Consider the following 72089-nt stretch of genomic DNA (forward strand, 5'->3'; position numbering starts at 1 on the left):
CACTAACGACTTGACAAGGTGCAAAGTGCAATTTCATGGAATAGCATCATTTTCACATTTTTCCTAAAGTAACTAAGATTGAGAATTTATAAAAACATTTAGTTACTTTATAATATTCATTATACTTATTAATGAGGAATTAATGTCCTATCCTACCCGTTCGGCTAACGACCCTCCACCAATCAAGGAAGCGGTGGGTGAGAGTGGACACCCATTCAACCGCTATTTAATAGGCAGTTTCCTCATACCCCCTTATAGATCGACTTCGTAAATGAGGCTTACTAAAGGTAAGACTGACTCATCTTATACATATATATATATATATATATATATATATATATATATATATATATATATACATATTTATCTTTTAATATTATAATAGTATAAGGGTTGTATTTTAACCTTTTAAAACACTAGGGTCTTAGAATTTAATATTTCAAAATTAAAACTTTTAATCAAAATTTAAATTCCAAAACTTGAGGGCAAAATTTGAAACTTTTCAAAACTTCTAGATCAAATTTTAAATAATTAAACTAATCACATACTTTTGGACATTATCTTAAAATTTGACCATTATCTTTAAATTAGATGAGTATAATCATTACCATAACAGAAAATTCAAATTTTGACAGTTAAAACAATTTAAGGTAATGATCCTTATCTAATTTAGGCTTGAAATCTAAAAAATCTGCCAATAGACGAACCAACTCGTCGAGTCAGGGCATGGACTCGTCGAGTTGGTCCAACTCGTCGAGTCCATCTATGGACTCGTCGAGTTCATCAGACAGAGAGCCAAAATCGATTTTGTTCCAGCTTTGGCAAAACACAATAGCATCAAATATAATAGAAAAACACCCTAAGTCCTGATACCACTGATGGGTTTTGAACATTATAACATTCCTATGGTGCATATGCAACCCTAATTGATTTGGATCTAGGTTTTTCTCAAGTTATACATGCAAATCAATTTTCCAAAGCAAGAGCCCTAATCTAGCATACATGAAAATCGAAATCTAATCATATTAGGGTTTAGAAGAATACCCTTCTTGTTGATTGCTTGATCTTGACCTTCAAGAGCTTAGTGCCTCAATTTTTGCACCTCTAATGGAGTCACAAACACCACTTATCAATGGATGACCAAGAGAGAGAGAGGATGGAGGCTTTACAAATCGGCCAGGGTTTCTTCTAGGGAATCAAGTGTTGATTTTAGGAGCCTTGGGGTTCCTTTTATAGTTGAGATGCTACTAGGGTTTTCAACTGGAAACCCTAATTCCCTTGCTTAGGCCCTAAGCAATACACAAACCCACATGATAGGCCTTGGATGAAAACTCTATGGGCTTCCCATAGATTTTCGTCTACCCCATATCATGAGGATCCATTAGCCCAAACTACAACTATTACTGATTTACATAATCAGTCCCCGTTCTTTTAATCAGTTCTTTTGATCCAAATTAATTTCTGATCAATACTAATTAAATAATATGATTTCTCAATTAATATATTATTCATATAATATATTAATAAATCATTATTTATCCTCTTTCTCCAAAACACATCCCATCAAATTGCTATGGTGAAGGCAACCCAAAAGGACCATGCTACTATCGGGTCAAGTACATACCAATTATAGTTATAGGCTTAGACACCTAATCCAACACTTACCACAAAACACACCCTCAAGGAAACCCATAACCAACCCTAGATCTTCTGCATTCCTTCTTCCTCACAACTTTACCCAAATGGTGAAGTACCAGTAGATCTAATGGGATGACGAACCTCATCCACATGAAAGACGGAAACAAGATCCCACATATTGATTGAAACTGAACATATTCCACCGGTACGTAACTAGCTCGATAAAACTTCAAAAATTATTTAGAAATGCTTTCAAAACCCTGGTTGGATCAATCCAGATACCAACCCTCCCGACGCAACATGCCAAAATTGGAATCTGCATGGATCCATAGTCACACCTAAAAATCTAAACAAACCGCTCTGCATCCGAACTCCCAATAACCAAGGACAGCTGCCAAACCCGAGCCCCCTATGAACAATACTTCCATAAACAACAATTAAGGGTAAACATACCCAAACGCCAAAAATATACAACATACAGAACTTGAAGATAGATTGACGTATACATTGAACTTCAACTGATACAACTCAAAACTTTCGAAGAACGTCTGTTATTGACAATGAACGAAATGACCAACGACCGAGATTGTATTGAAAAGTAATCCAATGATCCAATACTCTAGTGAACAAGGCCCATGTGCAACTAAACATACCAATCTATGAAGTCGATTGACCAATCAACAGCTGTCCATCCTAAACTATAGATAGCAATCTATACAACGAGTTGACAAATGCATCAACAACAGATACTCAACCTGAGCAACCCAAACGCCTCTTGACCTACTCCTCAGCATTCCTGAAAGGAAACACTGGCTACAACGAGCTCCTTGTCTAACAGCTTCCTGCCGCGAAGACTACTCATGCATTCGTGAGCACATACATCTGATGACAACTTGCTCTGCACCCTCATCTCGACCAAATCTTGAACCAAAGTCTCGTATACCCGAACCGCAGATTCCTATGATCCATTATTCTAAAACCATAAACTCGAGCAGATCGATGATCACCTAAGCAGAAATACCCAATTCTCCCCCACTTAGGGTTCGAACTACCACCAACTGACATTGTAACAAACCAAATCCCAAACCGGCTCAACCAGATACATACCATCCATAACTCTTGGAATGTATAACACAATTCAACATGATGCTCCAGATAAAGACCAACCAGCCTCAAAGAGATTCCAAATCTCGGGTGAAGATCTCAGAAACTTCCCAAGCATAACCGCCCCGAACATCAAGAATCCTATGCAGATGCACAAACAATAATTCTGACAGTCCATTCATAGCACCGATTCTCTAACTAGCACTTGACCAAACTATATTCGAAGAAGGCGGACCCTTGATCTCATGTCAAGTCAACCATACCACAAGAATCCTCTTGTGCATTCCTACACTGCCATACTTGCCTCCAAAAACCACAACTATCTAGTCCCTTGTTGGGTCTACATCCCAACTCTGAAAATCACATGTCTGCTCTCTCTTTCCACCGAACAAGGAAAGTTGGAAGAACATAACCCTCGTCATAGATTGTGACATCCCAATCCATTCACCAATCATTCAGCCTTCGACTGCAATCCTCAAGCCGATCATCAAAATCTCTTCCTTCTTGATTCCCACGACTCAACTAGCACTACCTCAAGCAAGGCCCTCGAGGCCTCAAAATCAACTAACTCATCTAGGTTTGCACCATTCAAACCCAAACTGACATGGCCACTAAGGCCCAAAAAATCACTAGACCCATCCTCAGTCTGAACAACCATAACCGATAAAACCGAATAAGACGGAAACACATTTTAATGAATCATGTTGTCAAACCATACAATATACCCTCAATCAACTCTTTAGAATACCCAAAATTTTCCTTGATTTAAGTATGAATTTTGTGCTTTCATTATTACAGATCCAATACTATATTCCACACCTATCCATACTTTCCTGAAGAATCGCTTTGGGTCCTCTAAGTAACTACTCATGTCCACTACCATCCGATCTAACCACATATACATGTTCTTAAATGAATATGCACCGCTAAACAGCGTACCAATTCCTCTAAGGCATTTCCTAGGCTCTCCTAGGATTCCCACCTCACCCTGCCATCAGCTGCTGAAGAAACCTTACTAATATCAGCTAACTACTTCTTGAATAGAATTACATGCAAGAAAACTTAAATAATCTTTCGAATAAAAGACCTAACCCTACAACGATTAGACTCAAACGAGAGTTGTACAATAGGGCCAAATCAATCATTTGATAATTATTTAACCTTTGCAGCATGTAACTTAACATATTCATTTATTAGTTATCTCACATCAATATGGGTCCCACAAAGCACAAAACAAGCAGCATTCGGGTAGTAACACTCTATTGGCCATAAAACATAAAAATGATCCTCCGACTAACTTGCTTCTTTGATTCTTGGAACTTCTACCAACATTTTCGGTTGCCTTATGCATGCAAATTATACATAAAATGGGATCACATAGACTGTCGAATGAATGACTCTACTCTAAGCCCACAACCAGACAAGGAACATAAAATAAGGCCAAATCAGTCCTTCTAGAGCTATATGATCCTAATCGTATAGTATTTTTAAAGCATACACTTAGCAATCAATTCCACCAGCATAGATTCCAAATCTGGCATAACATCTAATTCCTCCTAGGCTACAAGGCATCACAAATCAGGTCATCCTATCATGTAATTTCTAAAGGACCTTAGCCTACATACCATCATGCATCTCTAACAGTTCACGTATCAGGCACAAGCAGGCATCTCTCCTAAGTAGGCATACTAGCATGCAACCCTGAGCAGATCCTTACTCTAACTTCTAACATGCATATCATATACCATATCACACATAACATATCCACTTCTATGGGTATTTTGGGAATCACTTAATTGAGCTCGGCTGATTGCATGTATCGCACCCTTTTTCCTAAAAACCTTTTTGGAAAACTCATTTTATTTTAAAAGATTTTATTAACCCCTCAGTTTGAGTTCAGACACACCCGAGAGTGTGCCCAAATCCCTCAAACCAAGGCTCTGATACCAACTTGTAACGTCCCAAAAATATCGAGTAAAATTTTCATTTTAAATAAGTTAAAACCATTCATTCATTATCCCAAAAGACAATCGGAGTAAAAGTATTCTCAAAACATTAGATAAAAATCATAAACAATCAATGCAGAATAAATCTCTAGGAGATGCAGTGCGATCAAGTCAGACACTTCCTTTTGAAACAAGATATACCTGAAAATATTTTAAACATAAACCATATGCACAAAGCTTAGTAAGTTCCCCAAAATACTGTTGGATTAGTGTCTAAGCCCGTAACTATATTGGGTAAGTACTTGACCCGGTTGTGCATGGTCCTTTTGGGTTGCCTTCACCAGAGCAACTTGACAGGGGGATTTATGAAGAGAGAGGTTATTATGGTTTATTAATATATTATATGAATAATATATTAAAGGAGAAATCATATAGTTTAATTAATATTAGACAAGAATTAATTTTGTGGCTAAAGGACATTAATTAAATAACGGGGACTTAAACTGTCAAATGTGTGATAGTTGAATATTGGGCTGGGAAGCCTCATGGACTAGGCATGGACGAAATTAGGGATGTGTCCATCCTAATTTCGGCGATAAGGGCCCTATTCCAGAAGCTTCCTTGGACTGCTTAAGCCCTAAGTTGTCCATTAGGGTTTTGACTGAAACCCTAGCAGCACAAGTATATATAGAACCCCTAGGGCATCATATTTTGGCCACTTGAAACCCTAGAGATTTCCATAGCCAAAATTGTGCCTCTCCCCTCTCTTCAATATCATCCTTTTGCTTGTGTGGTGTTTGTAAGCCATTAGAGGAGTGACATTTGTGACTCTAAGCTCCAAGACAAGAAGATTCAAGCCATTGTTGAAGAGGTAATCATCTAGATCTGTTTTCATATGTTATTTTCGATATATATATATATATATATATATATATATATATATATATATATATATATATATATATATATATATATATAGGCCTAAGTTATTCTATTAAAAATAATTATTGTGTTATTGTATGCATAAATGTGGGACAATCAAATTTACTTATTTTAAGAAAGTGATTAATATATATTATTGAATTAAATATAATTGAAAATATCATCTTAATTAATTACAAGGGTAATTTAGTCAATTAATATAGATTTAATAAAGGAAAATTGCATTTTTTAAGGGATCATAGATTCTATTAATTTTAAAAATCTGATTTTACGTATTATAATTTTTTTAATTCGGACATTCTGACAGAATATGTTTATGAGTATATTCAAAAATAAAAATATTCTTGAACCATAAATAATAAAAATATTCTTGAACCTATTTCTTGATCATGAATTTAAAACCTTCTTGTAGAATAACAAATCCTTGAATAATCAATTGAATAATAAAAACAAAAAACACATTATTTCTTATAGAATACGGGTAACAATTGTTAAGAATTACATTTATTGTTACGTAATAAAACTAATACATTCTAAAAGAATAATGTGGTCCGTTTCAATTTTGTGGTCTGTTCTTCAAGCATCAACATCTGTGATTCCAACAGAATTGGAATTCGTCTTTCCATTCCAATAGAATTTGAATTCGTGATTCCATTCCAATAGAATTGGAATCTCACCAATATCATCCATTGAATCATCTACATAAACACTCTTCCATTCTCTATTTTTTTCTGCATCGATTCACAATCAATATTTAATACAAAAGAAAAATCACCCCTGCATTCCTTCTCTTCTTCGTTTTCAGTCAAGAACACACCACCGAAGTGTATGTTTTCTAGTGCAAACCTGAATGAAGAGTGTCTTGAAAAGGGTCTCAGCAAAAGCAGTGATGTTGGCAGTGACAACATTGAGCTTCAAAGATTCAAAAACCTCACAAATCTTGACCATCATGTCTCTTCTTTTCCTGCATTTCAAACTCAACAATGCTATCTTCTCTCCCACGTATGACACTTTTAACTATTAATTAACAATTTAAAACAATCATCAATTTGAGATAAAATCATGAGAGTACGTAAAAACAGTTCAAGACTTTGACTTACTCCAATAATTTCAATCGGAAAGGCCCTTGAATCACTTGCATCTGGAGATTGCTGAATCCTTTTCTTCTTTGATTTTTCCGTTGACATGAACACTGTGTCCTGATCAAAATCGTAAACCCCAAATTCGGATTTTTGAGACTCTAGTTTCATTATCTCCTCTTGAATAATCCTCCCTTGGAGGCCGCCGACGACCGAGTTCCGTCCGGCCAACTTGAATCACAGTAGCCGGAAAATGTTTCCTCCAATCCGCCCCAACTGTATTTCAGAAATTGCAGAAGAAAACGATGGATTCAGGTTTAAACAACAAAGAGAAAAGGAGAAGATCATATGATTAGTTAATTAGTATGATTACCTATCGAATTCTTCGGTTTGGAGAAACATATTGGTCTCCCAATAGTCTTTATACTCACATGCACCGCTGCTTCGCTGCTCCTTGTCGAGAGCTCCGTTTCTAGGGTTTGTAATTCGAGAGCAACTTGAGCTTCATCGTCTGACTCCGAGCCGGAATCGGAACTTGATGCAGACTGGAATAAAGGGGAAATGACGGCTGGAGGGACAAGGGTGGGGGTGTCGATTTGTTCAATCTAGGGTTTTCAGAAATCGGTTTTTAGATAAAGAGGGGAATGAGATTTAAACTGGAGAGATACCATGATTATAGGGTTTATTTTTGGAAGTTATTAAACAAATGACTAAATTACCCTTATTTATTTATTTAATTATTTAATTTTGATTGGCCCACATTTATGCATACGATAACACAATACTTAGTTTAAACAAATGAACCTAGCTCTCTCTCTCTCTCTATATATATATATATATATACATATATATATATATATATATATATATATATATATATATATATATATGCTAGATCTAGGGTTCATAAGTCTTGGATGAATTGCATGTACAATAGAGAAACCTAGATCCAAGCTTTAGGGTTTGCATGAGCACATAGGATGTTCTTTTGGCGTAAACCCATCAGTGGTATCAGAGCATTGATTGGTTTCTATTGTATTTGATGCCAAGTATTTCATTCATGCTTTGAAAATTCGTTTATTGGCCCTCTGACTGAAGAACTCGTCGAGTCCCAATGTGAACTCGACGAGTTGGATGAACTTGACGAGTCCACACTGGGAACTCGACGAGTTTAGCTGTCAGACAGAGGATATCTCAGGATTTCTTGCTGTTTTGCTATAGGATAATTACCAAAACTATTTTTAACTAATAAAATCCGATTTTTATTGTTATTATATGATTATCCTTACCAAAACAAAAGATAATTACCATTTAATTGTATAATAAATTCCTTATTTGATAAAATTTGATTATTTGATTTATTTGATGAATTATCTTGTGATTAAGATTGAATAGATCAAATCTAGATAATCATTAAATTAAATGTTTAATTTAAATTATTTGCTATTTGATCCTATGTGTTTTGAAGAGTTCAAAACTTATCCTCAAGTTTTGAAATTTAATTTTTTTAATTAAAAGTTTAAATTTGAACTATTTAAATTTCAAACCCTAGAATTTTACAAGTTTAAAATTCAACCTTATACTATATTTATTATAAGATTAATATATATATATATATATATATATATATATATATATATATATATATGTACAACTTAAATGCTAGTCTTACCGTTAGTAGGCATCATTCACGAAGCCGATCTATAAGGAGGGTATAAGGTTATGGCTAATAAAATGGCCGTTTAATGGGTGTCCACTCTCACCCACCACTTCCTTGATTGGTGGAGGGTCGTTAGCCGAACGGGTAGGATAGGGCAAACATTTTCTCATTAAAAGTATAATGAATTTATCAAGTAACTAACTGTTTTTTAAAAAATTCCCAATCTTAGTTACTTTAGGCGAAAGTGAATTGATGCAATTCCATGAAATTACACTTTGCACCCTTGCTAAGACGTTAGTGGAGCGTGTGTGGCTAACCGACACACTAATTAGGCTCTAAGCAAAGGTGGCAAAGGGTGACTCGATGTTTGTCATCGTTCGATGGAGCCTGTGTGGATAACCGACACGTCGAATAGGTGATTATAACATTGGCGGCACCATGTATATTTGCATGGTTATTCACACCCGCTTTGTGATCCTCGGTATCCCAGTCACAAACTTGAGGGGCATATCGAGATTTAAACATGGCATTGAAAAGTTCAATGAATCTCAAAAGATCTAGGAGTTTTCAATACATTTAAAACTTATCTCTAATTTGTTTTTCATGGTGGAAATTAGTGAATCGTCTTTCACTTACCTTCAAATTATTTGCTTGTTAGATTACGACATCCCTCTTCTAATTTGTAAATAATGTTGTTGGATCCTAGCCCTAATTTCTCATTTGTGTGTTTAATTGGGGATTCATTTCTAATCAAACTTTTTTCTCTTTCCTTTTCAGATGTCGAACGTCAACAACAATGCTTCCGGCTCAAATTCCTCTGGCTCGTTCTCACTCATGAACTTGTGTGGGAGAGTGTTCTTTGATGGGTCCAATATCAATGATTGGATCCGAAACATCCGAATGGTCACTCGTTACGAGGACAAAGAGTATGTCCTCGATGAGAAGCTGAAGGAAATCAACATCAACACTGCCTCTGCTGAAGAGATCGCGGCCTTTGAGGCCCATGAGCGTGATGCCACGAAATTCCATTGCATCATGTTGGCGACTATGACTGCAGAACTCCAGAAGTCCTATGAGGACATGTATCCCAATGAGATGCATCAAGATCTGCTGGACCGGTACCACGAAAGCGCTAGGCAAGAAAGGTACGAGATCATCACTTTGATGATCACTGCCAAAATGGGTAATGGAGAGTCCCTTACTGCTCATCTGCAAAAGATGCAGAGATATGTCGATCGCCTGCTAAACTTGAACGTGAACTTTGATGAAGACCTGGCAATTGACATCATCCTTCACTCCTTGCCTCCCTGCTACAACCAGTTCCGCATGACCTACCACATGAACAAGGAGGAGGTCACTTTGAGCAAGCTTCAAGGCTTGCTGAGGACTGCTGAGAGCAACCTCAAAGAAAAATCTGTTGCATCAACTCCTACTCCTACTGCTGTCCCAGTCTTGGCAATTAGGCAAGGGAAGGGCAAGAAGAGGAAGGCTGCCACAAAGAGCCACCATAAGGGAAAGTCCCATGATGGCACCTCTTCTAGTGGAACTAATGATGGTTCTGCTAAACCCAACTCCGACCCCAAGAAGGCAGAGTGCCACCACTGCCATGAAATAGGGCATTGGAAACGAAGTTGCCTGAAATATCTGCAAGATATCAAGGATGGGAAGATCAAGCCGTCCTACGCAGGTATTTACACTATTAAATCTAATGATTCATCACATGCTATTTCTTGGGTACTTGATACAGGATGTGGTTTTCACATTTGTTCTGATTTGCAGGGCCTAAGAAGAAATAGGGATGTGGAGCATGGGAAGATAAACTTAATCATGGGGAACAGAAGATCGTCGCCTGTCACCAAGAATGGAGTTTACTCTTTAGTGCTTAGTAGTGGATTAGGATTAGATTTAAATAATTGTTGCTATTCGCCAGATATGGCAAGAAACATCATTTCTTTTCATGGTTTGTATAGACAAGGGTTAAGATATTCATTTGATAATGAAAAGGGTTCTATTAATGCTTATCTTAATGGTGTTTTCTATTTTGAAGCATTTCCTTGTAATGGAATATATGAAACTGTGATGGTTGTAGACAATTTTGGAAATGATGTGTTGTGTATTGATTCTTCCAATGGTTTGGATAAAGCATGCTTTTGGCATTGTCGTCTTGGACATGTCAACAAGAAACGCATAGCCCAACTTCAAAAGGATGGAGTATTGGAGTAATTCGACCTCAGGGACGATGACGTGTGCGAGTCTTGTTTACTTGGAAAGATGACCAAGTCACCCTTCATTGGTTCTTGTGAAAGGGGTGATGGTTTATTGGATCTCATACATACAGATGTATGTGGACCCTTTAGATCCACCACAAGGGATGTGTGTCGCTTCTACGTGACTTTTACCGACAATTATAGCAGATATGGCTATATCTACTTAATCAGGCATAAGTCAGAAACCTTTTAAAAGTTCAAAGAGTTCAAACAAGAAGTGGACAATCAATTAGGCAGGAAAATCAATATGCTTCGATCCGATCGAGGAGGAGAGTACCTAAGTCTTGAATTCCACGACTACCTCAAGGAATGCGGAATCGTTTCGCAATTGATGCCACCTAGGACACCACAGTTGAATGGTGTGGCTGAGAGGCGTAATCGAACCTTGCTAGACATGGTTCGTTCCATGATGAGTCGTGCTTCGCTACCTATCTCATTCTGGGGGTATGCCTTAGAGACTGCCGCCCATATCCATAACTTAGTCCCTACGAAGAAGGTTGCCAAAACACCTTACGAGATGTGGACAGGGAAAGCTCCCTCGTTCGCACACATCAAGGTTTGGGGTTGCGAGGCTTTCGTAAGACGATAGACTCACGACAAGCTCGAACCTCGTATTGAGCGGTGTATTTTCATCGGCTACCCGCATGTCACACCCCCAACCATCGGCGGAAACATCGGGTGGTGCAACGTCATTCTTCGTATCACAGTTATATAACACACATTGAACAGTATTAAAGAAAATACATACCTTTATTGATAATTGAAAGTTACATAATTGTTTTTCTAGAACCTATTACATAATATCCGACTATGGCATACTTCTTAATGAACAGAAAGGTAATAGTAAAACTTTTCCTGTTCAAATACATACTAGCTTTTCAAGTTCCTGAAAACACATGCATTTTAAAATACGTCAACATAAAGTTGGTGAGTCCACAGGTTTTGACTCCATATAAAAATAATACATTTTCCACGCTCAAAATTATAGTTTTGAAAGTATCATTTTGACTCACCAACATTTAGTATGTATATTAGGTATAATAGTTAGTTATCAATTAAGTGTTATACCTAAACATTCCTTGAGCCTAAGGTATAAGTAGGGGGAAACTTATACTTAACATTAATACTTGTATACGACAAAGTATAATGTTTCTAACAATTTGCTACCATGTGCCTGTAACCGTTGCTATGACATAATACCTCTGATAAAACACACTCTTGATTTCCATGAGAAATAACACACTCATGATTTCCATGAGAAACAACACTCATGATTTCCATGAGAACAACACCGTACTACACTATGCTTTTAAACAGTATTCCTAACTTCATAACATTTAGGCAGTATAACAACTATAACTTGAAGTAAAACCAGGTTTTATCTTAACATAAAACCAATAACAACAACATATAACATACAAAGTTTTATCTTGTCATAAAACTAACAATAACAACATATAACATACCAAGTTTTATCTTATCATAAAACCAATAATAGCAACATACTTTATAAATTAACATATAGAACTTACGAATATAACTTCATAACTATTTCGTACACAACATATATATAGAATCATAAGTATAACTCAAGATCTACATTAGTATAATAACATGCTAACAAGTTGATATAGTTGTATATATTCAAAATATTACATTTAGAACAACTATATCCCGGTTATTATAACTATCTACGTTGATACTAATATACTATCATATAGACATAATAATAACGTATATACAATATTTAGCATGCGTTTTCCCCCGAAATATTAGAAAGTGGGGCCGCGAAACTCACCCTAGTAGCGTGATTTTATGTAATCTAAGCAGAAACGGTCAGCGGTACGAGGTCGTCGGGGCTCGGGATGCAAGAGGGCTTCAGCAAACGAGAGAAAGGGAAGAAGTTCAGGTGTAGGAATAGCTAAAGTCGGACCTACTATTTATACGAAGGATTTTGGACCCTCACGTCGTGAGTTTTATAAGACTCACGTCGTGAGTCAAGCATGATCATCTCGTAGACTTGCCATTTGCGTCCCTAGCTTCGGATGGTGTCCCTTTGACTCCTCACGACGTGAATCAATCCTTGCTCACGTCGTGAGTTTGGATCTTATCTCCTTGCAGCCTCCTCACACTTTCTAGATTCCGAGATGTGGCAAAATGACTCCTCACCTCATGAACATCTATGCTCACCTCGTGAGTTCAGTCAGATTAGGGTTTCTGATAGCTGTATCTTCGGAAGGTCGTAACTTTTGCATACGAACCCCATTTTTTACGTTCTTTATATCCACGCGTAGGTATTTACGAGTACAACAACTCTATTTTAGACTCCAATAGCTAATTCTAACTCTATTTTTAATTCCTCTTATTATAGCTATTTATAGTGTTCGGTTTATCAAAACTTCTTCATGCGAAGTCGGATTTAGACGTTCTCTATATTTTTGGAATCGTATGGACGTATACGTTGAGTTGTATCATAAAGAAAGTTCATATTTGTATTAGAATTTATCATGAACTACATATCACTCTTATCACATTACTAGTTTAACAAAATCACATTACATGATTGGCATAATCACATGTGATTGTCTATTGACCTATTTTGACTGGTGTTACATTCTCCCCCCGTTAGAATAATTTTGTCCCGAAATTTATCTTATGGATGGGGTTTTGTCAAACAGTTGGGGGTATTTTTCTTTGATCTGATCTTCATGTTCCCAAGTAAATTCAAGTCCTCGTAAAGAGTTTCATCGAACTTTCACTATGGGAATACGACTTTGCTTTAATCGTCTGACTTCTCGATCCATGATCTCAACAGGTTCTTCTACAAAGTTGAGTTTCGTATTGACTTGTATCTCTTCGAGGGGTATCACAAGAGTGTCATCGGATAGACATCTTTTCAGGTTTGATATGTGAAAAACATCGTGCGCATTACTTAGTTCTTGAGGCAACTTGAGTTAGTATGCGACAGAACCAATTCTTGTTAGAATTTCAAAAGGTCCTATATATCGTGGGTTTAGTTTGCCTCGTTTTCCGAATCGAATTACGCCTTTCCAAGGAGAGACCTTCAACATTACTTTATCTCCAACTTGGAATTCTAAAGGCTTACGTCTTACATCAGCATAGCTCTTTTGACGATCACGTGCAGCCTTTAATCGATCCTTAATTTGCACGATCTTTTCAGTTGTCTCGTCGACTATTTCTGGTCCAGTACGTAAGTTATCGCCCGTACGTTCTCTGGCCATCTACGTATCTCCAACTTCTGCCAAACATACTGGGGAACGATATTTTCGTCCATAAAGAGCCTCAAACGGTGCAGCCTAGATGCTGGTGTGATGACAATTGTTGTAGGAAAACTCAATTAATGGTAAATGAGTATCCCACGCATTTCCAAAGTCTATTACACAGGCTCGGAGCATATCTTCTAAAGTCTGAATGGTTCTCTCACTCTGACCATCAGTCTGTGGATGGTAAGCTATACTCATATCTAGACGTGTTCCTAAGGATTTTTGTAGAGATTGCCAAAATCATGAAGTGAATCTACTATCTCGGTCAGAAATAATAGAATGTGGAACTCCATGCAATCTGACAATTTCCTTAAGATAAACTCTAGTCAGCTTCTCCATCTTGTCGTTCTCCTTAATTGGTAAGAAATAGGCGGCATTAGTCAATCTATCGACTATTACCCAAATAGTGTCGAACCCACTAGGAGTTTTAGGTAACTTAGCGATGAAGTCCATTGATATCTGCTCCCATTTCCATTCAGGTATTTCCGGTTGTTGAAGTAAACCTGAAGGGTTTTGATGTTCTGCTTTTACTCTAGAACATGTCAAGCATTTGCTCACATAAGTAGCAATTTCAGCCTTCATATTTGGCCACCAATAATGTACTTTTAAATCTAAGTACATTTTGTCAGAACTTGGATGCACGGAATATCTGGATTTGTGGGCTTCTTCTAAGACCAAGTCCCTGACTCCACCGAACTTAGGCGTCCAAATTCGGTTCATAAAGTTTCGCGTTCCGTCATCTTTTTGTATAAGTTGCTTTTCCATTCCTTGTAAAGCTTCGTTCTTGATGTTTTCTTCTTTTAGAGCCTCAAGTTGAGCTTCTTTAATTTGTGCGGTAAAGTTAGAATGGATAGTTATAGTTAATGCTCGTACCCGACGGGGTTTAATATATTCTTTCCGGCTCAAGGCATCTGCTACCACGTTTGCCTTTCCGGGATGATAACGAATCTCACATTCGTAATCATTTAACAATTCGACCCATATTCGTTGTCTCATATTAAGATCTTTTTGGTTGAAGATGTGCTGGAGACTCTTGTGGTCGGTAAAAATAGTACACTTAGTACCGTATAAGTAATGTCTCCAGATTTTTAGTGCAAAAACTACAGCTCCCAATTCAAGATCATGGGTAGTGTAATTATTCTCATGCACCTTAAGTTGTCGTGATGCATAGGCTATAACTTTTCCTCTTTGCATCAACACACATCCCAATCCTTGATTTGATGCATCGCAGTATACGACGAAATCTTCTGTCCCATCTGGAAGGGATAGGATTGGTGCACTACACAACATTTGCTTCAGTTTCTGAAAAGCAGCTTCTTGTTTGTCTTCCCAGTTGAACTTCGTATCCTTCTGGGTTAGTGTTGTAAGCGGCTTGGCTATTTTGGAGAAATTCTATATGAATCTGCGGTAATAGCCAGCAAGTCCTAGGAATTGACGCACTTCTGTTGGCGTCTTTGGTGCTTCCCAATTCCTGATTGGTTCAACTTTGGATGGGTCAACATGAATTCCTTCGTTGCTAACTACATGACCTAAAAATTGTACTTCTCTAATCCAAAACTCACATTTGGAGAATTTGGCGTACAACTTTTCGTTTCTTAGTAGTTCCAAGATTATTTGCAGGTGTTGACCATGTTCTTCCTTGGTTCGTGAATATATCAATATATCATCGACAAATACTATCACGAATTTATCCAAGTATGGTTTGCAAACACGATTCATAAGATCGATAAACACCGCTGGGGCATTGGTCAATCCAAAAGACATAACTAAGAACTCATAATGACCATAACGAGTTCTAAATGTTGTTTTTGGAATGTCGTCTTCTTGTACTCTGAGTTGATGGTATCCTGATCTGAGATCTATCTTTGAGTAGTAGCTGGATCCTTGCAGTTGATCGAATATATCATCAATTCTTGGAAGCGGGTAACGATTCTTGATCGTTAGTTTATTCAGCTCCCGATAATCAATACACATTCAAAAGGATCCGTCCTTCTTCTTGACAAACAAGATTGGTGCTCCCCTAGGTGAAAAACTGGGTCGGATAAAGCCTTTTTCAAGAAGTTCTTGTAGTTGGCTAGACAATTCTTGCATTTCGGATGGAGCCAACCGATAAGGAGATTTCGCTACTGGTGGTGCTCCTGGAATTAAGTCGATTCGAAACTCGACTTGTCGGACAGGAGGTATTCCAGGTAGATCTGTAGGAAACACGTCAGGGAAATCACATACTTGAGGTATGTCCTTGATTTCTTTTGTCTTTCTCTTCTTATCTACAATGTGGGCTAAGAATGCGCTACATTTCTTATGTTGATATTTCTGAATCTTGGTACAAGAGATGAATTTGAGGTTCTTCCCAGATTTATCACCATAGATAATCAGGGCTTCGCCGTTTGGTAAGGGTAGTCGTATGGCTTTCTCATGACATAGAATTTCGGCGTGGTGTGAAGATAACCAATCCATGTAAATTATGACATCAAAACTACCGATAGGCGTTGGCATGAGGTTGACGTGAAAAAGGTAGTAATTAAGTGTTAACAGATAGTTTTCTAGGATTTCATGTGTTTTCTCAGTTTGACCGTTATCAATTTCTACTTCATAGATTTCTTTTAATTTGCTAGACTCATGACTTAACAATTTTCTAAACGTCGGAGTTATAAAACTTCTATCTGATCCAGAGTCGAAGAGTATGGTAGCATATAAATTATCTATGAGAAACGTACCAGATACGAACGAAGGGTCCTGGATAGCCTCTCTGCTTCCGATCACAAACGCCCTGCCACACCCTGTGCCTCCTTGACCCCTTAACTTTGGACATTCTTTCTTGATGTGTCCAACCTCTCCACACTCATAGCACTTTCTTCCTTCACCACTTCCTATTCCAGTATTTGTTTGCTGATTGACTGTTGCAGGTGTTGTGCTACTGCAGTAACTAGCAGTATGCCCCTTTTTCTTGCACTCCGTGCAGACAAAACAGTCACCTGGATGATGACGATTGTGCTGATTGCACCATGAAGATTTTGGTTGAGTGGTTACTGCCGTCGTGGATGCATAATTGGTTGCCACTTCTTGTCTTTTCTCAGATGATTGTTTGGGATTCTTCCTATTAAACTTGCGCTTGTTTGTTCCAGATTTGGGAGACTCAGCCTTTGAGACCACTTCTGTTCCTTGGATCTCTATGAGGGTTAGCTGATGAGCTATTCTCTTAGTGCTGTCATAGGTTGTAGGCTTTGATGTGATCACCATGCCTTTGATTTGCGATGCCAAACCCCAGATATATCGCTCAATCTTCTTATATTCAGGGTTACAAGTGTTGGACACATTACTACAAGATCATTAAATCTAGCGGTATAAGCTTTTATCTCTGAACCCTTCATGGTTAGGGTCCACAATTCTTGTTCCAGCTTATGTATCTCCTCCCTGGGACAATACTCATCTACTTGCATCATTTTTAGCTCTTCCCATTTCATTGAATTTGTAGTATCAATTCCCATTGTATTCACATGGCTGTTCCACCATGTAAGTGCTGCATCAACGAAAGTACAGGCTGCAAATCGTACTTTACAGTCGTCTGTACAAAAGCTTATTTGAAAGACGGACTCTGTATTTTCTATCCACCTAGTCAAATTAGCAACCCCTTCATTTCCATGAAAGCTCTTTGGCCTGCAATTCATAAAATCTATGTAGGTACACGTTCTAGCGGTCCCTACATGGCCTTCATTTCTAACTCCATCTCGTGTGACATTAGATAGAGCCGCATCAACTCTTTGAGCTATGATTTCTTCAAGTTGTGTTGTACTTATTAGGGGGTTTGGTTCTGGTGGTTGTTGTTGTGGTGCTGATCGTTGGTTAGGGTTTAGCCGAGCACTACTCCTTCTAGGCATTTTGTTTTAGTTCCTATTATAAATAATAAGAATTTTATGAGTTTTGTTAGTCATTTAACACACGAGTACTAAATACTTCAATTATTCTTCAAAGTGTAAAACATAATGGATAACACAATGATTACTGTAATATATGCTTTATATTATTACTAGCGGTTACATCAGTTTATTTATGCTTATAAGAGAAAAGTTTCTATAAACATTGCAAAATTTGCAAGGTTTTCTACATCCTTGCTATAAACTTTACTCTTCTTGCCTTAACTAGTCTGATTTTCGTATTTACGCAACCACTAGTTTTAACTTATCTACCAGAAACCTAAGTGATGACCTAGCACGTCAGTGACATTAACCACTTGCTCCTCAAGTGCTTGAGTTCTCTGCTCAAGACTTCCAGTGCGTTCTTCATTTCTTGAGGTTTGATTGTAGAGCTCTAACTCTGCAATCCTTGCATCATGAGTAATCATGTCGTTATAAGCGAAATTTATACGATGATGGACATCCATCACCGATTCCTGATCTCGTGTCCTTTGTCCTTCTAGCCTTCGTACTCTTCCAGAGAGATGAGTAGCCCTTCCTTCGACAAATTCCATCTTATCTTCAATTTTCACACTTTTCTCAAACAATTGAGATAAAGTGTTAACTTCAGAAGAATGTGGGAGATGCGGTCGAGATGATTGACCAGTCTCATACATCTTAGCAGATCTTTCATCTACCACCCACCTATCAGCGGTTTGTGCGATCCGTGCAGGTTCATCTTGAACTCTATGACTTCCTGAAGATGTCGCCTTCTGATTCTTCTTAATCCTTTTCCATATCGGTATGGATTTCCGTGTCATGCGTTTCATTTTTGCTCCTTCTGGAACTTAACGGTAAAGAGTGTTCATTAGTGGTAAAGATGATGCCACCGATTCTGTCTCCTCCATTAATTCGCTTTCTTCCATTAGTTCACACTCTTCCCATTCGTTGGAGGGTAAAGGTGCTCCATCGTCAGATGGTATTGGATGAAAGGTGGTTGGATTTAGAGGGTAGTAAGGATCACCTACCATCATGGGGAATGAAACTTCCTCTTCTTCATCCGTATCCTTGATGATTATCCGTTCTCCTGAATGTGCCATGTCGAATTCCTATACATTTTGGATCACCAACAGTTTAGTCTATCAAATATTACACCCAAATTAAATAGTTCATATGATCTGATCATAATAAAATGTAGTTGCGCACCTACACCTAATTGTGATAGGATATACGCACATATAAACTTTAGTTGGAATATTTGATCTAAATCCTTGAGATCAAAAACATTCCGGGTATTAAGGTGTATTCTCATCGTGGGTCTGAGTCTTTATATATGACTCTATATTCTTATTTATTGTATTCACCCTTTAACTATTGTTTGTTACTTCAGGTCTACCTGATAAGGCCCCGGCCAGTCAGGACAGTCGAAAGGGCAGGATCATTTTAGCATATAGCCGTTCTGGAATCCAACAACCCAAATCGACGTGTCTATCCTTGTCACCGCTCCCATAAGTAGTCCTTCGGTAGAATAATTAATAATACTTTTTATTGTAGGCTAAGGGATATACCTAAACCTAATAGAGTAAGCCCTAAACTATAGACATGCTTTCCTAAGAAAGTACTAGTTCACTATAGTTAATAGCTCTAATACCAATTCTGTCACACCCCCAGCCATCGGCGGAAACACCGGGTGGTGTAACGTCATTCTTCGTATCACAGTTATATAACATACATTGAACAGTACTAAAGAAAATACATACCTTTATTGATAATTGAAAGTTACTTAACTGTTTTTCTAGAGCCTATTACATAATATCCGACTATGGCATACTTCTTAATGAATAGAAAGGTAATAGTAAAACATTTCCTGTTCGAATACATACCAGCTTTTCAAGTTCCTGAAAACACATGCATTTTAAAATACGTCAACATAAAGTTGGTGAGTCCACAGGTTTTGACTCCATATAAAAATAATACATTTTCCACGTTCAAAAGTATAGTTTTGAAAGTATCATTTTGACTCACCAACATTTAGTATGTATATTAGGTATAATAGTTTACTTATCAATTAAGTGTTATACCTAAACATTCCTTGAGCCTAAGGTATAAGTAGGGGGAAACTTATACTTCACATTAATACTTGTATACGACAAAGTATAATGTTTCTAACAATTTGCTACCATGTGCCTGTAACCGTTGCTATGACATAATACCTCTGATAAAACACACTCATGATTTCCATGAGAAATAACACACTCATGATTTCCATGAGAAACAACACTCATGATTTCCATGAGAACAACACCGTACTAGACTATGCTTTTAAACAGTATTCCTAACTTCATAACATTTAGGCAGTATAACAACTATAACTTAAAGTAAAACCAGGTTTTATCTTGACATAAAACCAATAACAACAACAACATATAACATACAAAGTTTTATCTTGTCATAAAACTAACAATAACAACATATAGCATACCAAGTTTTATCTTATCATAAAACCAATAATAGCAACATACTTTATAAATTAACATATAGAACTTCCGAATATAACTTCATAACTATTTCGTACACAACATATATATAGAATCATAAGTATAACTCAAGATCTACATTAGTATAATAACATGCTAACAAGTTGATATAGTTGTATATATTCAAAATATTACATTTAGAACAACTATATCCCTGTTATTATAGCTATCTACGTTGATACTAATCGAAGCAGAAACGGTCAGCGTTACGAGGTCGTCGGGGCTCGGGATGCAAGAGGGCTTCAGCAAACGAGAGAAAGGGAAGAACTTCAGGTGTAGGAATAGCTGAAGTCGGACCTACTATTTATAGGAAGGATTTTGGACCCTCACGTTGTGAGTTTTATAAGACTCACGTCGTGAGTCAAGCATGATCATCTCGTAGACTTGCCATTTGCGTCCTTAGCTTCGGATGGTGTCCCTTTGACTCCTCACGACGTGAATCAATCCCTGCTCACGTCGTGAGTTTGGATCTTATCCGCTCGCAGCCTCGTCACACCGTCTAGATTCCGAGATGTGGATAAATGACTCCTCACCTCGTTAATATCTATGCTCACCTCGTGAGTTCAGTCAGATTAGGGTTTCTGACAGCTGTATCTTCGGAAGGTCGTAACTTTTGCATACGAACTCCGTTTTTGACGTTCTTTATATCCACACATAGGTATTTACGAGTACTACAACTATCTTTTAGACTCCAATATCTAATTATAAGTCTATATTTTATTCCTATTATTATAGAGATTTATAGTGTTCGGTTTGTCATAACTTCTTCATGCGAAGTCGGATTTAGACGTTCTCTATATTTTTGGAATCGTATGGACGTATACTTTGAGTTATATCATAAAGAAAGTTCATATTTGTATTAGAATTTATCATGAACTACATATCACTCTTATCACATTACTAGTTTAACAAAATCACATTACATGATTGGCATAATCACATGTGATTGTGTATTGACCTATTTTGACTGGTGTTACACCGCTGAAGTCCTTTGGATATCTCTTCTATAGACCGAGTGACAATGTTGTCTTTTTTGCGAGGAAAGGGGTTTTCTAAGAGCGAGAACTCATAAGCCAAGGGGACAGTGTGTAACACCAGTCAAAATAGGTCAATAGTCAATCACATGTGATTATGCCAATCATGTAATGTGATTTTGTTAAACTAGTAATGTGATAAGAGTGCTATGTAGTTCATGATAAATTCTAATACAAATATGAACTTTCTTTATGATACAACTCAAAGTATACGTCCATACGATTCCAAAAATATAGAGAACGTCTGAATCTGACTTCGCATGAAGAAGTTATGATAAACTGACCACTATAAATCTCTATAATAATTGGAATTTAAAATAGACTTAGAATTACCTATTGGAGTCTAAAATATAGTTTTAGTACTTATAAATACCTACGCGTGCATATAAAGAACGTCAAAAATAGAGTTCGTATGTGAAAGTTACGACCTTCCGAAGATTCAGCTGTCAGAAACCCTAATCTGACTGAGCTCACGACGTGAGCACAAAAACTCACGACGTGAGGAGTCATTTTGCCACATCTCAAAATCTAGAAGGTGTGTGACGAGGCTACGAGGGGATAAGATCCAAACACATGACGTGAGCAAGGATATCTCACGACGTGAGGAGTCAAATGGCCACCTTCCGAAGCTAGGGACGCAAATGGCAAGTCTACGGGGTGACCAGTCATGGCTCACGACGTGAGACTATATGGCTCACGACGTGAGAGGCCAAAAACCTTCCTATAAATAGTAGGTCTGCCTTCAGCCATTCTTACACCTAAACGTCTTTCTTCTCTCTCCTTTGTTGAAGCCATCTTGCATCCCGATCCCCGACGACCTCGTACGCTGAACGTTTCTGCTTAGATTACATAAAATCACGCTACTAGGGTGAGTTTCACGGCCCCACTTTCTTATATTTCAGGGGAAAACGCATGCTTAATATTGTATATACGTTACTATTACGTCTATACGATAGTATATTAGTATCAACATAGACAATTATAATAACCGGGGTATAGTTGTTCTAAATATAATATTTTGAATATATACAACTATTATCAACTTGTTAGCATGTTATTATACTAATGTAGATCTTGAGTTATACTTAGGATTCTATATATATGTTGTGTGCGATATAGTTCCGAAGTTATATTCGGAAGTTCTATATGTTAATTTATAAAGTATGTTGCTATTATTGGTTTTATGTCAAGATAAAACCTGGTTTTACTTCAAGTTATAGTTGTTATACTGCCTACATATTATGAAGTTAGGAGTAATGTTTGTTGGAACATGAAAGTGAACCTCTAGCAATCCTAAGTACATATTCCGAAGTGTGTTGGTTCTAAAAGGAAATGTGATCCGGAACTTGTCCGGAGCTGGAGAAAAGGAGAGTGAAGTATTTTGACGAGGAACACATTCCGGAGCTGATCCTGAAGTCCGGAATGTATGATGATCCGGATCAACCTTCATCTCCGGAAAAATGCTTGTCCGGAATGAAGTCATTCTGTCTTTAGTGCATTTATTACTTTTGTCTTATATGTGATGTAACGTTTCATAGGACTTAGTCTAAAGTTGATTTTGGACAATCAGAATGTCAGAATTGTGTCTTTTGTCCGGTCCTATGTAAACATCTGGGTTAATTCGTTGTAACATTCTCTCCTATAAATAGGAACTTTCAATACAAGTCAACTACGGATCTTTCACTTACTTTTGGCATTTACTCTTATCACATTAAAAACATTCTTCTTGTTCTTCATTTATTAACTTTACCATGATCATTATCTAGTTGTTCTCAATTAATGTCTTGATCATTTGTTGAACTGATCATCTAAGACTTGACTGGTCTTTCCAGTCTAGACTTGAATATCCATTATGAAGCAGACATTGATCTCAAGCATTCACTCAAGGTTTGAGTTTTCAAACCTTGTCCCTGCGCATAGATCTTGTTCTCACAATTGGTATCAGAGCTCGAGTGGTTGTCCTTTGAATCCATAAGAACAAATTATAATTGGTTTGAATTTACCTTGGTATTTCAACCATTTTTGTGTTAAGGATAAAAGTTCTTCTATATACCACTTAAGCTTGAAGATATCTTGACTTCAATGGCTGTCTCAAATTCTCAGCAAATGATTTCAATGCAAATCGCAAATAGCGAGGGTGGCCCTACACGTGCCCCATTGCTAGTTGTGGAAGAATATGATCATTGGAAAGTTAGAATGGCCCTACATTACGTTCTAAGTACTGAAACGTTCTATCTTCCCAAGAATTTAGGACCATCCGAGATCCTTGATAAGAACTGGTCCAACCTCCGTCAGACCTCAACTACTTAAGGATTTCATAAATTCCACCCAAATCCACCCACGTCTCAAACTTGAAAAAGTGCTTGTCCGACGTGACTCTCGAAATCCCACTCATCGAGATCGAAATTAGTTGCTAAATTAGTTGTTAATTGACTAATTAGATTCATAAATGTATCATTACATGTTCAATAGGATCCGCGTGTGTGTTCAAGTCCTCACTTGACACTTAGCATCCTATACCATCCGTCCATCCGAATCACCCACTACAGGTGAGTTCATACCCCTTAATCAACCTTTGAAATGATTTTAAATGCTTTTATGGGGGGGGGGGGAATACAAGTTGAACTGACAAGTTATTATATCAATCACATGTGATTAATAACCGTCAGGCAAATAGATTTTTTCATGTTAAACTGTTTTATTCAGCTAAAGGTTTTCAAATCTTGTTTTCAAGTCTCTTTTAAAATAAAAAAATCTCTTTTTAATTTATTAAAATTTTATCAAAGTCTTTTAAACTTATACTCTTGTTAGATTCATGTCTATATAGATATAGTTATATAAGTAGGGTTTGAAGGACTTAGGACTGATAGCCCGCTTTATTTCCTGTTCCTTGTTTGGTTGTGGACTTAGAGCATCCAGTTATCTTTCCGAGTGTTGTTGAAGTCCTAGTTATATATTATGTATATGTGGTTAGATATTAAAATTCTTATTCCAGTTCAACACCTTTGGGTAGCAAAGGTACCTAGATAACCTCTCAAGTAAACTATAATAGGTATAGTTTAGAAACCAACCATAACTTTCATGAAGGAGAACTTAGTTATATCTATATTCTAAAAACTTATACTTTTAGTGAAAAGAAAGGTATATAGAAATCAAAACACGAGATACAACCTCATGACGCGGATTTCACCGTTGTCGAGTGGTAACCAGAGTCTCCTGGAGGGAGAGCGGGCATTGTGTGTATAGATCTATACGGGACAGACCATCCCACATCCTGACTGCTAGCTACAGTCCCGGCCGACCAAGCCAAGGGGTGACAAACGTCACATTCATTTCGACGCCAGCAGGTCGTCGTGTTTACATCCGTCAATCAGTATGGTTACGAGTATCTTTACATTTACCTTATAATTCATGGCTTTAAGGTAATAAGTGTTATCACGGTATTATTCTACATATAAAACAGTCATAATATATTTTCCTAGTTATACACTAGGCCACATTTTAAACCTTTAAACTAACCTACTTAGGATTAAAGGCTATTCTAGACTCTCCGAGGTGTATTGTTCATTTAATACCACCTGGAGTCTACATTTCATTCATTTAGACTCTCCGAGGTGTATTGTTCATTTAATACCACCTGGAGTCTACATTTCATTCATTTAGACTCTCCGAGGGGTATTGTTCATTTAATACTACCTGGAGTCTGTATTTTATTTCTTTTTAAACGGCAACATCATTGTTGAAGTAAAGCATTATTTTCCCTATTACTTTTGCTTGTGATCTTCTCACATATTCATTAAAGTATAAACTATATTTTGATAATGATAAGATACTTTTGAGGGAAAATACTCCTTAAAACATAAAACAGTCGAGTTTTGGTAGAAAACTACTTTTATTAGAAAATATAGGATTTTCTGAGGGAAATTCTAATACTCTGTAAACTTTAATCACCATCCTTAAATGAGACTATTTCGATGAATAACATGTATTTATATCAATGTCATTAAAATACTTATGAACTCACCAGCATAAAAATGTTGATACTCTCTTCCAAAATAACTTGTATTCTCAGGTCGTCGGTAGACAGGTACACTCCGGGAGCTTTTGTGAAGACAGCCTTGTACCGAGCTGCATCTTATGTTATCTTCTATATTTACTTTTGATGTTGTTGCTAAATGTAACCTATGTAAAATTATTACTATTAATGCAATGGTTGTTGTACTTGATTTATTATACTGCATATGTTGTGATACTTGACATGACGTCCTCCACCCCAGAACGTTTCTGCCGTTCTTGTTTTGGGGTGTGATAGATTGGTATCAGAGCATTGTTTATAGTGGGCTCAGTATATCAAATCATAAAAGATATACAACCTATAAATACAATGGGATAAAAACACTCTGACCAAGAATTATATTTTAAAATATAACCATATTTTACAAAAGTATAAGAACATCCAGAATATAAAAACCCAAACAAGTATCACAAGAAGAATAAGAATAAAAGTCTTTGGATGTTGAGCATTACCGTCAAACCTAGGTAGTTATGTAATCGTAAGCTGGAATAAATGTAACCTGATCAACTACATTTATTCGAGATGCGACTAACGTGTGCTTGGGGGTGATGGGGTGTTGCAATGAATCTGAAACTTACCAAATAGGAATGCTAGAGCCAAACATAAAGTTTAAAATACTATAGGAGTATTTTAGGATACTTAAAGACTCACAATAAACCCAAAAGTATGTTCAGAAGTTAAGAATCAAACATGTAATTAAAATACCATAGGGGTATTTTAGGAACCATAAATAACCTTGCATGAAAACTAAAAGAGATCCTTATTGATAGACCTATGATTACAGAGTGTATACTCCCAAGGTTATGTATAGTGAGGATCTCATAGGCTAAGAATATGTGGTTTCGCTCTACTTCCTTTTCCTTGTTTGGATGTGGATATAGGGTAGTATCACATATTCGAAGGCCTATCAGATCTAAGTTATATATGATTTGTGTACACTATGTAATTGTAGCCGGACTCGATATGGATCACCCAGTAAAATGTTTTAATAATCTCTTAAGATTCTTTAGACATTCCCATTCTCGCACAAACCCCTTTAGGAAACCTTATCCACTTCAGTAATCAGAAGAGGAGTCGATAAAGACCCAGAAGAGGTTCATTGAGAAAGATTTCCAAGTAGGAAGTAAACGAACAGTGATGAGGCTATTGAAATCACCATGTGCCTATACCTTTTAGGGACATCGGTGGGGAATTCGCCTGAACTTCTGAGATTCCAGTCATCCATTATGAAGAGATGACACTCAAAATCAGAATCAGAAGTAAGGCGGAGCAGAAATTCAATATGTCTACGAGAGCAGAGAACCCTATATAGATACCCGGAGGAAACCAACGCTTGTTCCAGTCAGGGATAAGAGGTGGACAGAGGGAGCCAATGCATGGAACCCGAGAAGTGTTTCTACCTCTTTAACGTCACATTATTAATCCATAAAATAATACAATTTAGTGAGTTAGTGATTACACTACTCACACTATGTGCTAGGCAAATCTTCTTTCCCGTCGCGATTAATATAAATAGATCGGATCACAAGACCTCGATTGAGAGTGTTTAGCCATAAGTTTTCATGAGCATTTTCTTCCGTAATCTTCATTCCGAACTTCTCTCAAATTTTTTTCAAAGCCGGAGAGTGAACCTCTCCAATATAAAGATAACTTAGTAGGAATGACACCCATTTTATGGCTTTCCGATACACTTACTCCTACTCTGTTACCCAGACTGCATCATAAGGACGTAGGTCGACGCTCATATAACCATAAATCAAGGCGCGGGAAAAATTTATGCCTATCATAGTGAAGAAAGATACGTCTAGGGTTAACCATCGTTTCTCATCAGCTTGTGTTCCTTTTCGTGTAGGAAAAACCATGCCTCCAAAGAAACGTAACCAACCCGCTGATAAGACACCGATTCTTCAAATCGATGAAGCTACGTTTCAAGCTGCAGTTTCAGCAGCCGTAGCAGCTGTCATGGCTCACCTGAACGCTAACAATGCCAATGTTAGCAGGAGCCTTATCGGGAATCCCGATCATAGCAATGGACAGCAGCAACCAGCACCGGTGTGTAAAGCCACCCAAGAACTCCAACCTAACCCACTGAAGAGGAAGTTTGAGAACGAGGAGGGAAGTACCTCAACTCAAGGACCTTCCGAAGAACAACGAGCTGAAGTGGTCAATGCCTCTGTCAACCCTTCTGCCTCGACACCAAGAAGACCATACCTAGGAAACCTTCCCCCCTGCAGCAAGTGTGACTACCATCATTATGGAGTCTGTCGAGAACTCCTTTGTGTTAGGTGAAACATGAAGGGGCATACCGCTCGCAACTGCAGAACTCCGGTTGATTTTATTACATCAACCACCAATGTTGGGACCAGTCCAATACGCCACCTATGTGGTGAAATTGGGCACTTCAAGAGGGACTGCCCAACTGAAAGAAATGACAAGGGCGCAGGAGGAGTTTAACCCTAGTGCCTAAAGGAACATCAAGGAGCCCGGTAGAATGTTGGTACGTTTCTCAATCCTAAGTAGCTAACCGAAAACTTTAATTAATCAATTCTAATTGTAATTACTCCCTCGTTAAGGCGAAAGTCGCAGCACTGTTATAAAACTTGAAAACCCATCAGGTAAAGCTATGATGGCTTAGTATATACGTTAAGGCCATTTATAATTAAGATTGATAGACCTCGAGTGAGTGATGCTGCCTTATCTCCTGTTCCTTGTTTGGTTGTGGATTTAGGGCGGAGTCGCTCAGTTAACAGTCCTTTTAATCTTAATTATACATGACTAGTGTATACTAGGCGGTTATAGAGAGGCCTCGTGAGGAATCCATTCATGAAAAGTACATTATTCCAAAACATCAGGACCCCTAGAGTTCAGCGTCACTCATGTCGGTCCAAGTATCCACGATAGTAATACCGTGGACGAAGCCCGAGATGCTAGGAACTTGTATGCCCTGTTCAGCACATGGTCCTATCAATCTTCATTCTATATCTTGTCGATGTTTGCTAATTTCGACACTACCGTCAGCCATGGTTCGAATTGATGCGACCATGTGAAAATTCCTAGTGCTCTGTAAAAAGGACTTTTACCTTATCCTAAGCGTCAAATAAAGGTTCTTTCGAACCTAATAAGAAAACCTAATGCGAACCGTCAGTCGTCTCTTTCATCCAACCTTCAGAAGTACCCAGGAGAGGGGTACCACGCGCTGTTAACCAACCCCGTTAGACTTTAAAACCTAAAGTGAAAGGCACTATAGATATTCCGGAAGACAATAACCGCTCGAGGCCTACTCAGTAGATCCCCCAGAAAGACCATTTGCACCGCACAACCAGGTTCGTGAATCAAGAGAAAGAACTCAAGACATTAACTTACTACTACTGAGTATATGCATTAGGGTGGTATATAATTTAGATCGATAAGATTTAAGATGGGTGCTTCCTCCCTACTCCATGTTCCTTGTTTGGTTGTGGGTTTGGGGTGGGGCCACACATCTGAACATCCCGACAATCTTAATTATATACGACTTGCATACACGGAGTAATAGTGATTGAGCCGAGTATGAGGTCTACCACGAACCTTATAATAAGACCCTTTATTCTATCCCATAGGGAAGGAGCCGAATTCAAAAGAACCATTGTGGGTTGAGCTACTAACATGACTACAAATTCAAAATTTGTTGTCATCCCGGTTAAGTCTACATAGTAGCTGACACTCTCAGTTAGGAAAAAGTAACTCAAGTCGTAAGAGTCAAAGGCATTGACTACGACCATCCATTCACGCTTAAATCCGCAAATTAAACACCTCGGCAGTGAGCCAAGAAACCTGAAAAGCTGTGACAGATTGCTTTAAACTCTGAGAAGAATGGATGAAGAAATTAGAGATTCTGGATAGCAGAATCCATTTCTATCTAGATTTAATCTAGATAGAGAAACTCAGTAACACCGGAAGAGTAGTTGCAAGGGATACTCGCACTACTCAGGCACTTCGTCCATCCAGATACAGACGATAAGTGCCTAGGACGGTAAACGGATGAGATAGTGCCCCCCTCATGCGAGAAAAGTCACCAGCGCCCTATGGACGATAGATCGCATTCTCCATAGTTAATACTAGAATGCTGAGAACCACATGATTACCTCCGCGACATAATACTTGAGCAAAGTAGACGGTAATTTGCGTCAAGCTTTATAACGCAAGTCATAAGGGAAATATGGACGCAACGCCAGTTTAGGTGTTAGTCGAAGGGTTATGCAAGAACCCACGCTTCCTGCAAACTGGAGGGAGCAGACACAATGGAGAGTGGAGCATGTCATAGAGATTTGTTAGACTATTAGGTTTCCCAAAGAATACTATCTCTAAGGAGATAGTAGAACCACCTCCTGAAATAGTCAATCACTTCAGAGAATCTCTAAGGGCGAAGCTAGCCCCGATCAGAGACTGCTATCCACGAAACAGCGAATCAAGTGAGAGAATAATTCTCTCCGATTAGGGATCATGCTGTGAAAGCATCTATTAGACGATGATGAAAATTGAAATTTTCTAAGCATCGCCTGGTAAAACCCTATATCATACTAACCTTGAGATGTTCCGTTAGGAACACCTCGAGAGTCAGAAGTGCAGGTCCATGTTGCACTAGGTCGAGATAGATGCCACGTAACCAATAGGTGCCAGCATATAGTAAACACTTCCAATGATCCAGAAAACCTCCGAAAGCCAATCATTACGAGATATGAATCCGAAAACAACCTGAGCCTTCTGAGAACCCATCAAGACGACTACACTCCCAGTAAGAGAGAACTTTTGGAACTTCAAAATGGCGATCACGCCAAGTGATGCTCTAACCATGGAAGTACATTATGTTCTAAGTACTGAAACGTTCTATCTTCCCAAGAATTTAGGACCATCCGAGATCCTTGATAAGAACTGGTCCAACCTCCGTCAGACCTCAACTACTTAAGGATTTCATAAATTCCACCCAAATCCATCCACGTCTCAAACTTGAAAAAGTGCTTGTCCGACGTGACACTCGAAATCCCACTCATTGAGATCGAAATCAATGAGAGCCCCAACTCCGTGTAGGAACCTGTAGAGATCATGGACCGAGAGGTCAAGCGAACAAAGCAAAGCCGTATCACGATAGTGAAGGTTCGCTGGAACGCCGAGCGAAGACCTGAATTCACTTGGGAACGAGAGGACCAGATGGAACTAAAGTATCTTCATCTTTTGCTTCGCTAAACTGTAACTGCGCGTGTGATTGAACTCTAATTTCAGGACGAAATTCCCTCTAACGGGGGGATGATGTGACAACCCGAAATTTTCATTTTGTATAAACTCCGCAGTCAAGCACATCTAATAATAGTCAAATTCATCCCAGTACATTTTTGGCCGGTTTTAAGTTTGTTTGGGTGTTTTATTTTAATTTTTCGTCAAACGAACAAATAAATTGAAGTATCCGTTAGGAGTGTTGTGTAACAAATAAACAATTAACACCTTAACTAGGTGTTTACGGCCAAACAAGGGGAGTTTGGGCCGTAAACTCCCTTTGACCATGAACTCATGCATATAGCATGAGTTTACCCTTCATTCTTTCACTTTTCACTTCCTAACTCAAGAACACCCAAGATTCTCTCTCAAGTATCATATCACATTTCTTCAAATCCTCCAAAAATGTAAGTATTTCCTTCCTTGGTTCGTTCATATAACACTTTATCTAGTGTTTATACTCGATTTCATCCATGGAAATCTCCTCTTTTCTTAGATCTTCAAGTGTTCATCAAAAACACCAAGAACACCAAGAACACACACTAGTGTTTTTGGCCCTTAAACACTCTTACAAGCTTCCTATAAGTAAGTGCACTCCTCCTAACTAGTTAATTACTTAGTATACTTGCTAAACTATGGAAGAACATCAAAAACCCCCAAGAACACTTGGGTTTACGGTCAAGGGATATCCTTGAACCGTAAACACCACCAAGTGGTGTTTTGATGCCCCTAACACCTTCTATGGCTTGTATAAAGGACTAGAACCTTGCATGCATGAACTAGAAACCCCAAAACACGAAAATGTAGAAGTGACCAAGAGTTTACGGCCGTAAACTCATGGGTTTACGACCGTAAACTCCCAAGGAGTGGTCCAAGGACCGTAAACTCCAAAGAAAGGCCATTTCGAGCCCCAGTCACTTCCTAAGCCTTGGATTCGAGTTTAGCTTACTTCCTTGTGTGGTATAAGACCTTAAAACACCCAATGGTACCATTACCATAAGTTTACGGCCGTAAACTCATGGGAGAAATGGTCCAAGAACCGTAAACCCATATGGTGCTACCATATGGGGAGTAAACTCCAATGTGAGGCCATACTCTCTTTAGATGCAACCCTTTAGTAATCCTAGCACTTGAAACAAAGTGTTTCCATGTATTAGGATGTATTTACTTGCTAAATTAGTTGTTAATTGACTAATTAGATTCATAAATGTATCATTACATGTTCAATAGGATCCGCGTGTGTGTTCAAGTCCTCACTTGACACTTAGCATCCTATACCATCCGTCCATCCGAATCACCCACTACAGGTGAGTTCATACCCCTTAATCAACCTTTGAAATGATTTTAAATGCGTTTATGGGGGGGAATACAAGTTGAACTGACAAGTTATTATATCAATCACATGTGATTAATAACCGTCAGGCAAATAGATTTTTGCATGTTAAACTGTTTTATTCAGCTAAAGGTTTTCAAATCTTGTTTTCAAGTCTCTTTTAAAATACAAAAATCTCTTTTTAATTTACTAAACTTTTATGAAAGTCTTTTAAACTTATACTCTTGTTAGATTCATGTCTATATAGATATAGTTATATAAGTAGGGTTTGAAGGACTTAGGCCTTATAGCCCGCTTTATTTCCTGTTCCTTGTTTGGTTGTGGACTTAGAGCATCCAGTTATCTGTCCGAGTGTCGTTGAAGTCCTAGTTATATATTATGGATATCTGGTTAGATATTAAAATTCTTACTCCAGTTCAACACCTTTGGGTAGCAAAGGTACCTAGATAACCTCTCAAGTAAACTATAATAGGTATAGTTTAGAAACCAACCATAACTTTCATGAAGGAGAACTTAGTTATATCTATATTCTAAAAACTTATACTTTTAGTGAAAAGAAAGGTATATAGAAATCAAAACACGAGATACATCCTCATGACGTGGATTTCACCGTTGTCGAGTGGTAACCAGAGTCTCCTGGAGGGAGAGCGGGCATTGTGTGTATAGATCTATACGGGACAGACCATCCCACATCCTGACTGCTAGCTACAGTCCCGACCGACCAAGCCAAGGGGTGACAAATGTCACATTCATTTCGACGCCAGCAGGTCGTCGTGTTTACATCCGTCAATCAGTATGGTTACGAGTATCTTTACATTTACCTTATAATTCATGGCTTTAACGTAATAAGTGTTATCACGGTATTGTTCTACATATAAAACCCTCATAATATATTTTCCTAGTTATACACTAGGCCACATTTTAAACCTTTAAACTAACCTACTTATGATTAAAGGCTATTCTAGACTCTCCGAGGTGTATTGTTCATTTAATACCACCTGGAGTCTGCATTTCATTCATTAGACTCTCCGAGGTGTATTGTTCATTTAATACCACCTGGAGTCTACATTTCATTCATTTAGACTCTCCGAGAGGTATTGTTCATTTAATACTACCTGGAGTCTGTATTTTATTTCTTTATAAACGGCAACATCATTGCTGACGTAAAGCATTATTTTCCCTATTACTTTTGCTTGTGATCTTCTCACATATTCATTAAAGTATAAACTATATTTTGATAATGATAAGATACTTTTGAGGGAAAATACTCCTTAAAACATAAAACAGTCGAGTTTTGGTAGAAAGCTACTTTTATTAGAAAATATAGGATTTTCTGAGGGAAATTCTAATACTCTGTAAACTTTAATCACCATCCTTAAATGAGACTATTTCGATGAATAACATGTATTTATATCAATGTCATTAAAATACTTATGAACTCACCAGCATTAAAATGCCGATACTCTCTTTCAAAATAACTTGTATTCTCAGGTCGTCAGTAGACAGGTACACTCCGGGAGCTTTTGTGAAGACAGCCTTGTACCGAGCTGCATCTTATGTTATCTTCTATATTTACTTTTGATGTTGTTGCTAAATGTAACCTATGTAAAATTATTACTATTAATGCAATCGTTGTTGTACTTGATTGACTATATTTCATATGTTGTGATAGTTGGCATGACGTCCTCCACCCCAGAACGTTTCCGCCGTTCTGGTTTTAGGGTGTGACAGATCAAGTTGCCTTCTCAGAAATGGTGTTTGGTGTTCCTCCATCACTCTTTGAGCACATCAAGCTATGCAAATCAGCCAAAGAAATTTGGGACACTCTTTAGGATCTGATTGAAGGTTCCAAAAATATGAAGGACAAGCGCCTCACCTCGGTTGTCAATGACTTTGACACCTTCACCACTACTCCAGGTGAATCTGTAGCCTCAGCCTCCAACCGATATCGAATCGTTGTGAATAACATGACTGCTCATGGGATTGTTCGAACTCCTCTCGAGTATAATCTCAAGTTCATTAACAGCCTTGGTAAAGGATGGGGAAATGTAAAATCCTGCCTTCAAAGCAATGGTTCTTTAAAAAAATTGAAACTCTATCAAAATTTTGATGAACTTTAAGGACATGAATCAAACGTTGCTGAAACCATATTAGAACTTTCCGGAGGACCACTTGCTCTCGTCAGTTCTTTTGAATCAACCATTACGAACTCACCTGCTCCGGAACCTTACAAACCCACTATTCCATTAACTCAGTCATCCTTAACCTCCTTACCCACACACATCTACCCTGACGATGATTCCGAAACCTTGGATTCCGAACTCCGTTTCCAACAAGAGTTTGCCATACTCTCAATGAAATACAAACGTCCTTTCAATCCCTCTTACAAACCATACCAAAACAGATTCAATGCTCCTCACCAAACCCATCCTCAACCATATTCCACTCCGGAACCAAAACAAACCTCTGAAAATCCTCCTGCATACAAGCCTAACCTCACTAAACCAAACTCCACTCCGGAATCTTCTCAAAATTCCAAATCAGACAAACCAAAGATCTTGTGTCATAAATGTGGTCATGCTAACCACTTTGCCAAAGATTGTCTAGCTGATGCTCCACAAAAACCAAAAGTCAAGGACTCAGCTTATTATGTACGAAGAGTACAAGAAATGGCTGAAGAGATGTCGAAAGATATTGGTCATCCGGAGATGATGAAGATTTGGTGACTGGAAGAAACATGTGTTTGATGGCAAGACAAACAGTTGAATGTGATGAAGGTTATTGGTCTTCTGGGTCCGAAGATGAAGATGATGTTGCTGAACCTCACTACTGCTACATGGACATTAACGATCTACCAGGTCGAAGCATCGTTCAGCAGTTAGAATCCATGATCTCTGATAATAATTTTGATTTGACTTTATGTGAACCTTATCTGACCCAGATCCAAACAGATATGAACACCATCTATAAAGCCTATGAGTCTGCCATAGAAGCCAGTGAGAAGAAGGACTGTGAACTAATTCGTCTTAGATTACGTTTTGAGGATAAGAAATTGAAAATCGAGTCTCTAGAACATGAACTTGTAATGTCAAAAGATGAATGTATCATTTTGAAAGATAAATGTGAAATCACTTATTCTGAACGAAATATTTTGATTTCGGATAACAAACGTCTCAATGCTAAAATAGATGCTTTGCATAACTCTGTAGACATGCTTGAAGCTGACATTCGGATGACTCATAATTTTCGTCATCCATGGTCCAACGCTCCTGGTCTCGGAAGCGAGTTTCCGAAACCAATTGTTAGTCCCCTGAAGGAATTGCAAAATTTGACATTCATGGGAGAAGTTCCGAACATCAAATATCCGGACACCCCTGTTTCTCCCTTGTCACCCGTTCTGGAGGCTAAAAGACCTTTTGAGTCCCTAATTCCTGAGTTCCATCCAATAGTTGTCAAGTGTCCTGATTCCACGCCTCTTCCGCCTCTGATAAACCTGGACCTGAATCGGACCACGAAATATAATTATAGTCTTCCAAATTGTATAGACTATGTTCCTAAAAGTAATCACGTAAACAACTGTGTGATTGAGGAAATTATTCTGGAAACAACTGAAATCAATGCCTCGAAATTTGTATGGGCATCTTCAGATGATAAAGTTGAAGTCTCAAGCCATGTGTCCTCTGATTCATGTGAATCGGACTCCTTAGTTCTTTCAAAGACCAAATTGGTTCCCATTACTCCTGAGTTTACAAATCCATCCAAAGGACAAACTTCTAGATCCTCTCCTCATCCTAAGAGAAAACCAATGTTGAATAGGAAAGATGTTGTAGATCCCAAGGTAGAAGCTAGAAATGCTTACAAAAAGGAAGTTAAGACTAGACAAAATTCCAGGTTCCTTGCTAACTCTAAACCAAATTCATCCCGGAATTCTCATGTCTCCACTCATAGTCAAAATTCTTTTGTTCCCACTAGGATCCTAAAAAGACCTTCCGAACCTCTTGTTCGTCTGGAACCTAAGGAAGTCCTTAACTCCAAATCACCTCAAGCTCATGTTAATGTCAATGTCAAAACCATCCGAAATACTTCGCCGGCACCTCGAAATGTTTCATCTGTCTTTATTGCAAAATCTGATGGCACAATTTTTAAACCGAGAAACAATGTGTCATCAAACAAATCCACAAGTACAAAAACCACTGGTTCAAAATATTCAAACAAAAATCTTGTGTGGAAAATCAAAACATCTGTTAACAAAACAACAATCCCAGAGGTAACAAAAATTGTCAATTCTTCGGTTACCAAAGGTCCGGAGAAGTCAGCTCCAAACCCACCAGTAGTTGAATATGACTACTGGATAGATGAAAAGACATTAGCATTCTGTCTGTTTCCAAAGAATTCCAGTAATATCACTCAGAAACATAAAGCTATTCCTAAGTCACAATCAAAGTCCAAAGCCCATGCCTACGTCCCAAAGTCTAACTCGGAGCCTAAAAACTCCATTGCTCACTAATTTTGCAGGCACTTTGTGCTTCCGAGCAAGAAACAATATGGTATATTGATAGTGCTTGCTCCATGCACATGACGGGGCAGAAGGATTTTCTGCGAGATTTAAAGCTTTCTCCAAATGCTGGTTACGTGACATATCGCAACAACTCCAATTCTCAAATTTGTGGTTATGGAACTCTCACCAATGGAAACTTCTCTATTTCACATGTTGCTTGTGTAGCTGATTTGAAACATAATTTGATTAGTGTTGCTCAGCTCACTGACTCAAGTCGACGTGTGGAATTTTGGAAAAAGTATAGCTATGTGATGACTGAAGACCGAAAAGAATGTTTGATAAAGTCACTTCGCAACAAGAACATGTACCCGCTTGACATCAACATGATTATTGGCAAACCGCAACTTTGCCTTCTCTCCAAAGCTGTTCCTGACGTCATTTGGTTATGGCACCGAAGGCTCGCTCATCTGAACTTTCGGTACATGAATGATCTTGTATCAGGCGAAATGGTAAGAGGTTTACCTCTTCTCAAGTTCGAAAATGATCATGTATGTGTTGCGTGTGAGTCTGGTAAGCAATCGAAGAAGGGTCATCCCGTTATCATAGAAAAGTCCATCTCGGAACCATTGGAACTTCTACACATTGATCTTTGTGGACCATCCACTGTAGAAAGTTTTCATCATAAGAAATACATTCTAGTGATTGTTGATGACTTTACAAGGTTCACCTGGGTTTTCTTCCTAAGGCTGAAATCGGAAACAGCCTCTGAGCTCATCAATTTTATCAAAGGAATAGAAGTTCTTATCAAACTCCCAGTCAGGAGAATCTGAAGTGATAATGGTTCGGAATTTGTTAATTCCACCATTGAGAAATTTCTCACAGAAAAAGGAATTGATCACAACTTCTCAGCTCCCTACACTCCACAACAAAACAGTGTAGTTGAAAGACGCAATAGAACATTTGTTGAAGCCGCTCGATCAATGCTGAACTATGCAAACTTACCACTCTATCTTTGGGCTGAAGCTGTATCCACTGCCTGCTTCACTCAAAATCAAAGTATCATCAATCGACGCCTCAACATGACACCATACGAAGCAATGAATGGTCGAAAGCCAACAATCTCATTCTTGCATGTCTTCGGATGTAGATGCTTCATCAAAAACAACCGTGATCAGCTTACAATGTTCCAACCTAAAGCTTATGAATCCATCTTTCTTGGGTACTCTTCCAAATCAAAGGCTTACAGAGTTCTCAACCGAAGAACTCGTGTTCTGGAAGAAAGTTTTGATATTACCTTTGATGACAACTTCGTTCGGAATTCTGGCCCCACTCACATCACAACTCACATCATGGAGTCTGATGCTCCTCCGCCAGGATGTCCGAACCCTCAAACCATTCTTGAGGTTGACTTTGAAACCCTCTTTGGTCCTTCCGAAACCGCTCTTGATTCAGAATCTCGATCAAGACTATCTCTAATTCCAATTCCTCCTTCGGAAGCCCCAGTTTCTCACAACCTCTCTGGTCCACTTCTGAGCCTCCCTCCATTTGATTCCGAACCGTTTCAACCTTCTCAGGTTAAGGGGGAGAATAATGCAAATCCCTTTCTTGAATCAAATGTGGATGGCTTCCAAGATGCAGCTGCCGATTTCGATGACTCTAATCCTCTCAATTGTGATGAAAACGAAAATGTCTTTGAGTTTCCTTCTGATGATGATGTCAACCTCTCCGGTTCAGAAGTTCAGGGGGAGCATCATCCCAATATTAAAATCATTCAGGGGGAGCATATCAATTCCACTGTTGATGTAGGATCTTCGGCTACACAAGAACTCCCTCGATTGCATGTTTGGACGAAGGATCATCCTCCGAACCAAGTGATAGGCAATCCGAATGTTGGTGTACAAACTCGCTCAGCTATCAACATCCGAAATGAATGTCATTTTTCAGCATTCATATCCATGGTTGAACCCAAATCCATCAATGAAGCATTAGAGCATGCTGATTGAATTACAGCCATGCAAGAAGAACTAGCAGAATTTGACCGAAATGAAGTCTGGACTCTCGTACCTCCTCCTCAACATCACCCAATTGTCGGTACAAGATGGGTATTTCGCAACAAGCTAGACGATGTAGGAGTTATCATCCACAATAAGGCAAGATTGGTAGCTAAAGGTTTCACTCAAATTGAAGGTCTTGACTACGATGAGTCATTTGCTCCTGTTGCACGACTTGAAGCTATCAGAATCTTTCTTGCTTATGTTGCTCACAAAGGCTTCAAAGTTTGACAAATTGATGTTAAGAGTGCCTTTCTTAATGGTGAACTTGACACTGAAGTATATCTTCAACAGCCCCCCCGGATTTATTAATCTTTCCTTTCCAAACTACTGTTATAAACTCCGAAAGGTTGTCTACGGACTCAAGCAAGCTCCTCGGGCTTGGTACGAGACTCTCACCGATTTTCTCAAACGCTCAGGTTTTCAAAGAGGAATACTTGATCCCACTCTATTCTGAAGATCAAATGGAAAACATCTCATGCTGGTACAAATTTATGTGGGCGACATCATTTTTGGATCTACGGATTCATCTATGGTTGCTGATTTTGCCAAACTTATGGTCAGTCGATTCCAAATGAGCATGAATCAAGAATTAAGCTTCTTTCTTGGCCTTCAAGTCAAACAGACTAACAAAGGTATTTTCATTCACCAAGAGAAGTATATTTCTGAACTTCTCAAGAAATACTCAATGGACACCTGTGCCTCAGCCAAGGTACCTATGGGCTTCGGACACAAAATCTGTGTCGACCCTTCGAGTGTTTCCGTTGATGAAAAGAAGTATCGTGGAATGATTGGATCCTTACTCTATCTCACTGCAAGTCGCCCGGATATTATGTTCTCAACATGTTTATATGCCAGATTTCAAGTCAATCCGAAGATGTCTCATCTTCTGGCTGTGAAACAAATATTCCGATACCTCAATGGTACAAAGAGCCTCGGAATCTGGTATCCAACAAATGAAAGTTTCCTTCTGCAAGCTTACTCTGATTCAAACTATGGTGGTCTTCAACTCGATAGGAAAAGTACATCAGGAGGATGTCAATTCCTAGGTGGTCAATTAGTCAGTTGGTCATCCAAGAAACAGAACTGCATTGCTCTCTCCACAGCTGAAGTTGAATACATTGCTGCTGCCAGCTGTACCTCTCAAGTTCTTTGGATGAAATCTCAACTCTTGGATTATGGTTACCGATTTCAAAGCATTCCTATCTACTGTGAGTCTCAAAGTGCCATTGTAATCTCTCACAATCCAATTCAGCACTCTATGACGAAGCACATTGACATCCGATACCATTTTATTAAAGATCATGTTCTAAATGGCAACATTGAACTTATTTTTGTTCCATCTGACGATGAAATTGCTGATGTTTTTACTAAGGCATTAGACGAAACCAAATTTAATGGTTTTCTGAACAAAATGGGTATGATGATGCCTGATCCTCAATTCTTTCAGGAGATATGTTCTCTTTGATAGAAGTATTCAGAAGAAAATTTTGATCTGAACTCAATTATTTTTGCTTCGGAACTATTTTCCCTCTAAATACATAGGATCATTTTACCTGTCTCTATTACTAATTATCCCTTGAGTTTTTAAGCTGTACAGTTCATTCTCTTCATCACGACTATCAAGATCAACCATCATCCCAATCTTTATTTTGGAACTCACTTCAGAAAGGAATTCCGGAAAGGGAATTTTCAAAATGCTCCGGAATTTCAAAATGCTCCAGAATTCCAAAATGCTCCGGAATTTTCAAATTTGCTCCGGAATTTTAAAAGTGCTCCGGATTTTCAAATTTGCTCCGGATTTTCAAATTTGCTCCGAAATTTTCAAAAATGCTCCGGAATTTTCAAATTTGCTCCGGAATTTTAAAAGTGCTCCGGATTTTCAAATTTGCTCCGGATTTTCAAATGTGCTCCGGAATTTTCAAAAGTGCTCCGGAATTTTCAAAAATGCTCCGGAATTCTCAAAATTTGATTCGGAAATTTTTTTTGTCAATCATATATGTTCCGGAACACAACTTTTACCCTCCGGATCATGCACTGTTCGGAACAACTCTTCCGGAATACCAAAAGGTAATAAGGCGAAACAGTTTTCTCAACGGTTACTTTTCAGGAAGATCCTTATCCAATCTTCCTCGATTTGCGTGACACGATTGCACGCCCTCTAAACTGGAAATCGAATTGACGGTTACATTCTCCTTTTTTTTAGCCAAATTGCCTTGCCCTTTCACCTCACCTGTCTAATCTCACTCCCAAACATTAAATGCGACCTGATGAATCTCGGACCCTCATCATTACCTTTTTCGACCCGACCCATCTTTCCCTACCTATAAATACTCTTTCACATTCCCTTTTACCTCTTTATGCTCTCTTAACTCTCAAATCTCCAAACATCTCTCACTGTTCTTCGTGTTCATCAAGCTTCCTTCATTCTTCATCAATGGAGTCTTCAAAGAACCCAACTCAATCTACACCACCTCGCAAGAAATCCATCGCCAGAAAGAAATCATCTAAAGGATCAAAGGGCTCATCCTCATCTGCCGATCAAGAACCCTTTCCTAGGGACACAACTCAACTGTTCTCCTTAAACCCTCTTGACTACGATGAATTAATCAGGATAATGATTGAGTTCCTAGCAAATCATCCTCTCTCCATTCCACTTACCAAACCCCTGATCCTCCACTCCCACTCTCTCATCTTCATCGTGCATTCACTAGCATCAAACTCGAAGATGGTGTTCTGTTAACCACCATTATTGGTGATCGCACCATTCCTGTCTACAAATCGACATTCCTAAAGGCGATTGGAATTACACCAAATCCTACTGGCTTTGAAGTTGTTGAACCAACGAATGAAGAGTTTCAGACGTTTCTGAACTTTATTGGGTACACGCAAGACTATAGAGCAAAGGATTTCAAGAAAACCATTGTTTCTGGCCTCTGGACCGTTCTTATGCATCTTATCATCCGAGGGTTATCTGGAAAACATGGCGGTACTGATACTTTGAGCAAAGATTGGATGAATGTAGTCTTCAGCATCTACTCCGGACGCAACAATGTCGTAGATCTTCCGGAAGTCTGTGGCAAGACTTCTGCAAGTTCGCCATCAAAAGGAAGTCGAACAAGATTTTGAGCCCTAGATTTTGGGCTCTGACGATTGAAGAAATCTTCAAGGAACTCAACGTACCCATTCCGGTTAGCACCATTCCTCCGGAGGTATGTGTCTCTTTTAAACTCGTTAAGGCATATAGAATTCCGGACCAATCATCTTTTGGTCCGGTCAGACGTCTTCCAGACAATATGTTAGCCATCATTCCTTCTGACTCTCCCTATTTAAAACAACATATTGAGACTTCGGTTGTGTTCGACCCAACACAACCTGCCCCGGTCTTTGTTGAGCCTACTCCGGAAGAGGCCATTCATGTTAAGTCCGGACCCAAAGTCAAGCAACCAGCCAAACGAAAGGCTTCTCCTACCAAGCCTAAGGCCAAAAAGAAATCCAAAGTCAGTTCCCCCTCTCAACAGGAGGGCATCCATGACATTCCGGCTGATTCTGGCCGTCCGCACACCTCTCCTACCCACTCGTCTGAGGTACCCCTCAATGTTTCATCATCACAAGCACACACTCACGGGGAGTCTCTACATATTCCACCCTCACCCTCCCAAAAGGGTGATGCCAGTGTTGAACAAAGTTCCTTGCAGCCCCCTGGAATACACCCACGTGTCAAATTTAATATTCCCATTATCTTTTCCACACGCACACATTCCGGAACCATTGTTCCGGAACCCAACCATCCGGAAGGAGGAGCAGTCTCTCCAACTTCGGATGCCACAACTGGTCTGATACCCGGAAGGCGTACAGGACGACCATGCACTAATGATCCTTTGTGGGAAGATTATGTGAACAGGGTCGCATCTCGACGTCCGGACCTTTCTCGAGCTCAAGTGGAGTCCACTCTCATCTCCATGAGGAACAGGGCCATCCAAAGCAATCTGCCCTTTGTCCCTCCCACTGACGCCGACGCCATCAATGAACTCACTACGAAGCTACCCCCAATCACCACTCATCAAAGCGTGTTCCACACTGATCCGAAAGAAGAAATCTCTGAAGAAGTTATGTTGGAAGAAGAGGCAACAACCATTTCGGATGCACATCTCATGACCTCCGTTCACTACCAATCGAATGCATCCGTATCCAAGTCTGCCTTTGACTTCGGATCCTCTTCCACTTCCACTCCGGACGATGGTTCCAACTCAAACATTCAAGAAGATGATGATGCAACCAAACCAGGTCCCTCCTCAAATCCGTCCGAACACCAACCTCCTCCGAATCACTCTGATTCTGATACAGAATCCTCAGCTGGTGATCACATTGACCCTTTCGTCCTTCTAGAGATCCGCAACAATGTCTCGGATACTATGGATAAAGTGTCATCTATAGAGGCATACGTAACAGAGCTAAACTCCAAATTGGATCAAAAAGTCTCCGTACTTGATTCGAAACTTGATGTCATTCTCCAGTCCCTCTCCCAACAATCCGGACCATCAGTGGCAGAAAGGGAAGCCCAACTTGATCAGCTGATTTCCATCAAGCTGAAGCACACTGTTGAGCAACTTGACTCCAAGTATGACGTTCTTGTTGAAAATTATCTCAACACCATCTCCTCAATGCTCAAGGTTCATGACGATCTGGTGTCTGCCACCAACGACCTAATCAAGCAGACTCATGTTCGTCATGAGAAACAAATTCAAAGACTGGAGAAGGAGATCCAGAAGAAGGATGAGATGAACCTCATTATTCAACAAGTCCTCATCAAAATCCTGCGCTCAACTTGGAACATTGTTGATGTTCCGAACAGGAAGTTTGATGAGATGATTGCCATCCTCAGCAGCACATTCAAGCATCTCTCCGAACAAGCTCCCACTGCCGAAGCCTATGACACTCTTACTCTTCAACTCTCCATAGGTCTTCAGAAGGTTTTCTCCAAACTTGATGATATCAAGGAAGACTTGACACTTGCACCGGTCTCAAGAGTCACCGATGCAAGAGGGGGAGAAGGCCCAAGTAGGAGATGGGAACCAGCCTCAAAATTCACACTCAGGGATGAGGACCTCGATTCCGAAGATGAAGTTGTTCAATTTGTCTCCGGAATCCTGGGAATCACTGAAGGAAACGAAGATGATGAAGATAATGAAGCCTATATTCCGGATGAAGCTCCCAAAGGAGTTCTTGGTCTTCAAGCTCCAAAGCTGACCACTCCGAAGGAGTTAACTGAGGAACAAAAGAGGATCTGGTCCGCTGTCTCCTGGCCATCCTCTCTTCCGGACGCTTTTGAAATGGCCGTCAAAATGGCTAAGGCAAAATCATTCCTTACATATCAAGCCTTCCGAGCCACTCCCTCTGTGCTGTCTCCCACTCCCATTCCGGAACCAAAAATAGCCCCAATTGATCAAGGCTCTCCTCTCCGGACCCCAGATGAAATTCCGGAACAACCGCTTCCAACTCCCACTCAGGAATTCATCATTGATGAAAATATGAAGATGGTCATTGATGCACTTCAGAGAGACAAAGGGAAGAAACCAATGACTTACGAACATCAAGCCTTCCACTCCAGACCTCCTCTCAAACAAAAATATGGATGGTCTGAGGAGGAAATTCATAAGGCACTAGAGGACAGCATCCGGATTCAAGCTTTAAAAGACAATCCCGATCCGATGCGTGGCATCTCTCCTCTTTGTCGTGAAGGCATCCTTCAAGCAAAGGAAATCGTCCCAACTCTCTACTATGACCTTCCCATAAATGACACTGATCAACTGGATCTTCCTCTCTCTCCTTTCAGCAAATTCCACACGAAGTTTGCTCCGCTCCACCCAAACGATAATCCGGAAGTGATCTCAAAACCTTCTATGCCAAAAATGCTCAACCCTTCAAGGAAGTATGGACAAGAAAGAGGATCACCAAAGTTCATGGCTTTGGAAGAAAAATCTTAGTAAAATTTGAGCTGAACTGTCCTCTGTGTCGTTTCCATCTCCACGGGAACAAGCCAACTCCCCGGACCGTTACTGATGCGGATTTTCCTTCAATGAATCCGAACGACATCCTTACCCTAGCTGCTTACTTCAGAGAAAATCAAAAGGATGACATCAGTATGGGTGCCTACCACGCAACTCTCAACTTTCTCAAAGATTATGTTGTTGAGTTCTGCCGCTGTGATTAAGAACTTGCTCACCTCTACGGAACCGAACAATTCGTTGCAAAGATCGACTTTGTTCTTCCGGAAGCTGAAATTATTGCAGATGGTCCGATTGAAGAACCGGTTCTAGGGTTTGTCTACACCACCAGAAGAACAAAAAAGAGGGACTTCTTCCGAGTCCTTGACAAACACCTAGTACCTACCAAAGCTCTGAAGAAGTTCATATCCCGGGCATCCAAGTCTGATGCTCTGGAACACGTTAAGGAAAAATTTGTAAGTCAACTGACTTGGTACATTGCGGTGCATGAATGGTTGTTCCGAGCATACACCTTCATCAAGGAAGAAATGAACTAAGCTTGTTGGATTGCTAAGTTCACTTAGGGGGAGATTGTTGGAACATGAAAGTGAACCTCTAGCAATCCTAAGTAAATATTCCGAAGTGTGTTGGTTCCGAAAAGAAATGTGATCCGGAACTTGTCCGGAGCTGGAGAAAAGGATAGTGAAGTATTTTGAAGAGGAACACATTCCGGAGCTGATCCTGAAGTCCGGAATGTATGATGATCCGGATCAACCTTCATCTCCGGAACAATGCTTGTCCAGAATGAAGTCTTTCTGTCTTTAGTGCATTTATTACTTTTGTCTTGTATGTGATGTAACGTTTCATAGGACTTAGTCTAAAGTTGATTTAGGACAATCAGAATGTCAGACTTGTGTCTTTTGTCCGGTCCTATGTAAACATTTGGGTTAATTCGTTGTAACATTCTCTCCTATAAATAGGAGCTTTCAATACAAGTCAACTACGGATCTTTCACATACTTTTGGCATTTACTCTTATCACATTAAAAACATTCTTCTTGTTCTTCATTTATTAACTTTAACTTGATCATTATCTACTTGTTCTCAATTAATGTCTTGATCATTTGTTGAACTGATCATCTAAGACTTGACTGGTCTTTCCAGTCTAGACTTGAATATCTATTATCAAGCAGACATTGATCTCAAGCATTCACTCAAGGTTTGAGTTTTCAAACCTTGTCCCTGCGCATAGATCTTGTTCTCACAATGTTTAAAAGCATAGTCTAGTAACTTAGGCTTTTAGACATGAAAATGCTTTTGTTATTAGAGCTATAGGAAGCCGTCGAAGTCTACATGAGTAATTGTATTCATCAACTAAGATTGGGGATCTTAGCGGAAATTCTCTAAACTGTAACCGTTAATCCCGTGTGAGCGAGGAAGTCGTGTATAATTAGTATACGGGTTGACCACCCCACTTGTGACTGTTAGCTACAGTCAACCATAAGCGAGTGACGAACTATCCTTTTACTTGTTATTATTACGGCGTCGATGAAGCGTAAGGTGTTGTCCTCATGGAAATCATGAGTGGGTTGTCCTCATGGAAATCATGAGTGGGTTGTCCTCATGGAAATCATGAGTGGGTTTTATCAGAGGTATTATGTTATAGCAGCGGTTACAGGCGCATGGTAGCAAATTGTTAGAAACATTATACTTTGTTGTCATACAAGTATAAATGTTAAGTATAATTTTCCCCATACTTATACCCTAGGTACTACTAGTATATTAAGTAGATAATTATACCTAACACACATACTCGTATAGAATTGAAATAGATTTATACATAGCGGTTTTACTCGTATAGAATTGAAATAAGATTTATACGTAGCAACTTTCGTTTGTATGGAATTACAAACACTTATATTCATAATATATGAGACTTATAGGTAAACTACTTAATTGATAAGTAAACTATTATACCTAATATACATACTAAATGCTGGAGAGTCAAAAATGATACTTTCAAAACTATACTTTTGAACGTGGAAAATGTATTATTTTTTGAGTCAAAACCTGTGGACTCACCAACTTTATGTTAACGTATTTTAAAATGCATGTGTTTTCAGGAACTTGAAAAGCTGTTATGTATTCGAACAGGAGAAGTTTTACTATTACCTTTCTGTTCATTATGAAGTATGCCATAGTTGGATATTATGTAATAGGTTCTAGAAAAACAGTTATGTAACTTTCAATTTTCAATAAAGGTATGTATTTTCTTTAGTACTGTTCAATGTATGTTATATAATTGTGATACGAAGAATGACGTTACACCACCCGGTGTTTCCGCCAATGGCTGGGGGTGTGACAGAATTGGTATCAGGGTTATTAACTATAGTGAACTAGTACTTTCTTAGGAAAGCACGTCTATAGTTTAGGGCTTACTCTATTAGGTTTAGGTATATCCCTTAGCCTACATTAAAAAGTATTATTAATTATTCTACTGAAGGACTACTTACGGGAGCGGTGACAAGGATAGACATGTCGATTTGGGTTGCTGGATTCCAGAACGGCAATATGCTAAAATGATCCTGCCCTTTCGACTGTCCTGATAGGCCGGATCCTTATCAGATAGACCTGAAGTAACAAACAATAGTTAAAGCGTGAATACAATAAATAAGAATATAGAGTCATATATAAAGACTCAGACCCGCGATGAGAATACACCTTAATACCCGGAATGTTTTTGATCTCAAGGATTTAGATCAAATATTCCAACTAAAGGTTATATGTGCATATATCCTATCACAACTAGGTGTAGGTGCGCAACTACATTTTATTATGATCAGATCATATGACCTATTTAATTTGGGAGTAATATTTGATAGACTAAACTCTTGGTGATCCAAAATATATAGGAATTTGACATGACACATTCACGAGAATGGATAATCATCGAGGATACGGATGACGAAGAGGAAGTTTCATTCCCCATGATGGTAGGCGATCCTTACTACCCTATAAATCCAACCACCTTCCATCCAATACCTTCTGACGATGGAGCACCTTTACCTTCCAACGAATGGGAAGAGAGTGAACCAATGGAAGAGAGCGAACCAATGGAGGAGACAGAATCGGTGGCATCATCATTACCACCAATGAACACTCTTTACCGTCAAGTTCCAGGAGGAGCAAAAATGAAACGCATGGCACGTAAATCCATACCGATATGTAAAAAGATTAAGAAGAATTAGAAGGCGACATCTTCAGGAAGTCATAGAGTTCAAGATGAACCTGCACGGATCGCACAAACCGTTGATAGGTGGGTGGTGGAATAAAGAGCTGCTAAGATGTATGAGACTAGTCAATCATCTCGACCACATCTCCCACATTCTTTTGAAGTTAACACTTTATCTCAATTGTTTGAGAAAAGTGTGAAAATTGAAGATAAGATAGAAATTGTCTAAGGAAGGGCTGCTCATCTCTCCGGAAGAGTACAAAGGATAGAAGGACAAAGGACGCAAGATCAAGAATCGGTGATGGATGTCCATCATCGTATAAATTTCGCTTATAATGACATGATTACTCACGATGCAAGGATTGCAGAGTTAGAACTCTACAATCAAACCTCAAGAAATGAAGAACGCACGGGAAGTCTTGAGCAGAGAACTCAAGCACTTGAGCAGCAAGTGTTTAATGTCACTGACGTGCTAGGTCATCACTTAGGTTTCTGGTAGATAAGTTAAAACTAGTGGTTGTGCGAATAGAGAAATCAGACTAGTTAAGGCAAGAAGAGTAAAGTTTATAGCAAGGATGTAGAAAACCTTTCAAATTTTGCAATGTTTATAGAAACTTTTCTCTTATAAGCCTAAATAAAATGATGTAACCGCTGGTAATAATATGAAGCATATATTACAGTAATCATTGTGTTGTCCATTATGTTTTACACTTTGAAGAATAATTGAAGTATTTAGTACTCGTGTAGTAAATGACTAATTATTCATGAAACTTATAAAATTCTTATTATTTATAATAGGAACTAAATCAAAATGCCTAAAAGGAGTAGTGCTCGGCTAAACCCTAACCAACGATCAGCACCACAACAACAACCACCAGAACCAAACCCCCCAATAAGTACAGCACAACTTGAGATGGAGTTAGAAATGAAGGCCAAGTAGGGACCGCTAGAACGTGTACCTACAAAGATTTTATGAATTGCAGGCCAAAGAGCTTTCATGGAAATGAAGTAGTTGTTAATTTGACTAGGTGGATAGAAAAGACAGAGTCCGTTTTTCAAATAAGCTTTTGTCCAGACGACTGTAAAGTACGATTTGCAGCCTGTACTTTCGCTGATGCAACACTTACATGGTGGAACAGCCATGTGAATACAATGGGAATTGATACTGCAAATTCCATGAAATGGGAAGAGCTAAAAATGATGCTAGTAGAAGAGTATTGTCCTAGGGAGGAAATAGATAAGCTGGAACAAGAATTGTGGACCCTAACCATGAAGGGTTCAGAGATAAAAGCTTATACCGCTAGATTTAATGATCTTGCAGTAATGTGTCCAACACTTGTAACCCCTAAATATAAGAAGATTGAGCGATATATCTGGGGTTTAGCATCGCAAATCAAAGGCATGGTGATCACATTAAAGCCTACGACCTATGACAACACCAAGAGAATAGCTCATCAGCTAACCCTCACAGAGATCCAAGGAACAGAAGTGGTCTCAAAGGCTGAGTCTCCTAAATCTGGAACAAACAAGCGCAAGTTTAATAGGAAGAATCCCAAACAATCATCTGAGAAAAGACAAGAAGTGGCAACCAATTATGCAGCCACGACAGCAGTACCTACACAACCAAAATCTTCATGGTGCAATCAGTGCAACCGTCATCATCCATGTGACTGTTTTATCTGCACGAAGTGCAAGAAGAAGGGACGTACTGCTAGTCACTGCAGGAGCACAATACCTGCAACAGTGAATCAGAGAACAAATACTGGAACAGGCCGTGGTGAAGGAAGAAAGTGCTATGAGTGTGGAGAGGTTGGACACATCAAGAAAGAATGTCCAAAGTTAAGGAGTCAATGAGGCATAGGGCGTGGCAGGGCGTTTGTGATCGGAAGCAGAGAGGCTATCCAGGACCCTTCGGTCGTATCTGGTACGTTTCTCATACATAATTTATATGCTACTATACTCTTCGACTCTGGAGCAGATAGAAGTTTTATAACTCCGACGTTTAGAAAATTGTTAAGTCATAAGTCTAGCGAATTAAAAGAAATCTATGAAGTAGAAATCACTAACGGTCAAACTGAGAAAACACATGAAATCCTAGAAAACTGTCTGTTAACTCTTAATAACTACCTTTTTCACGTCAACCTCATGCCAATGCCTATCGGTAGTTTTGATGTCATAATTGGCATGGATTGGTTATCTTCACACCACGCCGAAATTCTATGTCATGAGAAAGCCATACAACTACCCTTACCAAACGGCGAAGCCCTGATTATCTATGGTCATAAATCTGGGAAGAACCTCAAAGTCATCTCTTGTACCAAGACGCAGAAATATCTACATAAGAAATGTAGCGTATTCTTAGCCCACATTGTAGATAAGAAGAGAAAGACAAAAGAAATCAAGGACATACCTCAAGTATGTGATTTCCCTGACGTGTTTCCTGAAGATCTACATGGAATACCTCCCGTCCGACATGTCGAGTTTCGAATCGACTTAATTCCAGGAGCAGCACCAGTAGCGAAATCTCCTTATCGGTTGGCTCCATCCGAAATGCAAGAATTGTATAGCCAACTACAAGAACTTCTTGACAAAGTCTTTATCCGACCAAGTTTTTCCCCTTGGGGAGCACCAATATTGTTTGTCAAGAAGAAGGACGAATCCTTTCGAATGTGTATTGATTATCAGGAACTGAATAAGCTAACGATCAAGAATCGTTACCCGCTTCCAAGAATTGATGATCTATTCGATCAACTGCAAGGATCCAGCTACTACTCAAAGATAGATCTTAGATCAGGATACCATCAACTCATAGTACAAGAAGACGACATTCTAAAAACAGCATTTGGAACTCGTTATGGTCGTTATGAGTTCTTAGTTATGTCTTTTGGATTGACCAATGCCCCAGCAGTGTTTATGGATCTTATGAATCGTGTTTGCAAACCATACTTGGATAAATTCGTGATAGTATTTATCGATGATATATTGATATATTCACGAACCAAGGAAGAACATGGTCAACACCTGCAAATAATCTTGGAACTACTAAGAAAAGAAAAGTTGTACGCCAAATTCTCCAAATGTGAGTTTTGGATTAGAGAAGTACAATTTTTAGGTCATGTAGTTAGCAACGAAGGAATTCATGTTGACCCATCCAAAGTTGAAGCAATCAGGAATTGGGAAGCACCAAAGACGCCAACAGAAGTGCGTCAATTCCTAGGACTTGTTGGCTATTACCGCATATTCATTGAGAATTTCTCCAAAATAGCCAAGCCGCTTACAACACTAACCCAGAAGGATATGAAGTTCAACTGGGAAGACAAACAACAAGCTGCTTTTCAGAAACTGAAGCAAATGTTGTGTAGTGCACCAATCCTATCCCTTCCAGATGGGACAGAAGATTTCGTCGTATACTGCGACGCATCAAATCAAGGATTGGGATATGTGTTGATGCAAAGAGGAAAAGTTATTGCCTATGCATCACGACAACTTAAGGTGCATGAGAATAATTACACTACCCATGATCTTGAATTGGGAGCTGTAGTTTTTGCACTAAAAATTTGGAGACATTACTTATACGGTACTAAGTGTACTATTTTTACCGACCACAAGAGTCTACATCACATCTTCAACCAAAAAGATCTTAATATGAGACAACGAAGATGGGTCGAATTGTTGAATGATTACGAATGTGAGATTCGTTATCATCCCGGAAAGGAAAACGTGGTAGCCGATGCCTTGAGCCAGAAAGAATATATTAAACCCCGTCGGGTACGAGCATTAACTATAACTATCCATTCTAACTTTACCGAACAAATTAGAGAAGCTCAACTTGAGGCTCTAAAAGAAGAAAACATCAAGAACGAAGCTTTGCGAGGAATGGAAAAGCAACTTATACAAAAAGATGACGGAATACGACACTTTATGAACCAAATTTGGACGCCTAAGTTCGGTGGAGTCAGGGACTTGGTCTTAGAAGAAGCCCACAAGTCTAGATATTCCGTGCATCCAGGCTCTGACAAAATGTACTTAGATTTAAAAGTACATTATTGGTGGCCAAACATGAAGGCAGAAATTGCTACTTATGTGAGCAAATGCTTGACTTGTTCTAGAGTAAAGGCAGAACATCAAAAGCCTTCAGGTTTACTTCAACAACCGGAAATACCTAAATGGAAATGGGAACAGATATCAATGGACTTCATCACTAAGTTACCTAAAACTCCTAGTGGGTTCGACACTATTTAGGTAATAGTTGATAGATTGACTAAGTCTGCCCATTTCTTACCAATTAAGGAGAACGACAAGATGGAGAAGCTGACTAGAGTTTATCTTAAGGAAATTTTCAGATTTCATGGAGTTCCAAATTCTATTATTTCTGACCGAGATAGTAGATTCACTTCACGATTTTGGCAATCTCTACAAAAATCCTTAGGAACACGTCTAGATATGACTACAGCTTACCATCCACAGACTGATGGTCAGAGTGAGAGAACCATTCAGACTTTAGAAGATATGCTCCGAGCCTGTGTAATAGACTTTGGAAATGCGTGGGATACTCATTTACCGTTAAATGAGTTTTCCTACAACAATAGTCATCACACCAGCATCAAGGCTGCACCGTTTGAGGCTCTTTATGGACGAAAATGTCGTTCCCCAGTATGTTGGGCAGAAGTTGGAGATACGCAGATGGCCAGAGAACGTATGAGCAATACCCTACGTACTGGACCAGAAATAATCCACGAGACAACTGAAAATATCGAGCAAATTAAGGATCAATTAAAGGCTGCACGTGATCGTCAAAAGAGTTATGCTGACGTAAGACGTAAGCCTTTAGAATTCCAAGTTGGAGATAAAGTAATGTTGAAGGTCTCTCCTTGGAAAGGCATAATTCGATTCGGGAAACAAGGCAAACTAAACCCACGGTATATAGGACCTTTTGAAATTCTAGCAAGAATTGGTTCTGTCGCATACTAACTCAAGTTGCCTCAAGAACTAAGTAATGTGCACGATGTTTTTCACGTATCAAACCTCAAAAGATGTCTATCAGATGACACTCTTGTTATACCTCTCGATGAGATACAAGTCAATACGAAACTCAACTTTGTAGAAGAACCTGTTGAGATCATGGATCGAGAAGTCAAACGATTAAAGCAAAGTCGTATTCCCATAGTGAAAGTTCGATGGAACTCTTTACGAGGACCTGAATTTACTTGGGAATGTGAAGATCAGATGAAAGAAAAATACCCCCAACTGTTTGACAAAACCCCATCCATAAGATAAATTTCGGGACGAAATTATTCTAACGGGGGGAGAATGTAACACCAGTCAAAATAGGTCAATAGACAATCACATGTGATTATGCCAATCATGTAATGTATTTATTTAAACTAGTAATGTGATAAGAGTGCTATGTAGTTCATGATAAATTCTAATACAAATATGAACTTTCTTTATGATACAACTCAAAGTATACGTCCATACGATTCCAAAAATATAGAGAACGTCTGAATCTGACTTCGCATGAAGAAGTTATGATAAACCGAACACTATAAATCTCTATAATAAGAGGAATTTAAAATAGACTTAGAATTAGCTATTGGAGTCTAAAAGAGAGTTGTAGTACTTGTAAATACCTACGCGTGCATATAAAAAACGTCAAAAACGGAGTTCGTATGTGAAAGTTACGACCTTCCGAAGATTCAGCTATCAGAAACCCTAATCTGACTGAGCTCACGACATGAGCACAGAAACTCATGACGTGAGGAGTCATTTTGCCACATCTCGGAATCAAGAAGGTGTGTGACGAGGCTACGAGGGGATAAGATCCAAACTCACGACGTGAGCAAGGATATCTCATGACGTGAGGAGTCACATGGCCACCTTCCGAAGCTAGGGACGCAAATGGCAAGTCTATGGGGTGACCAGCCATGGCTCACGACGTGAGACTATATGGCTCACGACATGAGAGGCCAAAAACCTTCCTATAAATAGCAGGTCCGACTTCAGCCATTCTGACACCTAAACTTCTTTCTCCTCTCTCCTTTGCTGAAGCCATCTTGCATCCCGAGCCCCGACGACCTCGTACGCTGACCGTTTCTGTTTAGATTACATAAAATCACGCTACTAGGGTGAGTTTCACAGCCCCACTTTCTAATATTTTGGGGGGAAAAGCATGCTAAATATTGTATATACGTTACTATTACGTCTATACGATAGTATATTAGTATCAACATAGACAATTATAATAACCGGGGTATAGTTGTTCTAAATATAATATTTTGAATATATACAACTATTATCAACTCGTTAGCATGTTATTATACTAATTTAGATCTTGATTTATACTTAGGATTCTATATATATGTTGTGTGCGATATAGTTCCGAAGTTATATTCGAAAGTTCTATATGTTAATTTATAAAGTATGTTGCTATTATTGGTTTTATTTCAAGATAAAACCTGGTTTTACTTCAAGTTATAGTTGTTATACTGCCTAAATGTTATGAAGTTAGGAGTAATGTTTAAAAGCATAGTCTAGTATATACTCAAGATAAAACCGACAGGGACAACTACCGTTCGCAGTCGGGCTGGGTCTTTACCTTAAATGGAGGAGCAGTGACTTGGAAAAGTTCCAAACAAGAGACCGTAGCTGATTCAACGTGCGAACCAGAGTATATAGCGGTGAGAGAAGCATCAAAGGAGGCGATATGATTGAAGAACTTCATCGGAGACCTTGGAGTTGTGCCAGCCATAAAGGAGCCCATGGAAATTTTCTGTGATAATGAAGGAGCGGTTGCCTTGACCAAGGAACCGAGGGATCATGGAAGATCTCAACATATCGACAGAAAATATCACTTTATTCGACATCGGGTGGAAGAAGGACTCCTCGTAGTAAAGAGGGTATCGTCGGAGGATAACCCAGCAGATCCCCTTATAAGGGACTGAGTAGGGTTAAACACTTACAGCATGCTAGGAGCATCGGGCTGAAGGACGATATTAGTTTAGATTAGATAGCTTCGAAACGTGTAATAAATAAATGTAGTTGACATTTGATGATTAAGTAAAAGAGTATTATTTATGAGTAAAGTTATTGTCTTATGTTGATTATTTACCTATTGTTTCACTTTGCATGTTTTGACTTCCTGAATAATAAGATTATTCGAACGTTCCACAGTCGCTCATAGAAGATTGTCATGAATTGGTTTGTAGATTGTCTAAAGTGTATTAGACATAGCAAAGGTTTGTTGCAACGTTCATGAGTGCTTATGAACTGGATTTGAGCATTGGATTAGACCCGCGCTTGTTGGAATCACTTCATGGAATTTATCTCGAATGATCGCAAGACGATAATATCATACGGTCTTAAAACCTAGATATATGGTTTATTGTTTGCAAGTTGGTTGTGCATTGATAATGCGTAAACGCATCAGTAACTTGATGTTATAAAACGCATTGTTGTGCATGATTTGATGAGTGAATGGTAGATGCGTATAAGTCGAAGTTTATTTGTTCCTTTTATCCTAAGAGGGTAAAAGTGATATATGGGCCCCTCGATGATTTGGTTTGACTTATGTGTCGGGCCCGATCAGGATTGAATTGATGTGTTCAATTAAGTTCTATGTCAGACGAATCAGAGATCGAGAAACAAACTGTTGGACAATAAGTATGACTATGTTCCATGTAATTGTCTGCACGATATCTAGAACGGAGGACTGTACGATCCCTTATCTAAAGGACATGTTACGGATAAGATCAGAGTTCGACAGCGTCTTTAAGAGATACGATTGCTAATCAGATTGTACTTACATTTGTAGTTACTAGGCTTATCCAAGTGGGAGACTGTTGGATTAGTGTCTAAGTCCGTAACTATATTTGGTAAGTACTTGACCCGGTTGTGCATGGTCCTTTTGGGTTGCCTTCACCAGAGCAACTTGACAGGGTGATTTATGAAAAGAGAGGTGATTATGGTTTATTAATATATTATATGAATAATATATTAAAGGAAAAATCATATAGTTTAATTAATATTAGACAAGAATTAATTAGGAATTAATTATGTGGCTAAAGGACATTAATTAAATAACGGGGACTTAAACTGTCAAATGTGTGATAGTTAAATATTGGGCTGGGAAGCCTCATGGACTAGGCATGGACGAAATTAGGGATGTGTCCATCCTAATTTCGGCCATAAGGTCCCTATTCCAGAAACTTCCTTGGACTGCTTAAGCCCTAAGTTGTCCATTAGGGTTTTGACTGAAACCCTAGCAGCACAAGTATATATAGAATCCCTAGGGCATCATATTTCGGCCACTTGAAACCCTAGAGATTTCCATAGCCGAAATTATGCCTCTCCCCTCTCTTCAATATCATCCTCTTGCTTGTGTGGTGTTTATAAGCCATTAGAGGAGTGACATTTGTGACTCTAAGCTCCAAGACAATAAGATTCAAGCAATTGTTGAAGAGGTAATCATCTAGATCAGTTTTCATATGTTATTTTCGATATATATATATATATATATATATATATATATATATATATATATATATATATATATATATATATATATATATATATATATATATATATATATATGCTAGATCTAGGGTTCATAAGTCTTGGATGAATTGCATTTACAATAGAGAAACCTAGATCTAAGCTTTAGGGTTTTCATGAGCACATAGGATGTTCTTTTGGCTTAAACCCATCAAATACCACATACCATACATACATTTTCCATGGGCTACCCCAGGGTCTTACAACCAAGTGTCATGGGCTACCCCCATGGCCTTTCCCTGAAATGTCGTAGGCTACCCCCATGGTCTAACATCCAAGTGCCATGGGCTAACCTCATGGTCTTGTATGCAATTGTCATGGGCTTCTGTAGTTGCGATTTAATCGAGTATGATTGTAATCAGAGTAATCAAAGTACTATGAACACGGAGAGTAAATAATATCTAGTTTATAGCTCAATTATACTTTCGTATACAAACAGAATTCTAGATAAAATCACTTGGAAAAGTCCTATCTAACTCTCAGTACAACTCCTATTTATAGGAGAATAAGAAAGTATACAAAAAATACTAAGGGCTAAACATCAAGACTTCGAAACTATTATGCCTTACTAAATAAATAAAATGACTTTCGAAACTGACTCAAATAACTTCGACACATCACAACATATTTAACACTAACATTCTCCCCCTTTGTAATCAGTGTCGAACTCAGTTTGTGAGAATTTGAGCAGCCATATGCATTGATCTCCGAATCTCTATATACCAGCTCATAACCTTCTTCAGCTCAGCCTTATCTCCTTCGTTGTTTTTCTTACAATTATTCATACGAACAATAAAGTTCGTATATTGAGCAGTGGTATACCTTTCCACTTCCGAAGCTTGAAATAAGAACCTCTTAGCTTTTCCTTTCTTGTCTTTTCCCGAAAAAAATAATCCCATTGGCTTTAAACAAATTTCCCCATCAACAAACTTCTTCAGTTCTTCTTGACTCTTCACAGTTTCTTGAGCTACTTTTATTTCCTTTCCCAGTGTCGTACACAGCTCAATATCAGTTAAGGCTAGACAATCATAGTAATTATCTATAAAGATTTTGATGTGACCTAGACCAAGTCTCAAAATCTCTTTGCCTGTCCCTTGAAGTTTCGAAGCGTCCATATCTTTGAAAATCAATGCACCTTGAATAAGATCATTCAAGTTCATCAATGGAAAGTCAGCAACTGAAAAATTACAAACCGCATTGTTTTCCCTTACAACATGAAATAAAAAATTCTGAATCATGTTTTCAAACAATACATCCTTCGTCACACTTATCACACGCACAATCTTGATATGGGACCAAACCTCTTCCTGATCCTTTCCCAACACAGCATGAAACCTCAGCTTCATATGTACAAAGTCATCTTCATTCTTGAATTTCTCAATAATTTTGTATTGCGTTGTGATGAACATCATTTCATTGATTGGGAAATCAAGTTGATTCATATCTGTGTTCTCTATTGCATAGCTCTTTCTTGGCTTCTTCTCGAATGCATACATTTCATTATATGACACTCTTGCTTCAATATTTTCATAACTGTGTAACTTCTTTGGATCACCTTTGTCCATAGTAGGAAGATCATTTTTTACGAAGCATCAAAATACTCTGATTTAACGCTGCTTCTCCATCTCTGCTTCAATTTCAGCTTTTCTTTCTTCCTTAGACTTTTCTAAAAAAACCATTTTCCTTTTCCTTTATCTGCTTCGTTTTGTTTGGGTTTCGAAGAACTCCCTCCACCAGTAGACTCAATTACAATGCCTTTAGCAATTGGCCTTGTAGTAGCTGTAGTTGCCATCACCGGTTCAGCCTTCGAAAATATTGGTTTTGTTGTAGGAATTTGAGTTTTGAAAACTTTTCCAACAACCTTTGTTTCTTCATTCGTTTTCTCATAAACATTTTCTCCTTTACCAACACCTTTATTTTCTCCCCCTTGCACCCATGTGATAACAGGCGGGGCATTCGTTGGTAAGAGAGTGATAAACTAAGACAAAGGAGCCAACACATTTTGAATCGCAGTCTCGAATGAACAAAACTTCTGATTTAAAACGTCAGGAGTTAAGAGAGATGATGAGCTAGACTTCGAAATAAGCTCCTTCAATTCAACAAGCACGATATTAAGTTTACCAAAACTAGTAACATCAGCAGTTGCTTTCGCATCAAACTTTGGAACAAAATATTGATGTGTTTGGACAAACGTAGTAACACCAACAGCAATAATATCAACTTTCTCAAGGATAGAAGAATACTTTTTATCCAACTCACTGAGCTCTGTAGCCACACTCTCTTTCATTTCTTCAAGCTTCTTATTCACATTTTCACGAACTGTTTTGACATCTTGCACAAAAAGAACATGACGTTCCTTGGCGACACGTTTCAAATCCTTGAGCGCCTCGTTAAAAGTCGAAGACGTAGACTTCATTCTTGACTCATTATATCTTTCCATAATATCAAGCTTGTCTGGAATTCGAAATTCTGAGTCTTGTATCAACACATTCAACTTATTCAGAAGACGAAGCTCTTGTGCTTTGACCATAACATCAACTTCAATACCAGAAACAGAATTCCTACCCCATGCATCTGCTTGTGATTGCAACAATGAGTTAAGCTTCCTGTTGAGAATCTTGAACTGTTTCCCCGACATAAGCATATGGTCTGGAATGTTTTCTTCTTCAGAATCAAATTCCAAATCAGCAAATGATCCTCCAAACCCTCCATCATCAGTATCATCATCATTCATTGGTTTGGATGGGTCAGTGGATTGAGACGAAAATAGAGAAGTAATGGGTTTATTTATGACGAAATGAAAAGTAGGTGAATGGGTGGTGGTGGGAACAGTGGTGACAAATGGTGGTAAAAAAGTATTGGTAGTGATAACTGCAATTTCGAAAATACCTTGAGTAGAAACTGGATTTTCTTTGTTCGAGACTCCTTCACCCATATTGACATTTACATCCGTATTAGATACGTGTGTAAGAATGTCTGAGGTTCAAACCTCCTCATTAGATGATTCGGGTAACGAAACCTCGGGTGCGGTGACCAAAATCTGCTCAGGAGTTGACACCTTGATAGATTCACCAAGAATAGTAGATGTGTCCACTAGAGAAGTTTTCACAGAGCTACTAGAAATCCTATCTCCTTGGTATTCAACTTGACAGGAGATTTCTTCTTAGATGAAACATCACCCATTGGTGTTTCAGGAACTTCTTCCTCTTCCATAGAATCTTCACGAAGAATCAACTTTCTCTTCTTACTTTTCTTGGAAATATGCTTAGCAACATCCTCAGCCCGTTGCTTCATTGAGGATGGAGAAACAGGAACAGGAACTTCACGAATAACAAGACCTTTCTGTGTAACATCTGGCTTTCGAACCATAGAAGGAGAAAAGCTAGAAGATCTTTCAGGAGACTTTCATGATCTATGAGCTTTCTTTTTGAGACGCTTGAACACACCAGTTTTCGAAGGAATAATTTCCTTTGAAGGTGGAGCAGTTTCAGGCTCAACTCTTTTCTCTGACTTTTTCGAAATCACTACTCCAGCCTTCTTCTTGGGTGATTGATCAACCTTTTCTTCAGGAACAACAACAGTTGTCTTTTGTTTTCGAGATTTCTTCGAAGAACCTTCATCACGGTTTGCCAAAAACACACCAGTACCATCATTTGTGTTTATAGTGAGCAAATAAGCCTCCAACATTGGATTCGAAGGATCATGTAACACCCATTATAAGTCTCGAATTCGCTTGTGTATCAATTCCAGATCAAAATAGAAGAGAATGAGAAGAAGAACAAGTGAATCTATGATGTATTCAATGAATAGAATGATGCTCCATACACATAGTACACACACACACTAGTTCTTCTCTCTCTAAAACACCTTGAGTTTCACACACTTAAGCTCTTCTCGACCGTAAACTCATTATCCACTCCTCACCCCTAACACCTATATATATACTTTGGTAACATGATCCGTAAATGGGTTCACGACTGTGAACCAGTTCACGGCCGTAAACATTTTTTGGTCCTAGACGGAAAATTACAATTGCCTAGAAAAGCAAAGTATAAACCATAATTTATACCCAACAATCTCCCCCTTGGTTTATAGCTTTCTTTTCTAATTGACCCAACAAACTCCCCCTAAAAAGGTAGCTGGCTTTTCTTGTTAATCTTCATTGGGAGCTTGGCTTCAGCATTAATCTTCAAATTCTTCACAACTTCAAGATGAACTTGATGAATCTTCAATGAATGAGTTCATCTTGAGAAGTTGGGCTTTTCTTCAAAATTTGACTCTGAACACACATTGGGCGAGGAGGCTTCTTGATAATGATGGGTTTTGAGCATTCTAACACTTCCTAAGTGTACATGCAACCCTAATAACCTTGGATCTATGTTTGTCTAATAATCATGCAAAGTTGAATTCCAAGGTTATATTCCTATCTAGCATACATGGGGAACATTTTTAACTTGAATGAAAGATAGAATAACTTACCTTGTTGTTGATTATGATCCTTGAAACCTTGTGAGCCTAGAACCCCAAGTGTGATGCCTCAAATGCTTCACACAACACCAAATGCAAAGGAGTAAACTTTGAGAGAATCTTACACTTGCAAAATCGGCTCTAGCCCTCTTGTTTCTTAGTGTAGCCTATTTTGGTGGAGAATGGGTTTCTTATATAGTGTTGACACATCTAGGGTTACACCATGTAAACCCTAATGTGTCATGACTATTCATTTCCATGACCCATGGGTTTGTAACTCCCATGGAGCATCCATGGAGCATCCTATGGGTGGAACCCAACTTGATAATCCATGGAGCCTCTTAGCCCACTATATAATATATGGAAGATTTACATAATCTACCCATATATTTAATTAGTTATCTTTTGATCACTTAATTAATTCTAAATTAATTCTTGATCAAACTAATTAAATAATATTATTAATATATTAGAACTTATAATATATTAATAAACCATAAGTGTTATTTCTCTCATTTTAGTTTATCCAATTGCATGGTGCCATGCAACCCAAATGGACCATGTCGGGTCGGGTCAAGTACATACCAGAAATAGTTATGGACTTAGACACCTTATCCAACAGTCTCCCACTTGGATAAGTCTAATAACTATAACTGCAATACTTCAGGAACCGATCAGCAATCGTAGCTCTTTCAAGGTCTCTCGGAACTGAGAAGATGATGATACGCCATTTAAGATAAGTGATCATATAATCCTCTGTTCTAGATATCAGCCGGACAAATACATGGAACAATGTCTTACTTATTGTCCAGCAGTTTGTTTCCCGATTTCCGATTTGTTTGACAAAGAACTTAATTGAACACATCAACTTAGTTCTGACCGGGCCCGGTACATAGGTTAAAACAAAATCATCGAGGGGCCCAGATATCAGCTTCTAATCCAAGAAGGAACAGATAAACTTCGACTCATATGTTTGTTCTACTACTCATTATATTATACACAAGAGCACGTTTAACATCGAGTTACCAATGCGTTTTCGTACAATCAATGCATAACCAACTCATAAGTAACAAATCATATATCTAGGTTTGAAGACTTATATGATATTACCGTCTCACGATCACTCGAGATAAATTCCATGAAGTGATTCCAGTGAGCGTGGGTTGATTCCAATGCTCAGAACTTATGAGCACTCATGAGTGTTGTAGCCATGTCCAACAACTTAGACCTCTGCAACCAATCATGACAGTCTTGATTCATACCTACTTCCGACATATGACCGACTGTGGAGGTTCGAATAATATGATATACCAAACATAATTATTCTGGAAGTCAAAACATGCAAAAGAAATATAGTAAACGAACGACAAGAGATAGCAACACTTTACTCATAAATAAAACACCTTTTATTCATCATCTAATGTCAATTACACTTTACAAATTTCAAGGTTATCTAACTACTAAATCTAATATCATCCTTCAGCCCTATGCTCCGAGCATGCTGGAGATGCTTAACCCGAGTCAGTCCCTTCGTGAGGGGATCTGCTGGATTCTCATCCGATGATACCCTCTTTGCCACGAGGAGTCCTTCTTCTATTCGATGTCTGATGAAATGGTATTTTCTGTCGATGTGTCTGGATCTCCCGTGATCCCTTGGTTCCTTCGCTAAGGCAACTGCACTTTCACTATCACAGAAAATTTCCATTGGCTCTTTAATAGCTGGTACAACTCCAAGGTCTCCAATGAAGTTCTTCAGCCATATCGCCTCCTTTGCTGCCTCGCTAGCTGTTATATACTCTGATTCGCAAGTTGAATCGGCCACTGTCTCTTGCTTGGAACTCTTCCAAGAAATTGCTCCTCCATTTAAGGTAAAGACCCAGCCTGACTGAGAGCGGAAATTATCCCTATCAGTCTGAAAGCTAGCATCACTATACCCTACAACTCTCAAGTCTTCACTCCCACCGAGGGTAAGGACCCAGTCCTTAGTCCTCCGTAGGTACTTGAGGATATTCTTTACCGCAGTCCAGTGTGCCTTGCCAGGGTTCCCCTGATACCTGCTAACCATGCTCAAAGAAAAGGCTACATCAGGTCGAGTACACGCCATAGCATACATGATCGATCCTACAGCCGAAGCATAAGGTATTCGACTCATTTCTGCTATCTCAGCCTCAGTACTAGGGCTTTGTGTCTTACTCAATCTGGCGTTACTCTGGATGGGTAACTCTCCTTTCTTGGAGTCCTGCATGCCGAATCTCTTCAACACCTTATCCAAGTAAGTACTCTGACTAAGTCCAATTAGTCTTTTGCTCCGGTCTCTCAAGATCCTTATCCCTAGAATATAGGCAGCTTCTCCTAGGTCCTTCATAGAGAAACACTTCCCAAGCCAGGACTTAACTTCCTGCAGAGTTGGGATGTCATTTCCTATGAGTAGTATGTCATCCACATACAATACCAAAAAGCTAACTATACTCCCACTAGCCTTGACATATACACAAGATTCATCTTCACTCCTAGAAAAGCCAAATTCCTTGACTTTCTCATCAAAGCAAAGATTCCATCTGCGAGGTGCTTGCTTTAACCCATAAATGGATTTCTCAAGCTTACACACTCTATTAGGGTACTCTGTGTTGAAAACCCTCTGGTTGACTCATGTAAACATCCTCAGCCAACTCTCCATTAAGGAAAGCGGTTTTGACATCCATTTGTCATATTTCATAGTTATGAAATGCGGCTATGGCTAACAGAACCCTAATAGACTTAATCTTGGCCACTGGAGAAAAGGTCTCATCATAATCAACTCCCGGAGTTTGTGAGAAACCCTTTGCAACCAGTCGTGCCTTATAAGTGTGTACATTACCATCCATGTCGGTCTTCTTCTTGAAGATCCATTTGCACCCTACAGTCTTACGACCTGGTACATTCTCAACCAAGTTCCAAACTTGATTGTCGTACATGGACTGTATCTCGCTGTCCATTGCCTCTTTCCACTTGGCTGACTTAGGGCCTGCCATGGCTTCCGCGTAACTGTTAGGTTCATCCAGACCTATCAGCGTCTCATCATTGATAAGTGTATCACCTTCCGCAGTAATATAGAATCCATAGTAATGCTCAGGTGCATTCCTAACCCTTGTGGAATGCCTCAGAGGTACAGACTTGTCAATTGGCTCAACAGAAGTTTCCTCCTCAAGTTGAGTGCTAGGGTTTGAAGTTCCTTCACCACTTGACTCTCGAAAGAACGCCCTCCTAGCTACAAAGACCACATTCTCACTAGGTCTTTAGAAGAGGTAACCAAAGGATTTCTGTGGGTAGCCGATGAAAATACACCTTTCACTTCGAGGTTCGAGCTTATCATGAGTCTCGCGTATCACGAAAGCCTCGCAACCCCAAATCTTAATGTGGTCTAGTTTGGGTACTTTACCAGTCCACATCTCATGAGGAGTTTTGGCAACTTTCTTTGTGGGAACTAGATTAAGGATATGGGCGGCAGTCTCTAAGGCATACCCCCAAAATGAGATTGGTAGCGAAGCTCGACTCATCATGGAACGAACCATATCCAACAAGGTTCGATTACGCCTCTCAGCTACACCATTCAACTGCGGTGTCCTGGGAGGTGTCAATTGTGAGACAATCCCACATTCCCTAAGATAGTCGAGGAACTCTGAACTAAGATACTCACCACCTCGATCGGATCGAAGCATCTTAATGTTCCTGCCCAATTGATTCTCGACTTCCTGTTTAAACTCTTTAAACCTCTCAAAAGTCTTTGACTTATGCTTGATTAAGTAGACATATCCATATCTACTGTAATCATCAGTAAAAGTCAAATAATAACGATTAGCATCCCTTGTGGCATGTTTGAAGGGCCCACACACATCCGTGTGTATAAGATCCAACAAACCTTCACCCCTCTCACAAGAACCTGTGAAGGGTGACTTTGTTATTTTTCCAAGTAAGCATGATTGGCAACTATCATCTGACTTTAGGTCAAATGACTCCCATACTCCATCCTTTTGGAGTTGGCCTATGCGTTTCTTGCTTATATGTCCAAGACGACAATGCCATAATGATGCTTTATCCAAGTTATTATCATTAACAGAATCAATACACAATACATTATTTCCTAAGTTATCAACCACAGATACAGTTTCATACACACCATCACAAGGTAATGCTTTAAAATAAAGAACATTATTAAAGAAAGCATTAATCGAACCAACTTCATTATCAAATGAAAAGGTGAAACCTTGTTTATACAATGCATGAAAGGAAATAATATTTCTTGCCATTTCTGGCGAATAACAACATTTATTCAAATCTAAACTAAACCCACTACTTAGCGATAAAGTATAAACTCCAGTCTTGGTGACAGGTAAAGCTTTCCTATTCCCCATGATTAAGTTTATTCTTCCATGCTCCACATTCTCACTTCTTCTTAGTCCCTGCAAATCAGAACAGATATGAATACCACAACCGGTATGAAGGACCCAAGAGTTAGAATGGGGTGAGTTATTAGATAAGATAGTGTAAATACCTGCATGGTTGGGTTTAACCTTCCCATCCTTCATATATTGCTGGTACTTTGGGCAGTTCCGCTTCCAATGTGACTTTTCATGGCAATAGAAGCATTCGGCCTCTTTAGGGTCAGAAGAAGGAGTGACAAAACCTTTCTTGGTTCCACTTGAAGAAGAGCCATCAAGGGTCCTAGCCTTGGTACCCTTCGAAGAGCTCTTCCTCTTCTTCCCTCTACCTTTCCTGATTGCCAAAACCGGGGCGGAGTTTGGAGTAGGAGTGTTAACAATCGACTTACCCTTAAGACCTGTTTCTGCGGTCTTGAGGAGTCCCTGAAGTTTGCTGAGTGTGACCTCTTCCTTATTCATGTGATATGTCATGCAGAATTGATCATAGCACGATGGTAAGGAGTGCAAAATGATATCTATTGCAAGCTCCTCAGGGAAGTTCACATTAAGCTTCAGCAACCGATCCACATACCTTTGCATTTTCTGCATGTGGCTCGTGACGGATTCCCCGTCCTTCATCATGGTTGTTATGACAACCGTCAAAATTCGAGTTAGTTCTAGATTTGATAAACTTAGTTACACATATAGGCACAACACATATTAGACTTAGTAATTAGAAGCTAAGTTATAACCTACTAGAAACTTGGAAACAGATAGAAACAATGGATGGTGTACTTAGATTTCACCTTGATATGTGAATTCTACATCTACTAAGCTGTAGTGACTATCCATATTTGGATCACTCTTTGACTCGAACAACATTTCATGAATCATATACACATCATGCACTTGACCTAGAAGTAGAAGTTAGTTCAAAGTCTCATAGAAACTTAAGTCAAATTTGAAGACTAGGACTAGTATACTTGATTCCTCAATTTCGCTTGAATCTCGGAATCACTACATAGAATGCCAATAAACCGATAAAAATGAATTACAAACATTATTTATAACTATAAAAGAGTTATAATACCATAAGATAAATTGAAGTCTAAAAGATTCTATTGATTTTGATATCTAAAGATTTATTAATTCTCAAAACCCTAAAAACCCTAAAACCTAAATTTTATAAAACTTGACATCAAGAATTCTATAAAAATAGTTATGAATCTCATAATATTATCCTAAAACAATTAAATTCAGGGAAATATAATCAAGGAAAATAAAATTTAACTCATTAACATTTACCCTTAATTTATAAATCAAAAATCAAGGTTTTATGAATAAAAACTTGATTTTAGTGCACATTTTATATAAAAATTGAGATATTTTATAAAAGAACTTAAATTTTATAAAAGAAAATGAATGAGAAAGGGGTATTATACTAAAAAATTCGGATCCCTCTCTCCCCATATCTCTCTCTCACACTCTCATTCTCCAACACACACATATCTCTCTTCTTTCTCTCTCTAGAAAACTCTCTCTACCTTCTCTCTAATTTTTCTCTCCAAACACCACTCCATTCTCTCTTCCTCCCTCTAAGAACCATGAAATTTTCCAGAAAACAAACCCAAGAACACTCCTCAAACTCGAAATCTTCATCATCTTGTGGTATTCTTGAAGGTAAAATCGATTTCTACTTCACTTTTCCTTCAAGTTTTGCTCTTTTTCTTACACTTTCTCCTTCTTCATCTTCTTCAAACTTGTTTTATTTTTGTTAAAATGGTTTTTAGAACATGATGGATGTGTTTTAACACCATGCATGTATGATAAACAAGGTTGCATGTTCATGATCTTAGTGCAAAAATCGATTTTAAGGATTAAAACATCAAACTCAAGTTAAGAGTTTTTGAGAAACAAAATTTTGTTCATAAATGCATGTATACATTTTGATAAGTTTTAATCTTTTGATCTCTGGAAACATGACTAAAATATGAGTTTATCATGATATATTTAAAATACTTCAAAAGATTTATTCAAGGAAATGATGAAAACTCACTTTTCTAACCAATCATCATGCATGCAATCTGCCAGATTTCTTTATCTGACTTTAAACTGTCATATCTCACTCATTTCTTAACCAAAATTCGTGATTCTTTTTCTGAAATATAATATTTTGAGTTAGCTTTCAAACCCATCTGACCTCACTGGAAAATTCCAATATTTCGATTTTTACCAATTTTTACAAAACTGTTGCTCAAACAGCACTTTCCTTATGAACATTTGTTTTGTGTTGCATGTTCAAAAGACTTATTCATCACTAAAAGTCATTCAAAAATTATTTTGAACTCTTAATATCATGTATTAATAGGTACAAAAAGATCTTGATTCAAAGGTCTTTGTAACATGTTGCAAAAATTATCATAGTAACATCAATAATCTTTACATAAATCACAAGAACCAAGTTTTCTTTATAATTTATTGAGCCTTTAGGCATGGTTTTCAACATCAAAAATAAGAAAACAATTTTTCATTGTTATTAAATTGTATGAAGATGCATTCTGGAAATTTTCAGCTCAATATATATTTTCTTTATTTTTATATGAAAATAATAAGAAAATAGAGTGTTAAATCATATAAAATACTTACACTAGTAAATAAGTTCTGGAAAAATTCTTGGATGATCCTTTAAGTTAATAAACATTCTCCATGAAGTGTCAATGACTTTTGTTACTGTTTAGTATGGTTTTTACTTTTCTTTTTATTTAGCTCTAATAAATCATAAAACCACTTTAGGGAATGTGAAAATATTATTTCTTATTTTTCGCAGCTTGTACCCTGCATTTAAGACTCAGAAAAATATTTTGGGAATTTTTCAAAATGTATATCTATTTTTCCATGATTTTTGTGTTTATAATGGATTAAAAACAGGACAAATAGTTTTACTCATCCAAAATTAATAAAAATTTACCAGAAACTCTTATAATATGTTAGGATGATAAATAAAATTTTTGATGATTTTTATATTCTGTATGGTATTTTTCTTCTATTTTCCCAAGATTTAATACACTTAAATGTACAAAAATCATAAAAATTGTGTTAAACTTTTTGAAAACACATATTAATAATTTTCCCAGATTATGTACACTGTAAAACAGTTACACAAAAATTATAAGAATTTTTCATGATAATTTACTATTTTTCCATGATTTTATGATTATTCAAGGAATTAAATGGTGAAAAATAGTTAGACAAATCAAAAATTCAAGAAAATTTATCTTATGGTCTTTGACTTCAATTAAAACTGAAATACAATGTTTGGGAAATTTAGAACTAAATTGATTTAGTTTTTGAATATTTAATCATTGCAACACCTCTAAAATGTTAAATATTAACATTTCAATAATGGAAATTTTCCACTTAAATTGTTATATAACAATTGATTCTTTGAAACTTAATTTCCACAGAAAAATGTTTGTAACTTATCAATATTAAATTTTGACACATTATTGGCATAATTCTATTGTAGTAGTAAGTATACTAGTATTAGATTTCAATTAGAGACTCATTAGTGTGTAACATCGTTGTAGGAAAACGATAGTGGTACGAGTGGAGCGTAGATCAAGGCATCATTTGCATCATCTCAATGCATTGTGAGTATTCACCACTCCCCTATTTTCGGTTTTTAAATGTTTTGGGGTGGAAAAGCATGTCCTAAACTATTTATGTTCGTTGTATTTAATTGACTCGTATAAACTTGGTTGCTATATTTTGCATATTGTGAGTATTCACGCACTCCCCTATTTTCAGTTTTTATGTTTTGGGGTGGAAAAGCATGTCCCGAAAAACTATTATTTGAATGTTGTATTTAAATTGATTTGTATCAAACATGATTGCTATTTTATTGCTATGTCTCGCTATGTATGTCTATGCAACACGGAACATGAGAACTTATCGTACTAAGGCCCTTCCCTTATCTCTAACCATTAACTCTTTGAGCCAATGGTCATTATGGATAGCGCTATTAGGAATTGACAACTCCTCACTCGCTCTATTGCTGGAGTGCATGATACCATATTCATCTATGGAACGATAAGCATAGATCTTGATAGGGCTTCAGTCATAGGTTTGGTTGAGACTCATTCTTTGCTCATACACATACAAACTCGTTTCTCGTTATAGCAATAAACTTGTTTATTAATTATAGCAATGAACTTTGTTTCTCATTACAACAACGAACTTTTATTACTGAAAACTTATATACATGTTTTAGCAATGAAATCGTTTGCTCCTTGTAGCAACGAAATTGATTGCTCATTTTAGCAATGAAACTTGTTTACTCGTTTGAGTAACGAACTTTATCTTCCATGAGAATATGAATGTTGCATCTTATTTGGGCAACATACCTTATCTCTCATGATGACAAAGAACTTTGTTTTTACAAACTTATTTACTCATTTTAACAATATACTTTTATTATTGGAAACTTTTATCAAAACTTTGATTTCAATTCATGGAACCAATATTATTTTGTTTATCTGTGAGTACTCACCAACTATTTTTATAGTTGACGCTCGTTTTACATGCTTTTTCAGGAATCATCGAGTAAGTGGCACTTAGGGACACTTCACTTTTAGGAGCATTCGCATGTGTTGTATTTCAATTTACATTGTAATTTCTTTTAAAAGTTGTTCAAACCAATTGTGAATTTGTAATGATTTTTAATACTATGGTTGGTGTTGTCTTTTAACTTTTGCGATGAAACCCTTTGTACTGCCACGCCCTGTGTTTCCGCTTTAGCGGGGTGTGACAGGAAATGGTATCAGAGCCGAAGGTTATAGAGAATACCGGTTTTCCTTTGGAAAACCACAACTATAGCCAAAAAATTTCTAAACGTTTTTAAAATATAGAACATACTACTGGTATAACTAATTCGAGTACGCATTATTGGACTTTAATTAAGTATAGCCTGGCCAACTATGATTAATTAAGGAAACTTAATGTGAGGCTTGAAACGGTTATAGTAGAATTATGTTCAAAATGATTTTTAACTTAAACTTTTGAAAAAAAAAAAATTTCGGTGTGCGTACGGGCATTGGATATTATAGGCATTCATCTAGATACACTTAGAAACTAAGTGCACTTTTATAACAATGCCTTTATTTAGAAATAATCTTATCCCTTATCAAGTGCTAGGTTAACCACTTAGGTTATATCACTAGCCACTCTAGGAGCAATGCACTTAGTACTGAGAATGAGTATTCCTCGGTAGCTATTGACTTTAGATGTAAGGTTAGTAGCTAGATATACACTAGTAATAATCTTAAGTCGAAACCTATACCAATTATTCCTCAATACCTCTTCATCGTCTTCAAGAGTTACAACTAGGAAAAAGCGTTTCGATACCGACACGAACGATAATTGGAGCATCTCGTAAGGAGGTAGATGAGTCACCACTAAGTAATCACTTGGATACCATTGGCGGGCATTCCGGATTCGACTCACAAGGAGACACGGAGGTTTAACCTATATGTGAGATCTTATTTCTACGTTACGATTTAGCTCTAGGTTGTTTCCACCTTGAGGTTAAAACTTAACATAGTATATCCCTTTGACCTCTATAAAAAGTCGTCAACTGCATTGACACCATAAAACGTTTACAAACAATTTTTCTTGTCCTTTATTTTGAGGAAAAGACAACGGTACTCGCCTTAGTATTTAGGTACGATCAGCTACACTAACATACTTATTCCTTACTTCTTAATCTTCCATCGAAAAATTATTTTGCTAAATCGGTTTTATTTATCATCGAAAATATTTTATAACCACTTCATTCAACTTACTAGACCTTTCCTAACAATGTAAGCCATATTCTCGCTAAAAATCTTTTGATAAATTGCTTTAACTTAACACTTTTCTTCAAAACTCAATTTAACCAATATTTGTTTTAACCTTGCTATTTCAATTTCATTTCAAATCCATTTCAATGGATAGATGTGCTTTTAAAGGCATATAAACCATTTTAAACCTTGCTTACCATTTTGACACGTTTTCGAAAAACTTAGAAACATTTTCTTTTATAAAAGTGTTTAAACTCTATGCTATAAAACTTAAACATATAACATTGAAGTCCTATTATATGTAAAAGCATCCTCGGATTTTCCAAACCACTTTTCCTTTGACACATTTAACCGCTTTCACATTTAGACATTGTAATTTACTTTAATGTGTTTTCTCGAAAACACAACATGATATTTATGCAAATGTCTACTTCAAACAAGTTTATAAGACATATTTAATGCTTGTAATTCAAAACATACCTTATTTGTGTACTTTGCTTCAATATAGTTTTATAATCTATAAAGATTCTAAAATATAAAGCATTGCAAAACTTAGTGTTCACTTTTAAAGTTCCAGTGGCGCACTTCGACAATGCATAATTATTCATTTAAATATGTTAAGTCTTTACCTTATCCGTTTTAACCATTGTTGGACTCAAGCCTAAAAGGGTCAAGACTGTCAGATTTTCAATTACCAGTTGTAGTGCTTTTTTTTTCCACAATTGAAGTTTAACTTAATAGATAACTCGTGAATTTTTAGCAATCCTTAGCAAACACTTTAAAACTCCCACATGTCTATGTAACCATCAACATACATCAAATATTGAAGTTTGAAATATATCTCAACCTGGTTTTAATCTACCTATAGGTATTGTTCTTATAATTTTAACAATAACAATCATTGCCGCCGCTACCTTCCTTTTTCTTTCGCCCGCACTTGATTTCTTGCTCTCCTTATGATTTCAGATCTCGCACACCCATAATAGTAACATAATACATTGTCTAACTTTGTTTCTGTCTATTTTGCTT

The 72089-nt window shown here is 38.1% G+C and overlaps 1 pseudogene; it reads right to left on the reverse strand.

Annotated features, from left to right (window-relative positions):
• Positions 1 to 6328: 6328 nt before the first annotated feature.
• Positions 6329 to 40227, reverse strand: LOC145165074 (transcription factor bHLH27-like; annotated as a pseudogene).
• Positions 40228 to 72089: the final 31862 nt, after the last annotated feature.

This window comes from Lactuca virosa, chromosome 3 (assembly GCF_052849685.1).
Source record: "Lactuca virosa cultivar CGN04683 chromosome 3, Lactuca_virosa_CGN04683_v6, whole genome shotgun sequence".
Lineage (NCBI taxonomy): Eukaryota > Viridiplantae > Streptophyta > Magnoliopsida > Asterales > Asteraceae > Lactuca > Lactuca virosa.